The following is a 71,163-nucleotide window of genomic DNA, read 5'->3' as shown; positions in this document are numbered from 1 at the left end:
ATGTGTTTCACTTTGTTTACAGCTGTGCTTCAGGCTCAGAAAACTCCCTGGGTCCCCTCCCAGTTGTCCCCCTCCCAGCCTGACTAGACCAACTGTCTTCTTTCTCCACAGAGCCTACCTCTGTCTGAGACAGGTGCCTAACCTAGGACCTGTGCTTATGTGAGTCTGGGATGCTCTTTCCATTACCTGGGCACAGAGAATCTTCCATTTAAGATTTAAGCAACACAAATGTTCATCTAGTCACGTTGTGCGGGGGGGCCAAAGTGTTGGACTGGATGACCTCCAGAAGTCCCTTCAAATCCTAATATTTATGCAGCTACCTTAATAGCCAACTTAAATTCCAAACCCTAGCCTGCTGCTGGGCCTTGGCAAGGCAGAGCTTTTCTGCCTGACCCAGAAAGGATAAGAGGTGGGAATAGGACGGCATTTTCTTCCAGTTTGCTACAAGTCAAGTGGTCATTAACCCAGGCCTTACCTGAAAGGGCAGCTTCTCACCAGATCATATGGTGGGACCGTTCAAGAGTCTTACTTCTAAATGCCTGGGCCCAGCCTACTCCTGGGTGTTGGGTCTAGCCCAAAGCTGGGAGGTCCGGTCTTGTCCACTCTGCTACTCTTGCTCCTGAAATAAGTTTCCTTTTGAGGAGATGGGGAATAAGTTCCTTAGGACAGCTGAAATTTACCAAGAACAACAGGTACTCATGCCTCAGCTGTGCCTTCCTTTCTAAGCAACTGCACTGCTTGGTACTTCAATTGTCTGGGCAGGAGGTGATGGGCTGCGCCACCATTGTCTGATTGTTAATGTCAGTCTTGCAAACCCAGGTGAAGCAAACATAAGGCATGTGTCTGGTGCCAGCTCCTATAAAGTGCCTTAGACAGTCCTCATTTGTAGCAGGAGCACATGAGAATTTCTCCTTAAAGTTTAGAAAGTATTTCTCTATTATCTCCTTTGATAATGTTACAAATCCCATTGTGTAGACGAGGCTCAGAGAGGTTAAGTGCCTTGACCGGGATTTCACCCAGCTTAAGTCACGGGTCTGAGGTTCATTCATCCAGGTCTAACTCCAAAACTATCCCATTGCACCGCCACATTTTATTGAATTTGGGGTCCAGAGAGAACCAATACAAATGGTAACCTGGACCCCAAATCCTTGAGGGCTCTAGGGAGAAACCCAGAGATGCTCATTTTCATCCCTTAATGGTAACACCTGTTCTCTTGGCTGCCAGGGGCTCTGGGGCAGAATGGTAGGACATACCATTGGGAAACGGCCATCAGCTTTAGAGCTCTTGTGTTCAGAAGAATCATCTTGGCACCACGTCCAAGCAGCTAAGGCCTTCGCACTCACAGAACTTACACCCCTCATGTATGGAGCCCTTACTGCAAGTGATTACCCTACAGACGGGTTACAGCAGCTGGCCCACCCTCCCACGGCTACTAAGTGACTCCCGTCTCTTCCAACCATACCACAGACAACTCGGTACCAGCAGGATCACTCAGGAATGGTGGGAAGAGCAAGGACTGGTTCTAAAGCCCAAAGGCTGTAAGGAAGGGAAGGAAAGGGCTTCCTAATTGTGCCCCTAAAGGACATTCTGACACCCATGCTATTCTCCCGATATGGAGGGCATTGGAGGGGAACTAGGATTCCCACAGGACCCTTTATTCATTGGGAACCCTCAAAGGGTACCCTAGAGGTAGCTGGGGAGCCCTGTTGCAGCCAAGTTATTGGCGAAGTATTGAAGCAATTTACTAATAAGAGAATGTGGAAATAGAGTTACCATTTGGAATTACGCAGTGGGCCAAGGCTGACATGGAGAATGGGACAAGGACACTGGGCAGCTAGCAGATGACAGATTTGAAGGACAATTGAATGGCACAAAAGGCAGCTGGCAGGGGCTGCTCAGCTACTGGCTCCTTGGAGAAAGGAGTTTTATATCCCCCTTCATCCATCCTGAGCCACGTTTCTTTTGTTGAGCAGGAAAGGGCTAGGAACCCTGGAGGTGAAAAAGACTTTGATTCACATGTGAGTGCGTGTGTTTTATGTAGCTTCTGGTGGATGCAAATAGATTCAGAGAATTTTACAGCTAGAAAGACCCTGCAAGGGAATCTAGCCCATCTACATTCGACCCCTTGTTACTCGTGTGGAAACTGAGGCCCAGAGAGGGCAGGTGGCCTGCCCGAGGTGAATGCGCCACAGCTCGCAGACTCAGCAGAGTGAGTGGGTGGAGCAGTACCTGTCCCACGCAGCCCCCCTCTAGCTCCTACCCACAGACTCAAGGCTGGAATGCTTGGCCCCCTTCAGGAGCCTGGCCAGGCAGGGAGAGAATGGCTGCAGCCTTCATCAGAACTCTTCCTCCCCTTAAGGCATTCTCCCAGCTCCTGCCCCTGGGCTGGAAGGCTCTGGACTGGCCTAATACCAGGAAGTTGTGAGGCCGCCCTGGCACAGCCTCAGGCCCCATTCCTGCCTGGAGGCTCTCCTAGACCTTGTGAGCACAAAGAAGGAACCGGGTTTTTCCTTTTACTCCATTTCAGGGCTCTCTCCAAGGGGAGGTGGGGTATGTGTCATTTCTTTAGTCAGAAAGCTTCCAGCTGGGGTAGGGATGGGCTTTGTTATGGCCTGGAGCAGGCCCAGTGCTGCTTTGGGGGTCAGCATCCAGTGTGAGATACTGTGTACATAAACTATACATAATGTATATAAAGTGGGATGTAAGTTTGTGTAAATTAATGGTTTATTCTTTGCAAATAAAGCTTTTTTCCCCTCTGTTCTGGAAATCGGCTTGAGCACTTCCGACGTGCTAGGTGCTTCTTTGTAAGTGATGCCACGCATGAGCCGGGGAAAGACCAAAGCACCCATTCCAGAGGGGGCAATAGAGGGATGGTAGTCTGAATTTCCTGTCAGAAAATGCCTCCTCTCTGTGGCCCAGACCACACATCCCATCCCATCACCTTAGGTCTTTTCCTATAACCACATGGAGGCAGACACAGCAAGGCGTCACCCTCAGCTAGAGGCCGTGTCATCTATAACAGAAATTTCAGGGCTGGGCCCAAAACAGCTTGGGTAGATCGAGCCTCCAGCTCCGCATGATGTCATCCAGTTTTGCAGTGAGGAGACCAGTGTTCGACGAGTTTAAGTAGCTCACCCAAGGTCACCCTACTAGACTTAATAGTTGTAGAAGAATAATTCTATGTAGCTTTCCCAATTACAAAGTTCAATCACATTCAGTATCACTTGATCTTTCCCAACAGACTTTGAGTTTAGCAGAGGAGAGATCACTAGTCCCATTTTACAGATGAAGAAACTGAGGCTCAGAGGTGACTCACTGCTCCAGGTCACATGGCTTGAAGGTGGTAGAGCCTGAACTCAAAGCCCACTGGATCTCAAATCACCCAGTCCTGCAGGAGTCTCGATGCCAGGAGATGGGGCTGCTTGAGAGCTGGAGAAGGAAAGGTGTGTGGGAATCCCAGGCCCTGAAAACAGACTAGTTGGAACAGAAGCAGTATCAGAAGGTTGGCTTTTTATTCCGTCCATCGTCTTCCTCAGTGCTTATGAATGGCCACATGTGAGGGATCCTAAAGGGCACCTCTCCCCAGGGCCTTCCCCGCCTTTTGAGGCCCTCTCTCTTGTAGCCCCAAGGAAAGGCAGAGAAGAGCTGGAAGGAGGAGAGGAGGAAAGAGGAAGAGGGGTCCGGCAAACAACCAAACAGCCCCTCGTCACATTGAGGGCTGGCCAAATCGGGAGCAGGAGCCCCATAAGTGATTACTGTCCCCCTGTTTCTGTGGTTCCACACCTTCCAGCCAGGCTGAGAGGCTGCTGAGGATGTCTGTGAAACTTCCACCAGCTCCTGAGTGTCTGAGCTGTCAAACTTGACCTTGTGCTGGTCGAACAGTCTGCACAGGGTATCCATATAGAGTGCGTGGTATTTGTCCACCATCTCCTGGCTCAGCTTCTCAATATTGGGCACCGGGAGAGGCTCCCCAACTGCCAGAGCAGACAGACATCAGAGAGAAGCATCAGAACAGCTCACTCCTGAGAAAGGGCCTCAGCCCTGAAGCCCATTTTCTCCCCATCTTTCCCCCACCTCATCACTCATCCTGGCCAGCCTCCCTACCCGTGCACACAGGTGCAGCCTCAGAACTGGATCTAGGTCCTAGACAAGGCTGCCAGCAGAAGGGCCCACTCACCGATGATGCTTACAGGCCGACCACAGGCACAGCTCCCAGGAGTTCTCAGTGAAGTCGCACCCATAGAAACCACAAGGATAGATGTGTGCCATACTGTGGAACCACTTCTGGAAGCAATTGACCAAGCCTCCGGAAGTGAAAATGTACTGATTGTAGAGGTCGGTCTCCCCAAAGGCATAGGCAGGGAGTAGAGCCCCCTGCAGAGGAAAGGCATGTCCTTTGTTGGCCAGAAAGGAAGAGACCCTGCTGAAAGCAGACATGCTCCCCGCTATTGGTGCCTGGGTCTGCCTATAGGCTCCTCAGCCCCTAACTTAGCTAGGCCTAAGTCCAGGCCAAGTGGGAGGGCCTCAAGGTCTACCCCAGACTGTCTGTGGGGGCAAAGTAGCAGCAAGCTAAAGGAAGCATGCCCCAACTCTCCTGTGAACCCACGGGTCTAAAACACTGGAACACGAGCCAAGGAACATTTCATTCAGCTTGTGTCCCTTTAACCCACATGGTAATTTCAGCTCTCTCTGAGATGGGGTTGCATCTGATCACCTTTCACAAAGGCTAGTGTGAGGGACAGCAGGTTCAGGACTGGCCCTCTAGCCTTTCTTCATAAGCAGAAATGGCTCCAGGACCGAGCCCAGGCTCTACTCCACCACAGAAGCAGCTGTCCACCTCCCTTTTTGGGTATCATTTCCTCAAAATGCCTTCACCTTCCCTGTTGGACTTGTGGACCCTCCCCCAGTCTGGACCAGAACTGTCTTTACCCATGCTGAAGGGCCATGCACACAAAGCAGGGTGGTAGAGCCTGGCAAGCTGTGTCTGCACTCAGCCAGCATGTTGTCTGTGCCCTTCGGGGTAAGCGGACAGTCCATGGGGGACTGGCTCACAGAGCAGGCCCCTGGCAGGCAGAAAAAGCCAAAAGATTATTGGCCGCTTCCCAAACCTCCCAGCTTTCCTTCACCTCTTCAAAGGAGGGGGGACCCTCATATCAGGCAGGTGAGCCTGGGGCAGCTTGTTAAGACTAGAGGGAATGACAGAGTTGGCCTTGTTCTCATCCACTCCCCTAACACTCCCTTCTCAGGGAGGCATTCTTACTTTGGCTTTAACACTAGGAGACAACTCACCTGGCATAGTCATGTTAGGAAAGAGCCATCTCCCTAGACATGGCATAGTCTCTGAGGAAAGACACCCAGAAAAAGGCTCCCAGTGTGAGCCTCTAAGGGATGATACCGGGAAAGATCATGGAGAAGCCTGAGGTGTTTGTGGCAAAGTGGCCAAAGCATGAATATGACATGAGCCCATGAGGGCGGCAGACAAGGACGTAGTTATGGCTGGGGGAGATATGAGTCTTTAAAACCTGTGGCCTCTATGTGAATGATTTCCCTGACCCCCACCCTGACCCAGCTTCTAGCCCCGGGGCCCAAGTGGGGATCTGGGGCTACTCACCTGGAGTGGGAAGTACTCATGGCACTTCCATAGGTAACTGTTTCCATAGGTACCAACACCTCACCCAGGTAAACCAGCAGCCACCTGAAAACAGCCAATGTAGCCAAGTTTTGCCATCCCCGTTTTCTTCTTCAGAGTCCTTCTGGGGCTGCCACAGGGAACTGTCACTCCCTGCCACTTCCTAGCCTCTAAAATGACGACCGGGATGGGCTATGGTACATCAGGGCCAATATAGAATAGGCCTATCTTTGCTTCACTAGCTGCCCTCCCCTAACCCACTACAATTCTGATCTGGGCCTTTCTAGCACCTTGAAAAGACCCATCCCCTCAGCTTCTCTAGGTCAGGGAGGGACAGGCTAAGGGGCTACCTGGGAATTGGCCAGAGCCTCTCAGGATTATAGGAAGAGAAGAGTAAAGAGCATGTGGCAGGTGGCAACACAGCCCCAGCAAGGCCCTTACCTCACTCCAGGGTCTTCCAGTCTAAAGCCAGCCAGGTAAGAACGAGCACAGTGACAGGCCAGTAGGACATGAACACCATCAGGTACAGGTTGAGAAGGATCACAGTGGTTGTATCAGTGAGTTGCGAACAGTCCCTAACACTTGCCCTCCCTCCGGGGTTCTGTCCCCACCAAGGTCGCACACACTGTCACCCATGCTCACTCATTCAACGTTTTCACATGCCCACGTCCCCAGTTCCCCAAGTCCTCTCTGGCCTAGGAAACCTGTTTTAGGTCTAGAAGGCAAGGTTTTTTCCTCCCCAGCTGTACCCCAGGCAGTAAGCCTTCTGCGCCCCAGGACCTGCTCCAGCACTGCTCTGGGTGGCGTTCAATGGCCAAGAGCCAGTGGTGGGTCAGGTCACACTGATGTGGCCACCAGAGGTTGGGAGTCCCAGAAAGACAGAGGCAGGAACATTTTGCCTCCAACTAGCGCTTTCCATCAGTGGAGAGAATACCAGTGAGAAGACCCACCTCCAGCCAGGTTGGGAGCACACACGCTGGCTAGGATAGAGTCAAGTTGGGGGCTGTGTTAAGTTCCAATAAGATCAGGAACACTGTAGGTTAGAGTAGTTAGGACAGACTTAATGGAGATGACTCATAGGGAAGCACACTCTCTTAGAATTATTCCTGGACTGTTTTGAAAACCGCTGTAAGACTGTGTGAGAGAAAAATGGGTCAAAATAAAGGTGAGAAAGGATAGAAATTGAACATGGCAGATTGAACACAAGTTTTTATCTTGACTCCTCGAGGGAGCCTCATGAAAATTACCATAAGAATATTTTAAAAGATGTATATCCACAAGGAGAAAGAGAATTAGAGAGATGCCACTGGTGGGTTAGAGATATCAGCAAAATGTTTGCACGCTGGAAAGTATAAGGAGGAGGGAGCAACTAGCTGAAAGCTAGTTACATGCCAGGGCAATGCCTATAAGAGCAAACCCGGGAATGACTCAGAATTTGGAGCTACCAGGTGTCTCAAAAAGCAAGTGTGATGCTCAAGGCTTGATTGAAAGTCTATCAAAGAAGTACTTACAACGTATGAAAAGGTGCCCAACTTAACTCATGGTTAAGGAAGTGTGAAATAAGGCTACAACTCATTGTTTCCCTATCACTTTGGTTTGGAGGAAGTAAGTGTGCATGAATTCTCCATTCTTTGTCCTGTCTATGCTGTGCTGATCTCTGAAGCCACATTTCACAGCATCCTCATTTGGTGGGACCTCCATCAGCCTGAACCTTAGCATCCAGAGAGAACAGACTCCCACCAACCTGTGTTGGACGTTCAAGATGAACAAGAAGTAAACATTTGCTAGGTTTGCTCCTGAGATTACAGAGTTCATTTGTTACCACAGCCTACTTCGGCCATCCCAATGAATACACTTGGATATGCCATTTTACAAATGAACAAAGCAAGACTCAGAGAGAATACATAACTTGCTAAAGGTGTGGAGATAGAAAGCAGTGGAGCTAGCATTTCAACGTAGGCAGCCTGGCTCCAGAGGCTCTGTTGTTAATTCCCATATTTCACTGCCTCTTGGCTATGGGTGTGTGCCTGTATATGTGCATGCGCGTGTGTGTCTATAAATTCTGGCTATATACTCAGAAAACCTTTAACAGCTCTGAGAAGTGTGACTAGCGATGGATTCAGGAGGGACACCAAGCCCCTCCCTCCATGTGGCCTGGCTAGAGTGGCCTTCAATAAATGGCCATGCTTTGGCCAATGCAGTGTCAGCTCCTAGCCTTGGGGACTCTGCTCTCTGTGAGAACATAGTGGCATTGAGGGCTGGGGGTGAGCCAAGTGTGTGGGACTAGGGCGAGAATTCAAGAAAGACAACAGGACCGAGCCGAACATCCTAAAGCTTCCGGATCAGAACAGGAGCTACACGCAGAAATTGGTTGCAAGTGCCACGAGGATGCTGACTCTGGTTTCTGAGGAACCTAGGCCAAAGCCAAGGCCAAAGAAGAAAGTGGCCTTGTTAACAAAGCAGAAAAAGCCCCAGCCCACACAGCGAAGCTGCTCTTCCTGAGAACAGTAGCAGCAAACAGCAAATGTACGGCCCATTTGGAAAAGCAGATGCTGAAACAGTCCACCTCTGAAAAGACCCCTTCCAGCAGACTCACCTCAGACTTTTCCGAGCCCTAGTAGCTGGAGGGATGAGAGTGAGGATAGCTGCCACTGCAACCAAACAGTAAGGGACTCAGCCCTCACTGAAGAGCGTGGCCCCCAAGCCTCCGCCACATGGAGGGGGCATGCAGAAGCCCAGCGGGGCCCTTGTCCTCAGTAAGAGGCCATCCTGAGTGGCTGTTTTTCATGTTTCATGAGGACTTTTTATGTTTGCAGAAGGCCTGGCTTTCTCCTTCCTCTCTGGTCTAGCATGTGCTCCAACGCCAAGTCCATATCCACCCTCCAATCAGCAATGAGTGAGGACACGAAAGAAGTCAGGAAAGGAACCGATAGGCTAGAAGCAGGTTCAGCTCCCAGGCCGGCTCCTCCGCTTCCCAGCTGTGTGACCTTGGCCAGACCCCTTATCCTACATGAACTTCAGCTTCCTCATCTGAACAAGAAAGATTATTAGACACATGAGGTACTTCGAACAGTGCCTGGCATGAAAAAAAGAAAAGGAGTGCAATACATGTTTGCTAATACTGTGTGTGTGTTAGCTATCATCGGGAGTGTGTAGTCATGAGGATGTGTTATTATATATAATAATAGTCTCTAGCTCATAAGGTTGGCATGAGGCTAAAATGAAATAATAGCTGTGAAAATACCTGGTACAAAGTACCTAATGCATATGAATTGCTTTCTTCTGGTCTCTTCGGCTCTGACTGCCTGTCATTCCTGGATTAACATTGCTCTTCTCAGCACTGGGGGGTTCTAGTGCCCACCCCATCAGGCCTCTAAGGCCTCCGTTCCCTGTTCTCTAGCCCACCCTCCTTATTCAGTGGCAAGCCCCAGGCTCACAGAGCCTGCCAGCATTCTTTCTTCCCAGATATCATACAAGGTCATTTAGTCCATGCCCCCTGCCTTCAGCCAGCATCTAACTCACCTTCACACAGTGTTTGTGGTGGAGATGCTGGGACATTTGGATTCATAGGTGGACGATTTCTTGTGGCCCAGAGGTTTGCAGAGCTTCCCTCTGTCACCAGGACAACTGTCTCCCACCAATGCTCTGCTCAACCCCCTGCCATTGCCATTAAGCCCTTTTCCTTGGCTAACCTCAGTGGAACTGCCCTCCGTGCCACAGTGAAGACCCAGGACGGTTCAACATACACATCTGCAGCAAGGCTCTCTCACACACACGTGCACACACACCCCTGCATAGGCACTCACAGATCCCACGAGTACCATGCCCACGTATGTCAGGCTAGAGGCCAGGGTGACCAACCGTCTTCATTTGCTGGGAGCAGTCCAGGTTTTAGCATCACAGGTCCTGTTTAGTCCCAGGCAAACCCAGACAGTTGGTCACCTTGTCAAAGGCTGAAGACTCAATGATAACCAAGATGCTGAGAGCCCACTGGGAATAGCAAAGACCTCCAGGGCAACCTTGACGTCCTTCGTGGGGGGCAAGACCATGATGCCCAGGGTCCAGTGGCTCCAGGTAAGTGCTGTTTGGCTCAGGGGCCTGTGTTGTTTCCTCTCTTCATTCTTTCTTCTCCACCCCCTGCCTAGTCTCCCCACCCCTCCACAGGATCACAGGACTCCATGCTACCTCTGCTTGTCCAGTTCCTTTCAGCTGCCTACCCACCCGCACTTGTACCCACTTGGACATGGCCTGGGCTAAGATTGTGACACCCCCTTGCACACCTGCATAGACAAGTGTGGATGAAGCTGTGGTGTGGGCGGTGAGTGGGAGTGGGGGTGGGGCTGATGGGAGCATTCAGAACCAGTGTGGCTGGAGGAGCGGCAGGGAGGAGCCAACATTCCTGTTTCTGAGGCCCAGCTGTCTATGGTCTCTTAGTGACAGTGTGATGGAGGGGAGGAGAGAGGCCACAGGCCAGCCTAGAAAGACTTTGGCCTTTTGGTCAGTCTAGGAGAACTCACTAGTTTCCATGAACAGATAGCAGATACAGTGTATAGTAGGCGCTGAATACATGTTTTATTGAATAAATAAACAAATGGGACTACATATCAAGTTATTCTGTGTACATGAAATTCTAGAACAGGTAAAACAAATCTATAGTGAAAAAAACCCAGAGCACTGGTTGCCTCTGCTAGGGGATTGACTAGGAAAGGACACGATGGAAATTTTGAGGGTGGCAATGATGTCCTCTATCTTGACAGAGCTTTTGAGTTACACAGGTCAAAACCTCATTTGTCAAGCTCAGCAAATACACACTTAAGGTTTGTGCATTTCTCTGCATCGGAATTTTACCTGTAAACAAATATTGTATTCATTAATGCTTAAGTGTTTGAGGGTGTAGATTACTGATGGCTGCAATTAACTCTGAAATGCATAGAGGATATATTGATGGATGGATTGAGGGCTGTGTTGATGGTAGATGCGCTAATCAATATAATGAAATATCTATACAGTCCACTTTGGGTTGTTCACTGTACAATTCTTTCAACTCTCTAGTAGATTTGAAATTTTGTATAACAGGATTTTGCAAAATCTTTTTACACGTGATTTCTCCACACTTGTGCATGTGCACATTGGCCTTTGTGTGTTCATCTATATGTACAAAGGTACATGTGTATCTAGTCGTCAATACGTGCTTATAGTCAACCTCAGTAGGTGGCATCTCCAGGTATGTGTCGGTGAGCTAAGGCGATGTGTGAGTGTGAAAGCAAGTCAGTCGAGCCAGGTGTGTGCTACGGGCCAATCAAATGAAAGTGTGACAGGCAGGAAGCGTTTCTCAATGCAGCACATGATCAGTGAGGGCATAGTCTATGACAGGAACTGTTCCGGGCAGCTGTGTGGTATTAGTGAGCAAAAGAAATTTTAAAATTCATGCTTTCGTGACATTTACATTCTGGTAGGGAAAGACAGATGATAGAAATTGGTTAATTAATAAACACATTATATAATGTGTTATAAAGTGATGTGTTCTAAAAAGAGAAAAATCGTTGGGACAGAGTAAGACGGACCCGTTGGAGGGGGGAAGGGACTGGGTAGGAAGAGCAGCAGGCTTTGCAATTTTAAAAGGAGCACTCAGGAAAGGCCACGCTGAAAAAGGTGGCAATTGACCAAAAGCTTGAAGGTGATGAGGAAGTGAGCCATGTGGCTGTCTGGACTGTGAATGTTCCAGGCAGAGCACGGCCAGTGCACAGACCCTAAGGGGGGGTGTCCCTGTGGGTTGTGAGGAGCAGGAGACTTGAGCAAAGTGAGAGGAACTGAGGAGGTGAGGTCAGAGAGCTTGGTGGGGCCAGATGGTGTAAGGCCTAGGCCTTGCACTCTGATTCAAATGGTGAGCCATTGTACAGCTTGGAGCAGACGAGAACTTATGGTTGCCTCGTGGTTTTAAAAGGCCAGGGAAGGAGGAGGAGACTTATGAGGGGCTAGCACAATATTCCACATGACAGATGATGGTGACTCAGGCCAGATTGGTGCTGGTCAGGATGGTGGAAAGCGGTCAGTTTCTGGATGTCACCTCTGAAGTAGAGGCTCCACGTGGGCACTTTCTTTTCTGAAGCTCAGATGCCTCTACAGGGCGAGTCCCATTGGTGAGCACCCACCATGGACACCACTTTGGCCTTGGTAACTTCCCTGCACTCAGCCTGGTCCCATCCAGTTCTGCAGGAAATATGTGGAGAGTGTGGGGTGCAGCTCACCTGCTTGGATGGAATGGTGGTTCTGTGAAAGAGCTGGTAGGAAGTGAGGCTGAAAATGTCGGCAGAGCAAATCTCCAAGAGTCTGGACACGGGGACGAGTCTGAGCTAAATCCTACGGGCACTAAGGATGTAAGATCAGCTTCTGAACAGTGATGGTGACTTATGCCAAATGCCACATCAGGATGACTTTCAGTCACAGGGTAACTGTCAGGGCCCAGGGGCCCACCTGCCCCCATGACTGACACACAGTTTCACCCTTTTCTTCTCTAACACCTACTTGCAAGACCAGCTTCACCTCCACGCAAAGTAAGGGGATGGGCTTATGGGACTTTCTCCAACACAGAAAAGCCTATAGGCCTAGCCATTTCTCCCCATTAGACTAACTTGATAGCCCACACCTTATCCGGGCTCCTGTTCGGGAAACTTCTTGAGACTATCCCCTACTGGGGAACAAAGGTCCATAAACACTGAACAAGGTGAACAGCGAGGGATAGAGAAGGCTCTGGCAGATACAAAATAGTCCATCCTGGCTATCTGATGTGAAGTTCGGGCGGGGAGGATGGGGAGAGGAGCCACAGCCAAGATTCTGACTCGGCCCCTGGGTCGATAGTGAGGATGAGGAAAATGGGAGGAGGAGCACTTCTTTCAGGGGGGTGCGATGGAGCGGAGTATAAGCTTAGTTTGGGCCACCATTTGTGAGAGGGGCCTGCAGGACATACAGGCCCTGTGATGGCTAGGAAAGCTCACTGCTATTTCTAAAATGTGTTCTGCTGACCTGGTCTTTCAGAGACGTGTTCCAAGGTCAACCACAGTGGGGGTCAAGCAGAAGACTCTGGACTTGTCAGCTCCCACTTAAAACAGAACACTGGCTCTTTTTTTATTCTTTTTAAAGATTTTTTTTAATTGGGGAAGGGAAACAGGACATTATTGGGGAACAGTGTGTATTTCCAGGACTTTTTCATTGGGAAACAGTGTGTTTTTCCCAGGACCCATCAGCTCCATCCAAGTCAAGTTGTTGTCCTTTCAATCTTAGTTGTGGAGGGCGTAGCTCAGCTGCAAGTCCAGTCACTGTTGTTAGCTGCAGGGGGCGCAGCGCACCATCCCTTGCAGGAGTCGAACCAGCAACCTTGTGGTTGAGAGCATGTGCTCCGACCAACTGAGCCACGTGACCACCCGGGACCCCTGGAGCTCAGGGGCAGCTCAGCTGCAGCTCATTGTCTTCATTCTAGTCGTGGAGGGCGCAGCTCACTGGCCCATATGGGAATCGAACCAGCAGCCCCGTTGCCCAGAGCTCGTGCTCTAACCAACTGAGCCACCCGTCTGCCGCACCCCCCCACCCCCCACCCCCACTCTCTTTTAATCTGCTTCCAATGGAAGTCCACAAAGATTGTATTTGACAAAAGGGCGGGGGTGGGGGAGGAGAAGCTTCTGTGAGGCCCCGGGGGAGCCTAGCAGGATCTGAAGTTCCCTGCCAAGGAGAAGCTGCCATGGTGGGCTGTGGGCCAAGTGCATGGGGCCCAGAAACACGAGGGGTCAGCGCTAAGGCAGCAAGTGGAGACTGGCCAGCCTGAAAAGAGAGGAAGAGCTGCTAGCGGAGAAAAAGAATGCCTGGGGGAGGAGTGGGCACCCTGTGCACTGACCCACCCCTGAGGGGTCCTCATTCATTTCCAGCTGTCCCTGAGGACTTGTGTTTTGTTATTCCTGCCTCTTCGTGCATCTGCTCACCAACTGTGGGGACAGACTCCCAGAGAGCAGTTTCTAGGCTCTCAGCCTCATGTGGAAAGGTGCTGGCTCGGGTAGTAGATGGCCATCACCTGTGACTAGTTAGCCATCAGCTGTAACCAGTTAGCCACGGGCCACTAATATAACTGCCGTGGCTGAGCTAGCAAGCGCGGATTCTAGTTAGCAAGGGAGTTGGTTGGTTGGCAGAGACGCGGATGGCGGATTGCAGATAGTGTGGCTCCTGCTTCCTGTGTCTCCAACCCAGCCGCCAGCGAGACTATAGTGGTATGACTCCCCTATCTATGGCTCTGTGGGTGTTCCTTTTTGGCCTCACCCTATCCTGCGTTCTTGTGTGGGGAGCGGGAGCCGAGACCCTGCATGACACCAACCCTGACTTCTCACCCCCACACCCTGATCTGGGAACTCTCCGGAACAGAAACTGGGTGATATTGGGTCATACTGTTCTCATATGCCCCGCCCCCGACACAGGCCACACAGTAGGTACACGCTGATGTTTGTTATAAAAATGCCTGAGTGGGTGGAGGCCTGACTTGTGTGACTACCACTAGGCAAATCTCTGGGGCTTGGTTTCCTCAAATGTAAATTTCTCAACTTGTGAGAATGCAGACAAGTAACAGGTGGCCAATCACTTTGTGAACTGTGAAATATTGTCTACCTGTAGGTTGCTGCTGCTATTATCATTAAGAAGGGGGTGGGGAGGGGAGGGCACGGCACTGAGGAAAGAAAGCCCAGAGTTCAACTGGGCCTACCCTGGGATGTGCTTCCCTGCACAGTGTTACCTTGGAGAAAGCATGTCAGAAAGTCAAGAGCAGAATCAATGATAGGGTGAACATTTGGAATATTCTAGAAGCTCTGACTCCCCATCTGCACAGAGAAGGCCATGTGCCCAGCTCATGCATCTGCACGCATCCCACCATCCTAACACCAGACAGAGAAATGGTCAAGGCTATTTGGGGGCTTCCAGTCCTCAGTCCTATCACCCTCTATCATGTCCCCATCTCGTCTTCTCAAAATCTCTGTAGATTTTGAGGATTAGAGACTGTCAAAACTGCAAAGTTTCTCTGAGATTTCTAATTCCAAGCTACCCAGGGAGGGTTCCTCATAGCTTTCATTGAGCCCTTTGCCAGTGACATCCCTCTTCCTGCTCTCAGACCCAGGCTCAACTCCCCACTGGTCCTACTTTAGACCCTGGGAAACAGACAATAATAGAGAAGGCTCTGGCAGGTACGAAATAGTCCAGCCTGGCTATCTGGTATGGAGTTGGGTGGGGGAGTGAGAGGAGCCACAGCCAAGATTCTGACTCGGTCCCTGGGTCAATAGCGAGGATGAGGAAAATAGGAGGAGGAGCACTTCTTGCAGCGGGGTGGAGTAGATTATAAGCTTAGTTTGGGCCACCATTTGTGAGAGTGGCCTGCAGGACTTGCAGGCCCTGTGATGGCTAAGAAAGCTCACTGCTATTTCTAAAGTGTGTCCTGCTGACCCTGGGCTTTCAGAGACGTCTTGAAAGCTAGTCCTTCCCTTACATAGCAGTTTCTACCCCACCCAGGTAAGGTTACCAGATGCAATACAGAATGCCAGGTACATCTGAATTTCACATCAACAACCAATAATGATTTAGTATAAGTATGTCCCAATTATTGCATGGGCTATGCTTATACTAAAACATTATTTGTTGTTCATCTGAAATTCAAATTTAATGGAGTCTTGTGACTTTGTGTGCTAAATTTGGCAACCCTAAGACCCAGGATCACATAGTCAGCAGTTGGCACAGTGTGGCAGTCAACGCCAGGCCTTGTCTATCACATCCAGACAGCATACCCCACTCAGTGGCTCAGGAGGTCTCTATGTTGCCCTCAATTTCTCAGTTATCCCAGAGATCAGGCTAGCTCCTATCCCCTGCACTTAATGGTTACGTTAAATTCTTTCAAAGAGTGTCCCTACTGTGCTAGGGGATTTTTCCTGCACACCTCACACTCACCCCCATCCCATCCATTTCCTCTGCTTGCTGGGCAGGCATTTTGGTTCAAGTGCCAGTTTTCCCTTTGTCTCATCTGCCAAACTAAGAATGATCAGGGCGTGGAGGACTGACCAAGAAACCAAAACAAGAGGTTAGTGATGGGAAAAGGAGAGGCTAAAACTGACTCAGCTGGAAGGTGCCAGAGCGAGTCCCCGATGCCTCAAAGGACTTGAGATGGCTGCTCTCCTCTGCCCTACTGGGCAATGGATACCTTTCCTGTTTCCAAAGGGCCCCCAGGATTTGGGGGCCTCCCCTGGCAATTTCTCCCAAAAGACTCACCTCCACCTCTAACCTCATGCCACTGGAACAGAAATGAGTCTAAAACTTTCTCATGTGTACTCATGTGGTCCCTTAACAGATGTGGACGGGGACAGAATTTACTCTGAGTATAGAGACCATTAATGAGGAGGAACAAAGGGAGAAGCAGGGCTAGAACCCTAGTCACGAGTGAGATTGTAAACATCTGTTCCAAAGCTCAGCTTAATTTTTGCATGTCATTCTGTAGTTACGTGTTTTTGTCTGTCTTTCCTCGCTTGGCTATAAGCTCCTGGAGGTTAGGGCTCTTTGCTTATTTTATTCACTGCTTAGAACAGTGTCTGGCATGTAGCAGGACTGATAAATGGGGGCTGAATGAATGAATGAATCAGTGAATGAGCAAAGCAGATCAGGGGTAAGAGCAAGGTCAGGAACAAGGTTGGGGTCAGTACAGAAAGTAACCATGAACAGAGCAGGAAACTCTTATGACCTTGGAGCCTTAAGGGACAGCTGGGAGGATAAAGAAAGAGCAAGTCCTCAGTGATATACTCAGAAACCTTCAGTGAGGTTGGCTCCCTGTTGCCCAATCTCCCATAGGCCCTTACTCACATTCCAACACCCAGAGCCCAGTGATGTAATCCCTCATTAGCGAGTGCTGGGAGGAAAGTGATTCTACAGATGCCCAGGAGCTGTGAGTCCTGGATAGTATGAGATGATTTCCTCACATCCTCTCGTTACACCAAAATATCACTGTGTGCTATTGTGTCTAATTAGGATGACTTGAATATAATGGCTTGTATTTGACAATTTCTCAACAGCCCTTGAGTTCACTGGAAAGCTCCCTCTGATGTGAGCTAGGAGCCCAGTCCAGACAGACACTTAGGGACCATTAAACTCTAAGCTAATGAGGATGCTGATTACCATGGAAACTGCTGTTTCTGGTGGCCTCTGAAGGGGAGGAGGAATGAAGGTGGTGAAGTGGAAAGGGGAGATGTGGGAGGATGGAATGGGAGCAGGAGCTGGGAGATAGGGTCTAGAATATGGTAGAGGGAAGCACCTGCCCTTCTTTACCGTCTTCCTTGGTGCCAGACACTGAGCTGGGGGCTTGACATACATTTGATCATCACAAGATAGGCATTCATTCCCTTGCCCCTCCCTCCTCATTGACTGGCAAAGCATATGTTGTTAAATCAGCAAGACAGCTTATCGCCATTCCCACTGCTTCATGTTGGAAAAGTAACATTGAACTCCTGGCTGTCTAATTCTTATCAAAAGCTGAGCTCTGAGAAATGATACTCATAGAGAGCTTCCTAAAAAGTAGGCAGACCATCCATTGCTAGGGATGTCCTGCTTGACAATGCAGGCAGGGCCCATTACCTGGAGGTTAGATCACAATCTCCAGATGGGACAGTGTGTGTTGGGGGGAAGGAGGAGTGTAGTGGGGGTAGAGAGGGTGGTAGACTTAAGTGCAGAGCTGGAAAAAGCACGTTCTATATTGTAGTAACTATGGGTTCTTAACACAAACTACAGACAGTAAAGCTCAACATTTGCAAAGCTGGTTTTTCTGCACTTCAGGCCACAAGAAAACAATGCACAAAGTGGGGCTTGACATTCAAAGGGACCTGTCATCCTTTCTGCTGAATCTGAAAAAGTAATCTGGATTGCAGCAAACAAGCACACTCAATGTGACCATAACTATCATGCTATCAAAGTCTGAAAGATGTCTCTTTCAGGCTCAGCATAATGGTTTTCTAAAATTATTGCATTGGTTCATTTTTAAGCCACAGTATTTAATTTCTTTGAAAGGTACAATTGACAGTAAGGGAGGTATGAAATATATCTGTTTATTTAAAATAAGATGAGGGAAGATGGAATCAATGTACTTTGCCCTATTTGTCCTGTTATTATAACTAAAAACCCTGGACATTATGTATAAAACAAACCGAAGAAGACTCTGAAAGAGAGAAGAAGGCAGACCACCTAGGCCCTCAGGAGGGGAGGAATGATATCAATTTTCTTGTTGCCTCATATATCGCAGACTTGGAGATGAAAAAGTCAACAACCCAGACACGCCAATAGGCACAGACTGAATGAGCCGTGACTAAAGCCTACTCCAACTCCAGCCAAAACCAGAAAACAAACTATGGCCCTGTCCCCACCTCCACTAGCAAAGGCTAAGGCGGGGGGAGGGCTTAAGCTTCCACCCTCATGAGCAACACCCCACACCCCTTCTTGCTGGTGTGGTGTCAGACAAAAGCAAGTACAGAGAAGAGACTTTCATCCCCACTGTCAGGTAACAAGACCCACCCACACGCTCTACCAGCAGAGACAATGTGGGGAGCTTAGAATTCCACCCCCACCTAGCAGTAATGAGATACCCCTTCTTTCTCCCTGAGATGACTGTCAAAGAGGACCCAGCAGAAAGTTAGGACTTTCACCACCACTCAAAAATAAAGAGGCCAACCTCCCCGAGTTGATAAACGGCTTTAACACAATTCCTATGAAAATCCCAGCAAGATTTTCTTTTTTGTACGTACAGACAAGATTATTCTAAAATTTATATGGAAAGGTAAGGGAATTAGAATAGCTAAAACAATTTTGAGAAAAAATAAAATTGAAGGAAAAGGTCTACCTAATTTCAAGACTTATTACTTAGCTACAGTAATCAAGACTGTATGGCGCTGATGGAGGAATGGACATATAAATCCATGGAACAGAACAGAGAACCCCGAAATAGGCCCAGACAATATGCCCAACTGATTTTTGACAAAAGTGCAAAACCAATTCAATGGAGGAAGCATAGCCTTTCCAACAAATGATACTGGAGCAGTTGGACAGCCATAGGCTAAAGATTGAACCTTGACCTAAGCCTCATACCTAACACAAAAATAAACACAAAATAGGGCGTCTGGATGGCTCAGTTGGTTAGAGCACGAGCTCTGAACAACAAGGTTGCCGGTTCAATTCCCGCATGGGATGGTGGGCTGTGCCCCCTGCAACTAAGATTGAAAATGGTGACTGGACTTGGAGCTGAGCTGCACCCTCCACAACTAGCTTAAAGGACAACGACTTGGAGCTGATGGGCCCTGGAGAAACACACTGTTCCCCAATATTCCCCAATAATATATTTTTTTAAAATATTGCTACTTTTTAAAATAAAATAAACAAAAAATAGATCACAGATTTAAACTGAAAGCCTGAAGCTATACATTTTTCAGTAAAAAAAACAGGACAAAAATCTTTGGGATCTAGGGTTAGACAAAGAGTTTTGACACCAGCAACAACCTGTAGAAGGAAAAATGGATAAATTAGACTTCACCAAAATATAAAATTTTTTCTCTGTGAAACACCAGCTAAGTAAATGAAAAGGCAAGTTACAGTGTGGGAGAAAATGTTTACAAACCACATATCCCCCAAAGAACTAGTATCTAAAATATATTTTTTAAAAACCTCTCAAAACAACAGTAAAAAAAAAAAAGTCCAATTATAAGAGAAGCAAACGACATAAACATTTTTATGGCATAGATGGCAAACAAGAAAATGAATATGAACATGTTTAGTCACTAGAGAAATACAAATGAAAACCACAGTGAGATGTCACTATACATGTATCAGAGCGGCTAAAATAAAATAAATAATGACCACACCAAATGGTGGTGAGGATGCAGAGAAACTGGGTCCCTCCCACAATGCTGATGGCACAGCCACTCAGGAAAACAGTTTCTTTAAAAACTAAACATACATTTATAATATGACCCAGCATTTGCACTCCTGGACATTTTCCCTAGAGAAATGAAGATGTGTTCAGACAAAAACTTGTATATTGATGTTTATAGCAGGTTTATAAATAACCCCAAACTGGAAACAACCCAGATGTCCTTCAATAGGTGAACAGTTAAACAAACTACAATACATCCGCATCATAGAATACTACTTAGCAATAAAAAGGAATGAAATTTTGATATATGCAACAACTTGAACAAATATCCACTTTCCTCATTTGTAACAAGGGGGAGGTTGTCTGAAGGGCCTTCCGTTTGGGAATTCAAGATACAGTTGAGCAGGGTGGGACATGATGAGACCACATTCAAAAGAGCTTGGGGCTTCTTAAAACTGAACTGAATTTTTTAATAAATTTTAGAGATTCAGAATAATCAGAAAGAAGTGACTTGATGAACACCAGCTGTTGTGCTTCCTGAGCATCCTAGGGAGCCCATTTTGGAAGCTGGGAACCTAGAAGAGGAGGTTAGGAAAGGTGCATTCTGTTAGCACAAGCCAAGAGGTCTGTGCGGTTGTGGTGAATGACTTTAGGGAGAGGAGGGGCTGTTATATTTTTACACTGAAATAGGACAGGGTAGATTCGAGACCTAAAGCAAAAGGACCAATGTTCCCAGGAATGCAAGGAAATGTCTTTGTTCTAATATACAAAATTAAGAGTTCACCAGCCAAGGGACCTCAAAAGTTGGAAACAGCCACATTGTTTCTTGAACCTTAGGAGTAATGCGAGGTGCAGTGTCAGAGCACATTCAGCTGGTGGTATATTTGTCATGCAATTCTCAAGCACAAACAGAGCCTGAATTGTGTTCAGCCTTGGAAATGAAGTAGGGAGTAAAAGTCTATGAAAAAGTCTACAAGCCCAATCGCGGGACGTACCGTGCAAAGGCGGAATCGCTGCACGGTGCAAAGGTGGACTTTCAAAGGCGGAATCGCTGCACGGTGCAAAGGTGGACTTTCAAAAGCGGAATCGCTGCACGTACGGTGCAAAGGTGGACGTGCAAAGGTGGAATCTTATGGGTCGGATTTTGAACTGGCGGTTGCTACGGGGTCGACGGGGGGGCGTATTTAGGGTCTCCGAACAGCCAATCGTAGTGTGAGACGTGTTGGGGGCGTGGCCATTGAGAGACAGTAGCCAATGGCTGAGAGGGCCATGAATAAAGTTGGGTCACGCAGCCCCCGCGAGGCGCGGAGGAGCAGTGGCTAGAGGAGGGTGAAGACCTGCGGCCTAGTCGGGAGTCTGAGGTTTTAGTGTGAACTGTAGCCCGTTTTTGAACCATCATCGCACTTTGGTTCTCGCCTGCCATTAAACACCATGGAAGAGGCACAGAATGAATATCAGCGGATGTTACGACGCCACCAGCGCGAAAAGAAGGAGCTGCAGGCCCACATCATGGCCATGAAGAGCGAGATCCCGAAGGGTGACAGGAAGAAAAGAAGGCAGTTGCTCCTTGAGGTGGCTCGCCTTGAGGCCGAATTGGAGCAGAAGCAGAAGCAGGAGCTGGAGGATTTCCGAAGTACGCTCCCTGAGGACAGCAGCATCGGTTCCGTCACCGAAGATCTGGCAAAGATGAATCTCGAGAACCAGCATCCTCGCTTCCTGAGGGCCCAGAAAAGGAGGGAAAGGAAGGCGGCGCTCGAAAGAGAGCGCCAGGAGAGGCTTGCTGAGGCCCAGGTCGAGCACCTGACCTGCTACCAGCGTGAGGAGAAGAAGCTGGCCGTCATCCTGGAGGCCAGGAATCTGGAGATGAAGCAAATCGAGGCCGATGGCCACTGCATGTACCGCGCCATCCTAGACCAGGTGACGGCCTTCGAGACCGTAGAGAAACTACGGGCCCACACCGCCGAATACATGCGGTTGCACGTCGATGAGTTCTTGCCCTTCTTTAGTGAATCTGAAACCGGCGATGCCTACACCCACGACGACTTCTTGCGCTACTGCGACAAGGTTGTGTACAGCGCGTCGTGGGGAAGCCAGGTGGAGCTGAGGGCCTTGTCGCACATCCTGCAGAGCCCCATCGAGGTGATCCAGGCTGACGCACCCATCTTAATCATCGGGGAGGAGTACACCCGGAAGCCGATCACCCTTGTCTACATGCATTACGCCTGCGACCTCGGTGAGCACTACAACTCGGTGAAGCCTCTCGAGGCCGGGGCTGTCGGGGGCGCCCCCGCGAGCTTCTTCTAGGCCGCTGCCATTGCCGTTGCAGCCGTTGCTGCTGTTCCCGTTGGCACCACTCCTGCCGCTGCCATTTTCACGGTTCCTGGTGCTGTTGCTGCTGTTGCCGCCGCTGCTGCCGTTTCTGTTGCCGTAGATGCTGCTGTGGCTCTTGCTGTTCCTGCCGCTGCCGTTGCCGCTGTTGCCGCAGATGTTGCCATTGCTGTTGCCGTCGTTGCTGTTGCCACCGTTGCTGCTGTTGCCGCCGCCTCCGCCGCCGCCGCTGTTGCCGCAGATGTTGCTGTTGCCGCAGATGCTGCAGTTGCCGCCGCCTCCACCGCTGCTGTTGCCGCAGGTGCTGCTGTTGCCGCAGATGTTGCTGTTGCCGCTGCTGCCTCCGCTGATGTTGCCGCCGCCGCTGCTGTTGCCGCAGATGCTGCTGTTGCCGCCGCTGCCGCCGCCATAGTGGTTGCCACCAGAGAAGAAAGCCACCAATGTGCCTCCTCAGTAGGCTGCTTTTTCCGGTGTCTCTTTCTTCCTTTCTCACGTTTCTCTTTCTTCATTTCTCAGGTTTCTCTTTCTTCGTTTTACTCAAAATTCCGCCCCAGCCCTCTCCCCTCCTGCTTTCCTTTCTCTCCATTCTGTCTCTTCTCTCTTCCTTCATTGGGTCCTTTACCCGGCAGGGTACAGGGACTCAGTACAGGGAAATGTCTGTGTTGTACCCCTCGAGAGGCGTCAGTTTAATAAGTTCCAACCACTTCTTGCCCTTAAAGGCCTTGGCCTCTCTCGCTGATAAGAATTAGTCATGTTACATAACTGGAGGATAAAAGTGGAAGCTTGGTTTGATGCATTGTTAATTTGTGAGAAATCAGTTTAACTCAGAATCTTCACATTGTTGCATAGCTGTATTGCATTACTTAGATAAAGTTGGTGTTGACATGCACAAAATGCTTTGTGATTGCCTTTGGCTTAATTCTTTGACAAAAATGTATCGTGGGCTGTATTTTGCTTTCCTTTTCACTTAAGCCCACCTACTCAGGAAAAGTCTCAAGTTATGAGCAAGACCTCCTCTAGTTTTCCTTTTTTTCATAAAAAACATGTGATTTCAAATTAATTTTAGTTCTTTCTATGTTTGCTAAATCCTAAATAATAGTGTTTGTTAAATTTAGAAATTAAATATAAGTGTTAAAAATAGATTTATATATAAATATACACTGTAAGCTAGATAAGATTTACTTTAAGATGTCAAAGATCTCAATTTGTTAAACATAGGAAGGGATATGACTTTATTCAAGTAGTTGATTTATTTCATTATATCTACAACTGGTATGTAGCAAGGAGACAAACAGATAGGGAGTTTAACTTGCTGTAAGGGGTAGTAAGTTTCCTTTATTTTCAGAAACATAAAAGTATGAGTTTATTCAAATAGTTGATCTACTTTGTTATATCCACAACTAGTATGAAATGTGAAAAATCTGAACTTAGTCATTTTCATTAATTCTTATGAGTTCTTAGAGATAGAGAAGTATTTGTAAAAGATTTTAAAATGTATTAAAGCAGATGATCCATTTCATTATATCTACAATGGCATAAGACAAAAAAGTGACCAATATACTTTTTTCGATATGTGACACGTGTTGATATTTTGAATTTGCCAAAAGAATAGTGAAAATGAAATGGTTTACAGTAAACAATTTAAATTTTTGTTAATCTTCACGTCTTTCAGTGATGTTACTTAAATTTGTTTTAAAAAATTCTTCATATACACTAAATGTTCTAAAATAAAATATAAAATATATGCATTCCAAAAATTTTTTTAAAAAGTGATTTGTTTAAAAATTAAAAGCAATTGACAAAATACCTGGTTCTCTATTTTTATGTAGTTGACTTAGCTCATACAGAGTTTGTATCCCAGTGAAGGAATCTGGAGGGTTGTGGGGTAGGAGTCAAGGGACAAATGAGGCTCTGAGAGGAGGAATGGGCCTGCGGTTTGGTGATAGCCTGGAGCAGAGCGTTTCTCAGGGAAAGCTTTAGGGGGAACTTTATCTTGAGGCTGTCCTGAGTTGATGTTTCAGTCTATGAAAAACGTGAAATGGTTTCATGGGGAATGGGCACTACCTGGAGGGCCTGGCTCTAAGCAGGTCTAGATTAAGGAGCAGGATTAGGGAAGTGGACATGGGTGAGGAAGGGGGAATAGGCTGGTGACAAGGACCATAAGCCTGGCTGATATAGGGTCTAAACTGACATAGGATGAAAAACGGATTCCTGGCTTTTAAAGGGGAAGGGCTAGGGAGGAGGCACTGGCCAGAGGGTTATCTGCACATAAAGGAGGGGTGTTTGATTGGGATGGGGCAGTTGCAGGGTAAGGGTACACTGACTGAGGAAGGGGACATGGACCCTGGCTGGAAAAGAGGGCACTGCCTGGGTAATATGGGCTTTGCTGGGAGTGAGGGCAGTGGCTGGTGCTACCCAAGAAATTCTTTGGCAAAAGATACCAAAGACAAGAGTCCCATTTTACAGGCTTCTCCCTGAATGCAAATGTTCCAGTCTTGGGAACCCTTAAGATTTCACTGGGCCTGTCCCAGCTGCCTCCCCTGGGTCTGCCTTCAGCTTCAAGGAGAGGGAAGAGATAACCCAGGCCAGATTCTTCCCTGGGCCAGGGGCACAAACCTTCACCGGGATCTGGCAGGACCTGAGGGATTTGCAGCATTTTGCATTTTGTACCAGTGACCACAGTCCCTGGGTCACAGTGACTATTCATGGACAAAAGCTATGGGGCACTGTTCCTGAAAGAACCCAATTCCAGAAGCCACTTTCATTCATTTACTTACTGTTTTTTATTTGTTCACTATCATGTCTTTCCCACTTTTGCCATAGCAGCCAAAAATAAGGTACATGCATCTGGGTTTGAAGCCCAGCTCCTCCATCCACATCTTAGCTTTGTGACTTGGATAAGTCACCAAATTGTTCTGGACCTCAGTTTCATCACCAATAACATGGATAATTAATACTTATCTTAGAGATATCTCTTTGCATGTTAGGTGCATTAAATGAAAATACATATAAAGTGCCCAATAGATGTTAGTTATTGTTAGTTTCAAGTTTCATTATCTAGGAGTCCAAGATCATAACATTATCAGCTGTGGCAGCAACCATGCCTTGAGTTTGTCTATGGTGACTTTGGGGACCACTTGGCCTCTTCCCACAGATTCTACGGTGGAAGCAGAGCCGCTCCCGGGGCTGTTTGCCCCAGCTGTTGCTGCCACAGCTTCCTGGGCTGTAGGGCAAAAGCAGAAGCCACTGGAACTCACCCAGAATGCCCTCCTGGGCAAGGTGGCCTCCAAGCAGGGAGTCCTCAGGCCACTCAGTGTCTTCCTTCCTGGCTTTTTGTACACAAGCACATACATACAAGCACATGCTTTGAAAAACAAAATTGGCATCATTCGATTCAAGCGATTTTTTTACTTAACAAAACATTATAAGCATTCAGTACAGTTATTTTAATGCCTGCATTCTAGCCTGTGAATCTGCCATAACTGAATTATCTTGTTCTGCTCTTAGACATTTAGATAGCTTTCAATTTCTCACTACCATCATTATGCCACTGTAATATCCGTGTAGCTGAATCTTTGTCTGTATTTCTGATTGTTTCCTTTTGATAAAATTTCTAGAAGGGACCTCTCTCAAAAGGAGAGGCTTTTTTAATGCATACTGGTATACTGACCTCCAAAAAGATTGCCCAGTTTACACTCTCGGAGTCTGAGAGTGTTATTTTCCTGTGAAGTTGCCAGCAGTGACATTTATCATCTTTGCTAATTTGTTAGATGGAAAATGTTGTATTAATTGACACTTTGTTGACTACTAGTGAGGTGGAAAATTCTTCTGAGTGTTTATTAGCATGTCTATTTCATCATGCAGAAACAAATAATTCTTCATTTATTGCCTGTTCCTGAGCTTTGCTTAATTTTCTATGGTTAAGTTTGTTTTTTTTCTTAAGGATTTTTAATAGGTCTTTCCACTTGTCATTTGAATATTTAAAAAATTAGTTTTTCCCATACATTATTAGCCTTTTAGTTGTTTCTGACTTGTTGCATGTGCTGAAGTTTAAAATTGCAGTGCCATCTCTCTATTGATCTTTTTCTTTATGGGGTTTCTGTGTTGCTATCATGCTTAGGGTTTTCCCACCCCAAGTTTGGATCAATATTCATGTATAATTTAATTCAGGTTTCTTATGCTGTCTCTTTCTATTGAACTATATTTAACATACCATGTCCACCTGAAAGTTCCTTACATATAAGATAAGGACTTAAATTTATTTTCCCCAATTAAGGCAATTAACCAGTTAACCCAACACCATTTATACTACAGATACACATGCTACACAACATTGTATTTTTAAAATGTTCATTACAGCCTTTTTCGTCAAAGCAAAAATCTAGATACAACCTAAATATCTTCAGTAAGGACTAGTTGAATAAATTTTGGACCATCCATATGAATGGTTTCCTCTACGGAGAAGGGGTAGAAATGGGTGAGTAAAAGGAGGAAGATGGTGAGCTTAATTTTTGACTATATACTTTTGCATAGTTGAACTTATTTATTGTGGATATATACATATATATGTGTGGATATATGTATATACATATATATGTGTAGCAAAAAAATTGTACACATTTTAAGAAAGGAAAACTGTATTAAAATTGTAATACTCAATATATACAAATATATACTGATAGCAAAAGATGAATACCAGTCACATGTGACTTCTGCAATCACAAGAGGTGCTCAAAGTGGTTCCCATCAGCGTCCAGACACTTCTGATGACAGCGAACTACTGCTTGAGCAATGTGAACCACAGTTGCATACATTTTTGGCAGCCCCGTGTGTGTGTATATGTATATATGTGTATATAACCACTTAACTATTTTGAAGTACACAGTTCAGTGGCATTATGTACATTCACATTGCTGTGCAACTATCAGAACCACTCGTCTCCAGAAGTACCTTATCTTCCCAAACTGAAACTCCATGTCCATTAAACAATAACCCCATTCCCCCCTTCCCCAGCCCCTGGCAACCACCATTCCACTTTCTGTCTCTTGACTTGACTATTCCGGGTGCCTCATAGAAGTAGGATCACACAATATTTGTCTTTTTGTGACCAGCTTATTTCAGGGAGCATAATGTCTTCAAGTTTCATCCATATTGTAGCATATGTCAGAATTTTTCCTTTCTTTTCAGAGCTGAATAATATGCCACTGTGTGTGTTCACCGTGTTTTGTTTATTTATTACATTGTTAAATTTTTATGTAGAAAATTTAATCTATGTATTATCTAAAAATAGAAAATTTAATTAAAAAAATTAAGATGGTTTCCTTTCTTCTTTTTGCTCTGAAATAATTTAAATAGGATAGGTATTATCTGCTCCTTTAAAGCTTGAAATAATCCATTCACTTGTGAAACTGGGCCTGGGCCTTTTTTAAAGTGAGGGTCTTTGACAGTCAGGTACAGTCCTTGGAAGAAAAGCTGTGCAATGTAAAAACAATCATAATTTATCTAAAATACATAGGGACAAAAAACAGAAAAGAAACAAACCTGGAGGTATGAATGAATGTGACAATTTTCTTATCTCTCAGTGGGTGAATCAAAGATACCATTTCACTTTTCAAATTAAAAAATTGAGGTACAGGGTTAAGCATGGTGCTTAACATTATAAAAATAACCACTAGTAGAACTAAAAACAGATTGCCTGTGATCCCACTTAGAAGACTAAAATGAAAAGAATGAAAAAAAAGAAATCTAGTGCTTGGTGCAACAGATAGAAAACAAAGGCCTTTTAACATGGGTGTGGGAGGAACACGGTAGCTTGTGCATTTTTCGCCTGACGTCTTCATTTTGACTTTGATTTAAATTATTTTGCATATGGAAATACCAAGGTTGTGCTGTGCTGCCGTGGTCTGTACCTAGTTTCAGAAAGAAGACATCTCTTTTGGGTTCCTTTTTATTTCAGTGGGTCTTTCCTAGGGCATTGTGCGAATGCATGTTTACTCAACCATCGAGTCCCAACTTCACTTTGAATGGGAAAAATGTGCCCCCTAAAAATGTTTATTGCTTTTGAATTAATCTTGCCAAAAAACCTCTGACCGAGATGATTTCTACAGGGTCTTTCAGCTCCCTCTGTCTTTTTGTCTGTCTGTCTGTCTGTCTCTCTGTCTCTCTGTCTCTCTGTCTGTCTGTCTCTCTCTGTCTCTGTCTCTCTGTCTCTGTCTCTGTCTCTCTGTCTCTGTCTCTGTCTCTCACTCTCTCTCTCTCTCTCTCTCTCTCACACACACACACACACACACACACACACACAAATCTAGGACCTGTCTCTGAATGCATTGTGTGTGACCCCACAGCACCACAAAGCAGAAGCAATGGAGAAGCTGTTTTGGTTTGGCCTAAGAAAGAATGTTCTGATAATCAGAGGTATTCAAAAATATAAAGACCATCTCACAAAGTGGTGAGCTCTCTGTAATGGGAGGTGCTGTAAGCCCAGGCTGGATAACCACGCCCTTCCAGAGGCTTTCAAGTCACTCGAGCATCTAATGGCAATTTACAAGCTTTCCACCTCACCTGAGCAATTAGAACACCAAGGTGATTTGTTTTGCATGGAGGTGGCGAATGAACCAGAAGACAGGCATGAAAAGCCCCAAGGCATAGGACAGTCTGGCCTGGGAGCTGGGGGAGCAGCAAAGGAGATTTGCTAGGGCCCTTCTACCCAGCTGAGTCCTCGTTCTAGAACCACAGAAATGTGAATCCCTCCCCCAGGCCTGATCAGTCTGCAGGAGTTTGGGAACACACCAGTATGGTTGAGCTGTAGGAGTAGCCTGATGTGGAGACACCACAACTGCAATGTTGACTCCAGCCCTTGTTCCTAAGTGCAAACCTGCTGCTTCAGCCAGCTTGGAGAGTTGCTCAAGGGACCTGCTCTAATGAATAGCCCAGAATGACTGGAACACATTCTCAAGTGTGTAAATAGTGCTTCTGCAATATTTGAGGGGGCTTGAAAACAGCTTGTTCTCTTAAGTATCCTATTCAGTTCAACCAAATACATTGAGTATCTTCAATAGCAGACACTGCTGGCTGGGTAGGGGCCCAGGAAGGCCAAGGCCAGAGCCCCAAAATAATTAGTACTGTGTTTGTGCTCTCCAAGGTAGCCTCACAGCCTCGGAGGTGAGACTCACACAAATCCTGTGACCGCCGAGCCAAAGCCCACCAGTTAGTGCTGGGGTCCACTAAGAAAATGAGGCAATGAACTGGGCCGGATTGGGGCTGATGGGAGCAGGGAGGAAGAGGGAACCGGTAGCCTTGAAAGGTCAGCTTAGATGTAGGCAGGCAGCCATGAAGGGAAGGTCATTCCAGGCTGAGAGGACTCCATTAGGCAAACACAGGTGGCAGTGGCAACACGCCGATAGTGAACAGTTGTTTGCATCTCCAGCAGTTTCCCTCCATTCCCACAAAGAGCTCCCACCTTCCTCTCGAGGTGCTATCCTTCTGTCACCCTCTTGGGGTGAAAGGGGTTCACTGCCAGGGCCCCACCCCACTTCAGGCCTGCTAATCAAATCACCACTTCTTCCTGGCCACAGTGATTGGTTCAAGATGATTCTGGGGCCCGTCCAATCAGAGTGAAAAAAAACAGGATTTGATGAGAGCATGCGCTTTGTTGCTCTTTTGAACCCGTGAGAAACAATCTGGAGCAGTTGTGGTGGTGTGGGGGCGCTGCAGTTACCCACAGCTCTGGTGAAGCCACCATGGGAAAGCACCAAATTGAATTAGCTCCTAAGAAGAGGCTAATAAGACCTTTCTGGGACTGAAGGTGAGTGAATTCAAAGTTCTTAGAAAAAAACCTGTACTGTGGAGTTAGAGTGTTACTCTAGGCAGGCAGTAGAATTCATTGAAAGTTTGTTTTTCAGAAGGAATGAGACATCAGAGCTATGCTTTAGGGATAAGGAATCTGATGGCATTTGGGGGAACGGATGGATTGCGAGGAGAGAGGTTGGAGGCAAGAAGATGATTTGAGAGGCTCTCTTTTCATCCATGATGCTGGCCTGGCCTGGGGCTGTAGCAGCAGAGAGAGAAAAGGGGACCAAAGTGATGGACGCTGGGAGTAGAATAAACATTTGTTTTATATGAAAAGTAAAGACGAAGGCAGGATCAGAGGTGATTCTCTGGTTTCTGTCTGGAGTAACTCAGGAAGTGGTTCACTGAGATAGGCCCTTAAAATCCTTTAAATTACCAATCAAGTAGAATATACCTAGCTTCGTGTATATGCAGCCTTTGTATACTACAGTTTTTTTGTACCTCTGAGCCAAACTAAAGGGAGTGTGTAACTATGAGCGAGCATGGACTATCTTAGAATGGGTACATAAGAAACGCCAAGGAGACAAACTCAGTGGCTGAGGCTAGGATGTGAAAGCACTGCTTATTCAAAATATAAATATAGTTTAAAATTTTAAATAGAAAATTAAAAAATAAAGACAGTATCAAGCCAAGCATGTTTCAGCAGTCACCTGCAGTAATTCTCAACCATACAGTCACCAAACTGGGAATTTTTCAGCTGATAATAAGACAGACGCTTCAGCAGGACAATGTCGGTAGGGCTCAGGCATTCTCTCTGCAGGTGTAATGTACGCTGCATCTTTCCTCCTGTAGTTGTCCAGTACATAACTGCTTGACCAGTGTCCATAGCTTCTCTTTGACATCCACACATCCCACCCCTTTCAAGGAAAGCAACGATTCTCAGAGATAATAAAGTCTAAATCCACATGTTAAAAGCAATATCATTTTTTCTTGAATTTGGACCCACGATGTATTTTGCATTTTGCATCATTTAGAAAGCACTTTTTCTTTCTTCTCCTTCTACTGGCACAGAGACCTAAGGCCCACGGCGATAGCTCACCCTAAAGCAGAACCACTAACCATGGTGACACACCAAGAAACTGTAGCAACAGCTTTGAAATTCAAGAACTTTTTGTTTTGCTGTGTGTGTGTTTTGTTTTGTTTTGTTTTGTTTTGTTTTACTTTGAGCCAGGTCAGATTTTTTGCCTAGGTGTACTCCCCTCACTGGTCTTTGAAAATACAAGGGAAGTCCCCAGAGGCTAAGACAGGGAGGGTAATAGGCAGATAGGATGGCAGGCAGTAACCGTTACAGTTCCATATGCATAGAATTAGCAGGACAAGAATAGACACCACTGTATTAACAGAAGTTTACTCCCAGTGGAATTATGGGTGAATTTAATTTCTCCAGATTATAGACAGTGAGCACATATTTTATTTTACATTGTATTTTAATAGAAACAAATCAGTGTAAACATTCCTAGGTACTGTAAGAGACTCATTAAACCGATTTTGTAGTATTTTACTGCAAATAAAATACCTTTCTTTAAATAAGAAAAAAATCATTTTAAATCGCAAATGCTTTTTTTGTAATGAAAAAAGAATCAGTCATGATTTTTTTTTCAATGAATAAAATTTCCCCAAACAGGCTTGCTCTAGATGTTAAATTTTTAAATGTTTCAGCGATGTGGTGTGCTAACTCTGTACCCAATAGCTAACATCATTAAAAGTTAAAATCTTCCTTTAAACACTGAAAATCATCATAATGAAAAATTAAAATTAAAAATTAAAAAACTCAATGTTTTCCTAAAAATAGCTTCATATTTTAAGGACTTATTAGAAAAATGAAGCTGCAAAGTAATTTGTAAAACAAGACCATACAAGCAAATAGGTAACCTATGATAAAATTAATTGTCCTTCTAAATTTTTAGGTATTATGTAAAAACCATAAATGTTAAAAATAAATTTTTACAAATGGGGCAATAATTATGAGAGCAGGGAGAGTGAGGCGGCTGGGGGTTATGGTACTGTATTTCTTGATCTGAGCGCTAGTGATATAGGGTCTATTCATTGGAAAATCTCATGGACTTGTACCCTTATGAAATAAGCACTTTTCTGTATGTGTATTATTCTTCAATAAATAATATTAAAAACTAAAAAGAGGAAGAAGTCAAACAATTGAAGGTCACAGAATTTTAGGATGAGAACTGAGACTAACTAGTTTGATGGATAGTGTGAATAATAATAATAACTACCATGTATATGGCTAATAATTATAGTGAACACTTACCGTGTTTCCCCGAAAAGAAGACCTAGCCGGACCAACAGCTCTGATGCATCTTTTGGAGCAAAAATTAATATAAGACTGGGTCTAATATAATAAATATAATATAATACCAGGTCATATTAATTTTTGCTCCAAAAGACGCATTAGACATGATGGTCCGGCTAGATCTTATTTTCAGAGAAACGTGGTACCATGTGCCAAAAACTGCTCTAAGCACTTTTCATATAGAGGCACACCGTGGAGATATTGCAGGTTTGGTTCCAGACGACTGCAAAAAAGTGAATATCATAGTAAAGCAAGTCACACAAATTTTTTGGTTTCCCAATGCATATAAGGTTTGTTTACACTACACTGTACTCTGTGAAGTGTGCAAGAGCATTATGTCTAATAAAACAATGTACACACCTTAATTTAAAAATCCTTTTTTGTAAAAATGCTGATGATAATCTAAGCCTTCAGCAAGTCGTAATCTTTTTGCTGGTGGAAGGTCTGCCTTGATGCTGATGGCTGCTGACTGATCAGGGCAGTGGTTGATGAAGGTTGGGGTGGCTGTGGCAGTTTCTTATGCTCCATTGACTCTTCTTTTCATGAATGACGTCTCGGTAGCATGTGATGCTGTCTGATAGTATTTGACCCACAGTAGAACTTCTTTCAAAAGTGGAGTCAGTTCTCTCAAACCCCTCCACTGCTTTATCAACTAAGTGTATGTTAATCTTCTCAATCCTTTGTTGTCATTTCAACAGTCTTCACAGCATCTTCACCGGGAGTAGCTTCCATCTCAAGAAACCACTTTCTTTGCTCATCCATAAGAAGCAACTCCTCATCCATTCAAGTTTTACCATGAAATTGCAGCAACTCAGTCACATCTTCTTCAGGCTCCACTTCTAATTCTGGTTCTCTTGCTATTTCCACCACACCTGTACTTACTTCCTCCACTGAAGTCTTGAACCTTCAAAGTCATCATGAGGGTTGGAGTCCACTTCTTCCAAACTCTTGTTAATGCTGATATTTGACCTTTTCCCATGAATCACTAATGTTCTTAATGGCATCTAGAATGGTGAATTCTCTCCAGGTTTTCAATTTACTTTGCCAGGACCCATCAGAGGAATCACTGTCTATGGTAGCTCTAACCTGACAAAATGTATTTCTTAAATAATAAGACTTGAGAGTCAAAATTACTCCTTGATCCATGAGCTGCAAAATAGTGGTTGTATCAGCAGGCACAAAAACAACATTAATCTCATTGTCCATCTCCATCAGAGCTCTTGGGTGACCAGGTGCACTGTCAACGAGCAGTCATATTTTAAAAGGAGTCTCTTTTTCTGAGCAGTAGGTCTCAACAGTGGGCTTACAATATTCAGTAAACCATGTTGTCAACAGATGTGCTGTCATCCAGGCTCTGCTGTTCCATTTGCAGAGCATAGGCAGAGTAGATTTAGCATAACTCTTAAGGGGCCTAGGATTTTCAGAATGGTAATTGAGCGTTGGCTTCAACTTCAAGTCACCAGCCGCATTAATCCTTAATCAGAGTCAGCCTGTCCTCTGAAGATTTGAAGCCAGGCACTGACTTCTTCTCTCTAGCTACGAAGGTCCTAGATGGCATCTTCTTCCAATATGAGGCTGTTTTGTCTACACTGAAAATCTGTCGTTTAGTGAAGCCACATTCATTACTTAGCTAGAACTTCTGGGTAACTTACTGCAGCTTCTCCATCTGTACTTGCTGCTTCACCTCACACTTTATGTTATGGGGACGGCTTCTTTCCTTACACCCCGTGAACCAACCTCTGCCGCCTGCAAACTTTCCTTCTGCTGCTTCCTCCCCTCTCAGCCTTCCTAGAACTGAAGAGAGTTAGGGCCTTGCTATGGATTAGGCTTTGGCTGAGGCAATGTTGTAGCTGGTTTGCTCTCTATTTAGACCCCTAAAACGTTCTCCATGTCAGCAATAAGGCTGTTTCACTTTCTTATTATTTGTGTATTTACTGGAGTAGCACTTTCAGTTTACTTCAAGAACATTTCCTTTGCATTCACAACTTGGCTAATTGTTTGGTGCAAGATGCCTAGTTTTGGGCCTACCTCAGCTTTCGACACGCCTTCCTCACTGAGCTTAAGGATTTTTAGCTTTTGAGTTCAAGCGAGAGATGTGTCACTCTTCCTTTCACTTGAATGCTTAGAGGACTTTGTAGAGTTATTAAGTGGCATCATTTCAATATTGTTGTATCTCAGGCACTAGGGAGGAGAAAGATGTGTGCTGCTGATGCCGCTGGTCCAATGCCCATGAGGATTAATACAAATGGGTAAGGGAAGCCAGATGTCACTGAATGAATGATAAGCTGTTTGGTTTGAGACCCAGCATAACACCAAATGCAGAGGGTACACACCTAGCAGGTACCATTCTGGGAGCTCTATTAGTCCTCATCAACTTCCTGTGTGTGTGCATGGGCATTTAATTCTTTATGAGGCCCCTCATTTTTATCTCAGTTTGGTAGAGGACCCAGGGTTTCTGAAAGGGGAATAAGAGAATAAACCAGTTGCTCTTAAGTTACCTCTGGACTCCCTGGGACCTAGACCACCTCCTCTTTGACAAAGTGAAGAGTTTCTTTGGCATTTTCCTGAAGTTTATCTCTTTGAAACAAAGGGCTCACTTTTCTTCATTCAATACATTTAGCAATGGGTATCTATTTCAAGCCGTCCCTCCTCATACTGACACATTAAACAGAAGTTTTGTCATGGTCATTTTTGGCCAGTGCACTACAGGACAAACCCCCTATTGGAGCAGTAAGAGGTGAACTTAGCAAAGGCCAGAGTCAGGTCCTGGGCCACAGGAGAGTCCTACATATTATTTCTCCCTCCAGCAGAGCAGGAAATTGGAAAGGAGAGTGGTTGTAATGGTACGGAGATTTAATGATGGGAAAACAGCCATTTTGCCTTGAGGAAGTGTTCTAATTCTACAAATCCAGTCCCAAGTCCACTACTCTTTCCCTAGCTTTGGGGAGAGACACTCATCTGGAAAGGGAAAGGATTACTTCTCAAGCTGTCACTTAAGCCAGATCAAAGCACCCCTATGAATGTTTGCCTTTGTTGATTCTTGTGGCATCCTGAACTTTCCCAGAGGAAGGAGATCTTAGAGTATGCTATTTAGTCCAGCTCGTCACTGCCACCCCCCACCCAGCAACACCTCAAAGTCTTCTCTATTCCTCAAGCAGATTTGGCATTTCTTTTCCTGAGTAACCTTTCTCCCCCAAACAAGAATTTTACCTGCCAGGAAAGCACTGTTGTTGGGCTCAGGTCTTGGGTGTAAGTCAGTCTTCAGTGAGTGTGAGTCCTTTATTTCAGGGTCAGGTGCTAGAAGTCACAATGCTCAGTGAAAGTATTGTTCTTCCACAGAAGGCCCTTCCAGTAACAAAAATGCAGTAGGGAAAAACACTTAAGCCCAGGTGTATAATCTTCGATAGGAAACCCCATCTCAACCCCTGCGGTCCACTTGGGAAGTGGCACTGGAAAGTAAAACCCACTCATTCAACAGAACAGACAGGACACTGGACTTCATTTTCTCACACCCCCAACCCTGTGTCATAATACAAGCACAAATACCTCTCCAAAAGGAATCATGCTCACTTTCAAGAGTGGGCAGCTTCTCATTGCACACAACCTGGGCACACAGCCAAATGAGCCAGCAGTGGGAAACACCAAGGATTCCAAGGAGGGGAAAGGACTAAGAGAACTAGCTCCCTCACCTAAGGGGAGTAAAGAGGTGCTTCCAAGGCTCCAGGGCACCCTCCCTTTCATAATGTTCTCTGAACACGTGGAGGGAGTCTCACTCCCAGGGGCATCCACTGAGACCTATACCAGTCTGTCTCTCAGAACCCTCCCTCTCAAATTGCACTTCTGTGCTGGATCAATCCTTCAGCTGATTGAAACTCGGAGGAGCCAAGGTCAATGCCAGCTGGCCCTTCATAGGTGAGATGAGACGGATGATAGGAGCTCCAGCTAGACATGAAAATATGCCCCAGGATGGAAAACTAACAGGACCCAGTGGGGTCTGCTCCCAAATAGAAACATAAGAGCTATCGCAAAGAGGCTGTGTTGAGCTTGCAGGAAAAGGTTGCTTTGAAAATCAATCCCATCAGATTGGAATTCCAGCTCCCCCACTTTCTAGCTCTGTGACTTTGAGCAAGTTACTTCACTGCTCTGTGCTTCACTTTCCCCATCTGTAAAAACAAGAGGTACCTGCCTCTGAAGTGTACTGTGAGGATTTAATGATGTCTTTTGAAAGCACTTGATGCAGAGCATGTGCTCAATGATGTGTTCCTTCTCCTCTCTTGGCTTGGCAGAATATGTTTGCTAGGGGGGGGGGGGGCTCTATTCCTTGGACTGGTGCCAAATCAGAGGCCTCTAGATTCCATGCTCAAGAAACAAAAATAAGACCACAAGGTTAAGTAAAGCTGCCCTCTGCCTGCCCGCCGTGTGCTGTCCATCAAACACATCGCTGATCCTGTTGGTCCATGGGCATGTTTGCAGGGTCATTCCTCTACACCAGACTTGCCACAATCTGGCCTTCTCGTGACCAAAAGCAGTCATTTGTAAGACAGCTGGTCTGAGGAAAGTTTTTCTGTGAAGCTAATTAATCCATGAAGTGTTTTGAACTTTGCCCCCTCCTGAACTTTGCCAAGCCCTCACAAATCCCCGTCACCCACCCTTGTCCTGGCTAACTTCTCCTCCTACTGACCTTGACCTTAAGTATGACTTCTGCAGGGAAGCCTTTTCCCCACTGGACTAGAAGTTCCTGAGGGAGGGACAGGCCTGCTGTGTTGGGCTCTATAACCCCAGCAGCTAACAGTACCTGGCACATGGAATGTGCTTAAACTATTTTGTTGACTAACTAGATATCCCTGTGGTCCCTCTCAGCCTTAGGATTCTAGGGTCACACAAGGCAGGCTGTTCTTCTATAACCCCCAGTGGCAGGGCCATGGCTAACCAGCCAGAGTCCTGAGAAGGGTTCGGATGCCCTGAAACGTGACAGATCTCTTTTCCCCTCTTTTTCTCTCTTTTCTCATCAGCATCCCTATTGAGGTGGTGACAGAATCTGCGTGGCCATTCAGCCTCCAGCACAGTGGAGAGGAAGAATTAGCCAGCAATCCTCATAGCTCTCGTGGGTCCTGAGAAAGGAGAGCAAGCCAGGATGAACATAGCACTAGCTCTGGGTGTTTCCGATCTCAAAACAAGGTGTAAGTCCTGGGTGACAAAGTCCCTAACTGTCCCATCCTGGCAGACGGTCTCAGGCTGACAGATGTGTAGGGGAGGCCTAGGTCGAGGAGTCAGGACTGCTGAGACTCCGACTGCCAGGAGAAAGGTAGTTCCTGGAGCCGGAGGTCAAGAAACTTCCCTCCTCCTGAGTGTTGAAGAAGAGTTCCTGCACGAACAAGAAGTGTGCAAGTGCGCAGAGAGAGGCAGCCCTGAAGGGACCAGCCACCAGAGGCTCAGATTGCAACTGCTCTTCTGTGTGTTGGCTTCAAAATCAAATTCCATTCTAGACAAATTTCCTTATTGCATGCAAGCTGCTCTGATTTCAAGAGTGTCAAGTACACGGCCAAATGCAATTATATTTTAAGCACAGCACTCACTTGAAATACCACACAAATCTCTAAACCAATTTTAATCACATTACAGAGAGGGCACACATGCTCAGCAATCTGAAACCCCACCTTATCCAGAGGGCCTTTCCTGATTAGTTAGGAGAGTGACCAATTTGCTGGCTCTGCCCGTGCTTCCATCCACTCTCCGCTGTCAGATGTGCATTTATCCTTGTTCTTGTACGTAATGGACATGTGTTGGTCGATTATTCATTCTTCCCTGGTTACCTGTTCGCTCAGTTAATCACATGCCTTTTATGCCTCAGCAGCTTTTTGGCTTTTTCTTTCTGGTACCCTTCTGTGAGCATAGGCCTGGCCTTGGAGTCCTTTCGTGCAGGGTTTGCTCTAGCCCCACCCCTCCCCAGGTGCTTGAAAAGGGTTCTTTGAGGATGAAAACTTAGGGAGCCATAGAGCAAAGCAGGTGGTTGCTGGGACAATATGTGGCAGTAAGTCCAAACTCCCCCAGAATTCAGGCATAGCTGATTTGTATCTGGGCCGTGGGTCTAAGTGCCTTGGCATCACTCTCGTCTGGAAGACTGGCACACTCCTTGCAGGCCTGCATCACCAGAGATGCCTGCATATGTATTCCTGCCATGTGGTGGCTGCAGAAAGGACTGGGCTATCCCTCTGGTACCCAGGCTGCTGACTAAAACCTGAGGGAAACACTTTCAGGGGCAGCTGATAGGACAGAAACCAGAATCTGGCCACTTATAGGCTCTGCTACTGACTGGGCTTTGGAGTTCTTCCCATTGGAAAATCTAGGTTGCTGATCTCGGTGTTGCTCCAAAGTCTTCAGGACCATCTCTTAGGCAAGCAAGGATTCCAGGCTCCACAGACAGCCTGAATTTCATGCTGGGTCTTGCTATGCAGCTCTCTCTCTCTCTCTCTCTCTCTCTCTCTCTCTCTCTCTCTCTCTCTCTCTCTCGGTGTGTGTGTCAGTCTCTCCTCTACTGTCTCTTCTTTCTCTCTGTCTTTCTGTGTTTCTCCCCTCTCTGTCTGAGTTTGACAATCTCTCCTCTCACTCTGTGTCTGAGTGTGTCTCTCTCCTCTCTGAGTGTCTCCATCCTTTCTCTTTCTTTCTCTGTGTGTCCTATGTGTCTCTCTCTGTCCTGAGTGTGTGTGTCTCTCTCTCTGTGTCTCTTTCTCCTCTCTGTCTGAATGTGTCTCTCTCCTCTCTCTCTCGTCTCTGTCTCTCTCTACCTCTAAGTTTGTCTCTCCTCACCCTCTCTGTGTCTGAATGTGTCACTTTCTCCTCTCTCTGTCTCTCTCTCTCTGACTGAGCGTGTCTCTTTCTCTGGTGTGTGTGTCCAAGTGTGTCTTCTTTAGCATTCTCTCATCACTGCCCACCCCATATGTCCAAATACAGAAACTCCTATTTTTTTTCCCCTTTGACACATCCCCACATCTAAAAAGGTAATTTCACTTAGAAAGGAGGTTACTCAGAGCACAGATGTTTGTCTCAGTCGGGATGCTAAACCTTTTCTCTTCTTCTGTTGTGTCCTCCCAGAACCTGGCTCACTGTGATATTTAGGAGTCGTATTACAACTTGCTGGGCCTCTAGCATCAGATGGAGGAGTTGGTGTATCAAGGTGGTCTCAATGGAGTAGATAAATGACTTTTAAGGTCCATCCCCAATGTGAGATTCTAGGATTCTGAGATTTTATATTTGTGGTTTACTTGAACCTGAAATGACTGGACAGTATTCAGTCCTGGACAGTATTCCCATGCATTAAAGGGAACATACTATATTACATCCAAGGGAGAGTGAAGAGAATGGAACAGGGACTGGAACCATGTCACTGTCTCACAGTCAACATGAATTAAGTGTCTACTGTGTGCCAGACACTGAGCTAAGCACTGGGCATACAGAGATTAATACAAATTTAATAATAACCACCATTCACTGAGTGCTCATGATATGCCACATACTTTTGTAAGCGTTTTGTATGTATTATCTGATTTAGTCCCCATTTTATTGGTGAGGAAACTGAAGCACAGAGAGGTTACATTGGGTGACAGTTCACTACCATGAGGATAAATTGAAAGGGCTAAGGCTGTCTAGCCTACAGAAGAGAAGATTCAAGGGAGCATGGGTCTCTTGTCTTTAGAGTTCTATCAGAATCCAAGAGAACAGATGTGTTTGTATGTGGCCCCAGAGGCCATAGCTAGAGCACAAGAATGGAAGCAAATTTGGACTCAATACAAGGAAAATATCTTCCTTTGGTTCAGAGCTGCCCATGGCTAGAACAGGCTTCCTGGAGAGTAAGGAAGACGTCTAAGCAGAGGCTGCATGACCATTCAGGAATGGGGGTGGGGAAGATGTGCCTAAAGGTCTCTTGCAGTTCTAATAGGCTGCACATCTCTACTTTCTGACTGTACACTGGCTTAAAGACCCAAACTTGACTCCTTTAAAGTCCTCTGGGGATCCACTCTTCAGCTACCAGAGAGAAACATGTCCACCTCTGTAAACAGAAAGCCCCCATGGCCTGCTCATGCTCTTCTTCCTTCACATATTTCCCAATTCTCTTGTCCCCTTCCAAGGGGATTTGGGCCACGCCTTGCCAAAGAATCACACCCACAATCTTTTCCCCAGCTTCCTACTCAGGCATTGGGTTGAAATTGTTGTTATGAAACTGCAGACCAAGAGCCAAGCGATGGTTCTTTCTCGGTAGGGTGGTCAGACCACAGCAGACGACCAAAACACCCCCTTGTCTCATAGGTGGTGAATTACAGTCACCCATGAATTAGGCCCAGAAGCCCCTCTGACTGTCAAGACACACACTCTGGCCTTCCTCTAAGTCTGGCTCACTCACACTGGCCCTTAGCAAAGCATCCAACAGTAGAGAAGATTGCTAGAAATAGGCAAGCTTGTGAGGTGGCCAGCCATGGGTCTAAGGGTCAAATCCTTCAGGGCCTGCAAGCTATTGGTCCAGACCAACCAGAGGAGAACTGCCAAGGCCCTTGGGATGACTGCTCAGCTGTGGTCAGAGAAGTCAAGGCACTGAGCTCGTGTATGCACAGAGGCCGTGTCTGGGAGCCCTTCATCCCAATGCCTTAGAGAGAGCTTCTGTGAAGAGAACTGCAGACCTTGGAAACTCCCTGCAATTCAAGTCAGCCCCATGTGGCCAGAGAGATCCAGGGAGCAAACAGTGGCAGGGACAGACTCTTGAATGTAAGACCCTGGGCTTGTTTCTTCGAAAGCCCAGATGCTTCACTAGTAATCCTCCCTGAAGTGTTGGAAGTGGGAGCTTTTGAGAGTCTCTTCCCCTATGTCACCATGCATCCAACAACAGGTGCAACCACTTGTCCCCCAAATTCATAGTTTCCAGCCTGGATGTAATCTCAAAGACCAGCTGGGAAAACACTGAAAAATGTTCCTCTGCATATCCAGAGATGTTAAGGGCAGAAGGACAGTGTAGAACTAGGGATTAGCCTTGGAACTGGTGATTCTGTGGGGCTGTGGGCAGTCACATTCTGGAGACAGTTCCAGGCCGTGCCAAGGTCCTGAAGGACAAGAAATCTACCAAGAAGTCTCTTGGGAGTGCTGCCTACTTAGGTCAAGTGGAATATGCCAATATAATGCCATTCAGGTTGGATGTTATGTCATGGTCCCTCCCAGTCAGACTCCACATAGTTACGTCTTGGTAACAACTGGCAACCCCCTAAGCTAAGGACAGGGGATTTGATTCTAGAAAAGCCAGGGGGTTCTCAAGAGCTTAAGATAGAGGAGATGGTATCGGATGGGGGTGAAGTAGGGAGGTACTCAGCCAGTTATGACTCAAGTCTAATACCTGAAATTGGTATGCTCCATCTCGCTCCTCGGCTGCAGATAGGCCATTAGGACTCAAGTGGAGCTGTTACAGGTTGAGAAGACTGAAGGCAGAGCTGTAGTGAAGAATTCTTGGCCAAAGTGAGTTCCCACAGCAGGGGCAAACCAGCCACTTCCCAGGATGCACTTGCTGTTCAGGTTGATGTCAAGCAGCAAAGGGGATCCAAGCCAGGTGAGCCATGTGGTTTACTGAGAGATTTAGGCTCTCCAAGGAGCTGAGTTTGGCCTCCTAGTAAACAGTCATGTCACTGCAGAGGCTGTTGGCTGAGAGGTCCAGACCTGAAGGTGACACACGAACTGGAGCACTCTGTCGTTAGCCAGATGGTTATGGTCCAAGAGGTTGGATGCCAGGATGAGGGAGCTGAGTCAGTGAAGCTGGTGGAGGGCCTCTGAGGCCAGAACCTCCAGCTGGTTGCCCCGAAGGTCCAAGCCTTGGTCTGGCCTCAGTTGCACCATCCACCCTTGGGGTTTATAGAAGGTTGTGAGAGAGGTAGAGTTGTTTCACACTCCGTGGAAGCCCTGCCAGCAAAGTTTGGATGCCAAGGCCCTAGTAGGAAACACAGCCTGGCTGTCAGGATCGAGGAGAGAAAAGACTGTCTTGTGAGCCAGAGAGAGTAGGGTGGAGTTAAGGAGTAAGAGCTGGACCCCTGTTACTCAAAAAGAAAGGTCTTGAGCGCCTCTCTTGTCACTGTCACATACATCATCTCCAAGAAGTGTGTGTGTGGTGGGGGCGGGGGAGAGGCATGGGTTCCTGCTTTATAGATGAAAGAAGCTCAGAGAAGCAAAATGACCTGTCCAGGGTACAGTGTTTTAACCCAAGTCTGGCTGACTCAAGCCCCATTGCCTTTCCATTATTTATCTTGCCTCCTTGAGTGTATCTTTTTCTAGTTCAAGAACCCCTTGTTCTCTATGGCAACAGGAAATTTGTTTCTATCCATGAATGAATCAGGCAATCGTACAGTACAATACAATCCTCGAATGTTAGCTAGAGCTACAAGAGACCTTAAATACCATTTCTCTCTGACAATGCTCATTTTAAAACTGGAACAACAAAAGGCTTACAAAGGGGAAAAGGCTTGTCCAAGGGCATGGCAAACTTGAGTCTGCCCATTCACCCTCTGTCCCAGGAGCTCACCAAGGAGGTGTGAAGAAAAGAGGGAGAGGCAACAATGAATCCATTTCTGGATTCCTTAGGTGGGCACTACATATCCCTAGTTACACTTACTTGGAGATGGGGCACCCACCCAGAACAGAAGAAACCTATTTCTAGCCCTTCCCCTTGGGAAAGGGTTAACCAGGGAGGTTCTCTTACCCCTGCAACCCTTTCCCATTGCCTCCCGCCAAAAAAAATAACTTACTGGATAAACACGGGTTTTAAAGTAAAAAACACAGGGTTCAATTCGTGATTTCACCACTAACTAGCCTAACAATGTTGGGTAAATTCTGTAATTTCCCTAAGCCTGTTTCCTCATCTGTAAACTATGGATACTAATACCTCCCTCATAGGGTAGTTGTGGAGATGCAGCACAGTGATATCTATACAGCACTTAACACTAAGTCTGCATCTATAACTATTCATTTATCCCTGTCTTATCCACCACAAGCCCCCATATGTTCACCCCAGTCTGGGCCAGGAAGGCCCATGAGCTGCAGAGACAGCAAGGGCAGGAGCAGGTGGGGCCTTGCTGTTCAGCTCCTTCAGTTTTTCTCCAAACCATGAACCTGGGCCAGATTTGGAGTACTTTAGATAAGCTATGCCAGGGCAGGAAGTGCGCATATAGGATGGGAAAAAGCAAGAACCAACAATCCTCCCTGGGGGAAAGATAAGGCAGAAAAGGTGGAGGGGCATAAAAGCCTTTTAAAGTGAAAAGGAAATAGAGGAGAGTTATTGGGCTTTTCTAACATCTTGGGAGTGCCAGGAAATGAACAAACTGGGATACCTCCCCTAACTGGCCTATAAGTTTCCCTCAGTCCTTGGAGGCCAGTATAAGGAAACCCCTTCAGTGGAAGAGAAGTCCAAGCACTGAGTAAACCGGCCTGCCTCTCAGCCCCTGTTTCATGGGACTCTGGCTCAGAGATGAGAGGTAAGTCAGAGTGTGGGGGCCAGGCTGAATGTGGGATAAGCCCTACCACATGGCAGATATTGTGCTGGGTACCCCTTCCTCCTCTCATTCAATTAATTAGTGCCAGGCTTTGTGGGGAATAGAAGAGCCTCAATTATCACCCATATTCATAAAACAAAAACTATTCCATGACTTACTTCTCTGGCCCTAGCTCTCCTTTTCTTTTTCTTTTCTTTTCTTTTTTTTTTTTTTAGGCAAGCTCTTAGAAAAATTTCGTTGCTGATTTCTCCCTCTGAAAAAAAGACCCATGGATTTCATCCCTTGGTCTACATCCCTACCACTTATCTAATCTAAGCCCAGCTTATGTCTCCACCTGCCTCCAGTCTACCCTCCTCCAAGTCAGCGGGACCTCCAAGCCAGCAATTGTAACCATCTACTTCCTTGCTTTCAGCTCTTTGACGGCTCCCCACTCACTGCCAGGCAGATCAAGTCCAGCTTCCTTCACCTGACACCCAAGGCCCTTTGTCATCTGGCCCCTGCTATCTGTCTTTACATGTTGTCGCTCCCCCAAAAAACATGCATTTCAGTCATACCTAACTACTTACAGTTACTGGAATATACCCACACTGTTACACACCTCTCTCTATTTGTACATTTGTCACAGAACAGAAAGAGTTCATGCACGTGGCACCAGCAGAAGCAGACACTAAACACCGAGAATTGCTGTGCAGAAATAGTGGCTATTTTATTGATGAATGGCGCCACCCAGGAGAACGGGAACCCAGTGCTCAAAAGCCCAAACTCCCCAATGGTGTGTAGGTTACAGATTATGGGGCAAAATCACAAGACAGGTAGAATACAGCATAGGGAATAGAGTCAATTATTGTGACCGTCTCACTAGTACATTGTTTTGTACACCTGAAACTCATAATGATGATGATAATCATAATAAATGAGTAAATAAAAGATAGGTGGGTTAGGGGTTCGGGGTCGTGCTGAGAGCTGATTGGTCGGACGTGAGGTGAGGGTCATGAATCATTTCTTCAGGTCTTGAGGAGAGCTCTGAGGTCTGCTTCAGCTTCCCTCTGTCCGGTCTCATGAGAAAGTAGCTAGGGGAGCATTCTACCTCAGGGCTCAGGAACCAAAACATAACTGAGGTCAAGGTGTTCTCTTTATCCTGCCAGAGGTCTGAACCTGGTGACCATTAGTCAGGTCTGGGCTACTGTCTTCTGCTGCCTCGGGGGCTGCTGATTATCCAGGGGAAATGCTAGGTCTCTGAATGGGGGGGGGGAGAGAGAGAGAGAGAGAGAGAGAGAGAGAGAGAGAGAGAGAGAGAGAGACAGAGAGAGACAGAGAGAGAGACAGAGAGAGAGAGAGAGAGAGAGAGAGGTGATTTCTAGAGCTAGGATTTAAAGCTAAATTTAATCAAAGTCATAAGGATCCCGGTTCCATATTGTGTTGTTTCTTCTTGGAATGCTCTTTCCAGATGGACTTTCTGGCAGAACTTGACCTATTCTACAAGCTGCAACTAAAATGTGGTCTCTTTTGTGAAGTCTTCCTTGATCTCCCATCTTTCCTTGGCTTCAGCCTTCTAGTCAACTGGGCAGCACCCTCCTCATACTCCCTGGCCAGTTTTTGTAACGTCTGGTCTTGTTTATTCCCTCTTGTCCTGACTTTTCTTCAGTTGAGCCTTATTCTATACCAGACACTCCTACTGAATCGTCACACCACCCTATGAGTTTCGTACCATTATTATCCTCATTTTTACAGCTGAGAAAACTAAGGATTAAATAATCTAGGTCAATTACCCAACATCACCCAGGATACAGGGTTAATAAGCAGCACGGTGGAGATCCAAATCTAGGCTGACTCAAAAGGCTTAACCCTGGTACGTCAGTATCTAGTTTTTACTGGCTTAAGGGGTATAGTAACTCTGGGAGAGGTTTGCAGAAGCAGGGCAGAAGTAGAGATAAAATTTCTTTAGGTCTGGGTGCCTTGGGGTCCTAGAGGATGCAGTGACTTTGGGGCAGCCCAATGGCTAGTAACTGTGGCTTCTTCTATCTGAGACATAGCAAGGCATGACAACAAAGAAATTCGTAATTTTCTAAGGAGAAAAATAAAGCAAAGTTTCAGATACTGACCCTGACAACTTCAACAGCTCACACAAATCCCCTGGCAGTGCTAGACAGAGATCCGGCATTCCTGGTCAAGACTGACAGGTGGCAGGGAGAAGGCAGAGGGGAGCAAATGAGGCTGGAGTTTGGGCTCCAACTGCCACCTTGTGGTTTTCCTTAGAGAGGCAAGTGGATGGGGCTAGGGTCCTGCCTTGGCACAAGAGGCTGCTCAAGTGAGCTGGGCGCTGGTGCATAGCATTCCTTCATTCACTCATTCATCCATTCATCTATCCATTCATTTCTTCATTCAGTCAACAAAGGTGTGTCATACCAGATACAGTCTGGGCACTGGGAATAAAGCAGTGAACAAAACAAAAATGCCTGCTGTCATTGAGCTCATATTCTAGTGGTGGGAGACAGACAAAAAATAAGTGGATGGCATTATGTGTTAGGTGGTGATGAGTGCTATAGAGAAAAAGCAGGGAAAGGGGAGAGGCAGAGGCTTTGCAATTTTAAATGTGCCATTTTAAATAAAGCCTCACTGGGAAGGCAAAATTTGAGAAGACTTGAAGGAGGTAAGGGCAGTAGCCACGGGGATGTCTGTAGGAAGAGGGTTCCGGGATAAGGAAACAGCCAGGAGAGTCCCTAAGGTGGGAGCATATGTGATGTGACTGAGCCACACTTTCTCATCTGTAAAACAAGGGTATAACAACCTATTTCTCCTGGCAGCTGTGAGGAGTAATTGAGAAAATGCATGTAAAGTACTTAGCATAGTTACTTGGCAGGAAGTGAGCCAAGAAGGTAACTCAGAAGGTTAGGTAGTGTTATTATTACGTAACATTATTCTTTTAACACTGAGTCCCTACCTAACAGGTGCCAGGTGCTATGCTGCTGTAAACAGACATATAAGACAGTCCCCCTGGCCTCAAGCAGCTCTCAGTCTAGGGAGAGACAGCTGTGGGTAAAGAAAACCATACTCCAGTACTAACATAGGGAGATGAATAAAGTGCTCGAAGAGCTAAGAGGAGGGCACCTCACCTGCAGGCAAAAGATCGGGAAATGCTTCCTGGAGGAAGGGAGCCTTGAGTCAGGCCAGAACTAATTATTATTATAATAACAGAAATTTGCCAGGCAGACAAGGGAAAGAAGAACATTCTAAGCAAAAGGCACAACCCATGCATGAAGGCCTAAGAGAATATGATAAGTTTGGAGAACTAGGAGAGTTTGCTAGAGGTACAGCTTAGGACCCATGGAGGAATGGAAGCAAAAGGATGTCAGTTATCAGAACAGAAAGGATCGTATAAGTCAGGTATGGAGGCAGACCTTTAACAGAATGCCCCTCATGCCAGAGTTAGTCCCTCCATTCTTAGCAAAGTCCTATTTGATTATGTGTTTACCGGTCTCTTCCATTGAACTATGGACCCCTTAAGGACTCAACCCCTGTGTCTTGTTTTTTTTTAATTCCCAGCGACTAGCATTCAGGTAGCACACAACAAATGTGGAAAGAGGGAAGGAGGGGACTTCTGAAAAGTCACACAGCTGCTACTACATTCCTCAGAGTTGCATAGAGGAAGAGGAGTTGAAATCTTTTATTTAATGCAGTCTTTATTGTATATTATATTATAGTAAAATAAGACTGGATCTTATATTAATTTTTGCTCCAAAAGACGCATTAAAGCTGATTGTCTGGCTAGGTCTTATTTTCAGGGTAACACGGTATATACTGTTGCCCAGTTCATCTTAGCTGTGTGATCTTGGGCAACTCACATAACTTCTCAGGGTGTGTTTCCTCAACTGCTAAGTGAGGGGGCTGTGCTAGATGAGTACTTTTTATACTGTTTCTTAGAGCTCATTAGTCCATCAGAGGTGCCTCAGTGTCTTGGGTGCCACCAGCAGGTTGGGAAAAGATGGGCTGAGTTGGCAGGCTTTTGTGTATCCACTTCAAACACAGGAGCCCTTGTAGAAAGTATGGCCTGTCTAAAACTTGCTTTGGAAAAAGAGTTCTGCTATGGCAAACAGTTTAAATACCATTATACTTCCATGATTTCTAAGGGCCCTTCTGGTTCCCCTAAACTAAGATTTTATGAAAATTTTCCACACACAACAGAAATTAAATGGGATAAAGTGTTTACACACACAGACGTAGTAAAGAACTTGTTTTTATTATCACTTTTTTCTAACCACTTTTTAATCTTGGTATCATCTCAAAATAAGACGTGATGTAATACTTAAAATGACAGTTCAAATGTATCATATGCACTCTGAAAGTAATTGGCTACTCCCATAAAGACGATCATTTTGAAAGCCATAGAAAAATGCCTTACAAAGTTCAGGACCAAATTCAAGTTCTGTTTGTTTTTTTTTCTCTCTCTCTCTCTTAGGCAACAGTTACACTGCCTTAATCCAAGCAAAAAGCACAGGAACAGATTGTCTTTAGTCTCACCATTACTGAGTCCCCAAGTCTCCTCCACAAGTACTTTCTCCTTTGTATTTCTGGCCTAAGATGACTGTGAACTTTCACTAGATGACCCTGAAAGTGTACTCCAGTCATTAGAGGTGCCAGACAAATACTAGGTAGTTTGCCAGAGCCTGCCTTCCTCCTCAGCTTCTAAAGTGGGGTATTGCAAGGGGAGGTGTAGGTTAGAATCACCTGAGAAGCTTTTTCAACCTACAGGTATGCTCCCACTCTCGTCTCCCTCTTGTGAAGCGTGGTTTTAGATAAGGGCTTGATTCTGTCCCACACGAAAGGTCCTATCCATCATTTTAAATCCTGCTCAATTTAAGATTGGTGGAATAAAAATAATTGGACTTAGAAGAAAGACACTGGCTTGTCACAACTGGTTGGACAAGTCACTTAACTTTTCTGGTGTCAGTGTTTTCCTCTGTTGAGGTTCTCTTCCAACTTTGAAATTCTATGACTGCATGTCATGTCTAAGAAGCTTTCTGAACGCCTAGCACAGAATGACCTGTGATTTCTTAGTTTTCCAGCAGCCTATGCAACATGACATATCCCTGAGTTGTATACTGTCCTATATTGCCCTCTAGTTGTTTTTACATGAAAGTTTTTTCTTGTCAGCTGTAGTTAGTTTAAGATATATAGTCAGTTTAAAAGCTTATTTTTCGGGACAGGCAGCATGCATTCTACTTAATTTAAATCTCCCAGGACAACTCGGGATGTGTCATAAGGTAATCAGTGTATATATTGATTTGTTCAAAGCAATGACATCCCTTCTTTCAAAGTCCTGGAATTCTCTTTTTACATCAGTGCTGTCCAGTAGAAATATAATGTGAGCCACAAATGTGAGCCCAATACATAATTTTAAGTTTTATAGTAGGTATAAAGAAAAGTGAATAGACACAAGTGAAATTAATTTTAATAAAATATTTAACCCAGTATATACAAAATATTAGCATTTCAACAATGTAGTCAGTGTAAAAAATGAGATTTTTTTGTTCTTTTTCTGTAATAAGTTTTCAAAACGTGGTGTTTCACATCGACAGTACATCTCAATTCAAAATAGCCACATTCCAGGGCACAATAGCCTCACGTGGCCAGTGACTACATACTGAACGGCACAAGATGTGCATCATTGGGCGGCTTTCCAAACCGATCACGTATTTTTCTATTCATACAATGAAACTGAGCAGTTAGTAAGTACCAGGCACTGGGCTGGCCAGAGGGGTGCAAACATGAATCAGACTCAGTCGGGTCAGGGAGCTAGAGGCGTAAATCACCAAACGGTAGTACAGTCATAGATGCTCTGATAGAGATGCACAGAAAAGATTTTTCTGTGACTTAGTGGGGGAGAGGGGGTCAAGAAGGTTTCACAGAGGAAGTAACTTTTGAAAGCGTGTGTCTGTGTGTTGTGTGCATGTCGTGTGGTGTGAGTGCAGCATGACGTGAGCGGGAAGAGGGCGGGCGGGCGCGGGTTGGCTGGGCGGATCCCCGAGCTCCAGCTGCGGGCCGGTGGAAGCCGGGAGGGGCGCGTGCAGCCCCGCCGGCCCCGGGCCGTCGGCTTGGGGAGCTGGGGCGGGGGGTGCCTGGCGGGACGTGTGCGCGGCGGGCTCGCTCCGCATTCAGCCGGGCGCCCCAGGGCGGGGCCGGCGCCCAGGCTTTGCTCGGACTCCTGGTTTCCCGAGGGGCGCCCGCCTGTAACAGGCAGCCGGTCAGGGGAGTCTATGGTAACGGTTGCCAGCGCCGCCAGCCGCTCCCCAAAGTCGTTCGGGGATTCGGTAACAATGGGCGGCGGGCCCAGGGCAGCGCCCCTTCCGGTTTCGTCGGTTCTGGCCGAGTTTTTTAACGGGGTGGCCCCAGCGTCCGGAAGTGAGGTCTTTGGAGCTCCTCCCTCCCCCAAGATGGCAGCGGCCGAGGAAGACGAGTTACCGCCTCCGCGGCTCCCCGAGCTGTTCGAAACCAGCAAGCAGCTTCTGGACGAAGTGGAAGTGGCAGCTGAGCCCACCGGTTCCCGGAGGATCCAGGAGAAGGTGTTGAAGGGACTAGAGCTCCTTAACACGGCTGCCGAAATGATATCGCAGCTCGACTTGTTCAGGTATGAGGAGGGGCTGGCAGCTGAGAAGGAGGGTAATAATGGTCCCCTCTGGTTACCGCTGAGCCTGCGTGCAGGACATCTTTGAGACGGGCGACCTTTCCTGCCCACTCCCCACTGCCATCACCTGGGCATTGCTTACATTCTCACCCTCTCTTCCGAGTTATCGATGACCTGCGCCCCTGCTCCCCAGTGTGGCTCTTTGCAGAGGCATTAGGTGTGAGCCTCCAGCCACTTTTCATTAAGGGAAAACGGCCTCCATTCCCGGTGCCGCCTCCCGTTGCCTCACTCCCAGCCTAGCCTTCCCCTCCCCCCAGGAAGCGGGGGCTGCCGTTTGAATGCCCGACCAAGCTTCACAGCCTCCTCTTTGCTCTTTGCAGCCCAAATGAAGATTTGGAAGAAATTGCTTCCACCGACCTCAAGTACCTGATGTTGCCAGCATTTCAAGGAGCGCTCACCTTGAAACAAGTCAATGCCAGCAAGCGTCTGGATCATCTGCAGTGGGCTCGAGAACACTTTTTAAACTACTTAACTCAGTGCCAAAACTATCACGTGGCAGAGTTTGAGTTGCCCAAAACCAAGAACAGCTCAGCCGAGAATAACACCGCTGGGTCTTCCATGGCCTATCCTAACCTCGTTGCTATGGCATCTCAAAGACAAGCTAAAATACAGAGGTGAGTCAATAGCTGTCATTTGAAAATTGGCCAATGGCAGTTGGGGGGCATGCATGTGATTTGTTTGTGGGTTTTTTTGGGGAGTTGTCACTCTTGGTTCTTACTGAGCATAGGCTCTGGGGAGAGCAAACTCTCCTGAGTTTTTCAAGAAGCCTCTGCCTTTGTTGAGACGACCTTGCCTCACCATCAGACCCCTCCTCCCCTATGGTTGCCAGCAGCAGCTGTGTGGTTTAGCAGAGTGTCTCCCAATCACTTGCACATCACGACATAGCAATAGTCACACGGCACAGTGGGCAGATATCTGAAGGGCACAACGTCTTGCAGCTGTGCTGTACTTTTGGCCCATTGATTGAGAAGCTCTGTTCTGACAGGACTGCATCAGTGTCACATCCTGAACTAACAGTCCTGCCACAACTTCATCATGTGACCTTGAACAAGGTGCTATTGTCAGTTAAAATAAACTAAAAACATTCAGTGAGTGCTCAGTGTCTAGGAACTATCCTGGCCACCCTGGGTGCAGACTGAGTGTAAATATTTGTGTGAGTCTGGGTGGTCTGCGTGGAGGAGCATCTAGTCCACTGAGGAAAAGACGCGTAGACACAGTAGCAATATAAAGGATGTGCTAGGAAGATGTACAAGGTACTGTAAGAGCAGACAGGAGGCCAACTAACCAAAGACAGAGCAGGAGAGAGGACAAGGCTACCTAGAAGAGGTGACCCTGTGACCAGTTGTTTAAGGATGAACAGGAATATTACCTAGAGGGAGAGGGGAGGACAGCATTAGCCAGCTGCAGAGCCATTGAAGAGCCCTGCTGGGGTGGAGATGTGTGGGTGGGACCTAACTAAGTGATTGGCTGACGTTAGAACACTTAGGGGTGGTGGAAACGGAGAAGGAATGATGCTGAAGAATTCATCATTCAGACCAAGGAGAGGTGGGTTGTGAGGAAGGTGAAGGAACAATCTCATTGCTCGGAACATGGGAAGGACATTGAATTCCAGTTCCACCATTCAGTCACTCTGACTTTGGATAAATTACTTAATCTCTCAGTTCCTTAATTTCCCCCGCTGTAAAACTGGACAATAATACGTCCTTCCTCATACATTAAAAGCACTTAGCACAGTGTCTAAGCACTCACAGCCAACTATGGTCATATTTTTGTGGCTGAGTACAGGTTGTGGAATCAGACACCTGGGTTTGAGAACCAGCTTTACTTATAAGCCATTCGACTTTGGGTAACTTATTTAACCTGTCTGGCCTTGGGTTTCCTCATCTGTGAGATCTAAGTAATGATGGTTCCTACCTCAGGGTTAAGAAGTGTAAATAAGATAAGGCATAGAACACAGCACAGTCTCTGGCACCTACTAAATATTCTGTAAATGTTACTGTTAGGCCACGCCAAAGAGCTGAAACTTTGGTTGGTGATTGGGATCCACCAGAGTTTTCCTGTTTTTAAAGAGCAGCATGGCCATATTTGCATTTTAACTAGCATACTTGGGCAGTTAGGAAGCAATGTGAAGATGAAGATTAGATCCCGTTAGGTCACAGAGCTGATGAGGCCTCACTGTGGCAATGGCAGAAGGGACGGGGGAGTGGATCTATTTAGGACGGTTGAATCTGCAGAAAACCTGGTGATCAGTTAGTTGTGGGATGTAGGGTAGAAGGAAGCAGCAAGGAAGATGTGTGTTCCTGACGTAGGTGGATAGCTTTCGCTCATCAAGCTGGGCAATGGAGGAGGAAGAATAGATCAGGTGTAGGAGAGACAGCGAACTTGGGATTGAGTCATGTTGCAGTGAAGGTGCCTAGGACACACCCAATTGATGTATCTGGTAGCCTGAAACTCAGGAGAGGCCTGATCTAAAAAACTGAACATTCATTCATTCACTTGACAAGTATTTACTGAGCCTTTCCTGTGTGCCAGGAACTCTTCTAGATAATGGAGAACCAGACAAAGTCTATGCCCTTGTGGAGCTTTTATCTTGGTGAGGAGACAGACAATAAGCTAGTAAATAATAATGTAATTTTAGGTGGTAAAGGCTATAAAGAATAAGGTATGGTTAGGAGCTGGTCAGGAAATGGGATAGACTGATGGGAAGTGGCACAACATGAGCAGAAGCCCAAGGCAGGGTACTTTGTGGGATGTAGAGAGAATGGAGACTGGTCTGGTTTGGCAGAAGGTCAGAGTGGTGTAATGGGAGGTCAGTGGAAGAAGTGATGTGTATAGAATAACGAAAGGGAAGAATGAGGCAGAAAGACAGCTTAATGTGTTACAATATTACTTCAGCTGGGAAGAAGTGATAAAAATGAAGTTACCGCTATCAGAGATAATACTTTTGCAAGAAACACTTATGTGATTGGAAAACAGATTGTTCAGGTCTGATTAACTTTTTGTAAGTCCTCCCTCCCCCGCCCCACAATTTTACATACCAAGGCCTTCCTACCTAAATCACTTAAATGGTACATCCTCTCTCTCTCTCAAAACCCAGACCTTCGTGTATCTTCTCTACTCTAATTCCCAGCTTTAGGAACTATTAATCTGGTTGATTAACTGCACCTCCATTCTTTTGAAAGAAATAAAGAAGTAGAAGCTAGGGAAGTAATGAGTCTAACTTTAGATTTACTGAATTTGATTCCTGAAGTGACAACTGGATAGCCATGTCCATGGACAGATGGACACGTGTAACTAAAACCTGTGAGACACTTTTGTAGCTAGTGCTAAAAATTTAGGAGCTTTGGTGTGGCTAGGTGCCAGGGAAAAACGCATAGAGAAAAAAGCCAAGGATAAAACCTTGGAGACAAGTTAAAGGAGAAGGAAAAGGAAGGAAAGAACAATTAAAGGTAAGAGACTCCGCATGGTACATGTAGAAGTACTTACAGAAACCTGGGGCAAAAAGAGAGCAAAAGTCTGTCCTCTTTGAAGCCTTTTCCTACCTGTCACTCACACCGCCCACCCCTCTCCCAACCCCTAGCTACTGTACTTTATGTTACGCATCAATTATGTGATTCTCTAGACTTGGAATTTCTAAAGGTCAGATACCTTAACTAATTGCATCTTTAGTACTTTAATTGTATCTTTGGATTCTTGGTGCCCATCCCAGACATTGGATCATAGAAGGTGCTTGAGGTGTCTTTGGGAGGGACAGATAGAGTGGTCATCAGGAAGATGGAAGCAATATGATGTAGCAGAAAAAGCCTGGACTTAGGAGTCAGACAGACCTGGGGTGACCAATCCAATGTCTACCACTTAATTGGTGGGGCATCTTCCAGCCCCTCCTAGCCTCAATTTTCTTATCAGCTATCAATATTTGTATTACATTGCTACTTACAAATCACTTTCATGGATATTGTTCCATGTGATTGTCTTTACAACCCCATGAAGCAAATATTATTATCCACATTTTAGAGATAAGGTAATAGGCTCTGAGAATTGACGTGCCCAAAGTTACATAGCTAGTTAAGTGGCCAGGCTAGGATTTACACACAAATCTTGAAATTCCCAGTTCTCATTGTGAACTAGGAATTGACCTTTGTAGTGTTTTGCTCACAGGGCTACCTCAGATGCTGTGAGTTATTGGTAACGTCACACAAAGTGCCCACTTGTTGGGTAAATGACGCAGAAGAGCCCAACAGGTTTTATAATAAAGAATGTTTCCAAAGCAGTGGTTCTTGACTTCACCTGGGTCATGGACCTCACTGAGAATTCCATAAAAACAACAGAAGTTCTCCATGGGGGAAAGAAAAATGCATACATGTAGAATTCTGTATAAAATCTCAGGGTTCAAGGACCCCTCCCCCCTGAAAAAAGAAAACACCTCTCTCTGTGGACCTCAGATTTGGGTGAACACCTGCAAAGAATGGGATTCCAGATGTAGATATTTCAGAACACTTCTCTTGGAAACCATGGAGTTTTTCCTTCACTCCTCTTTCCCTCAAGCCCTTACATTCAATCAATCAGCAAATCCTGTGTGTTTTATGTTTTAAATACATCCATGTCACACCATCATTCTATTTCAAGTCACTCTCTTTCACCTGGATTGTGGGAGTATCCTCTTAATTGGTTCCCCTGCTTCCACCCTTGTCTCCCAGCCCCCATCATCTAAAGTCACACATCACAGCCAGGGTGTCCTGTCTAAAAAAACATTGCCATGTCACGCTATTCACGTCATGTAGTCTGTTCAGAAGCCTCCCGTGGCTTTTTCGTCTCTCACTCGAAATATATTGATATACTGTGTCTTATTCCCTACAGGGTTTTACAAATGAGGCCCCAGCCATGTCTGTGACCTCATTTTCTATCATTTTTCACTCCATGCCAGCCATACTGGCCTCCTTGCTATTTTTCACACATGTCAGGCCTGGCGCGCTCCCACCCAGGACCTTTGTCCTGGTGTCCCCTCTCGGAACACCCTTCCAGATACTGGCATGGCTTGCTTCCTTATTTTCTTGAATTCTTTGCTCAAATGTCACCTCCTCAGAGACGTCTCTCCTGACCACTTTGTACATAGTAGCAGCCTGTCGCACCATCTGTTGTGCACTTTACCTTGCTTTTTGTTTCTTCACGACACTTACCACCACTTGACTCCTTATCTATTTGTTTTTGTCTGTCTTCTCCCACTAGAATGAAAGCTTCAGGAGACCAAGGACTTTCTTTTTCACTTATTTATTGGGGAACAGTGTCTTTTTCCAGGACCCATCAGCTCCAAGTCAAGTCGTTGTTTTCAATCTAGTGGAGGGCGCACCTCACTAGCCTATGTGGGAATCGAACCGGCGACCTGGGTGTTATGAGCACTGCGCTCTAACCAACTGACCCAACCAGCCGCCCCAACCAAGGACTTTCTTGTATACACAGCTGTGTCTCCAGCAGTAAGAACAGTGCCTATCGAATAATAGGTAACTCAGTAAATATTTATCAAAGGAATGATACATGAGATACTAGAATGCATCCTGGAAAAGGTTGGCAGGGTCGTTATGAGTCTTTAAATTACAGTGGGATGAGTCAGACCTGGAGGTGTGTTGCCCAGCAGAAAAGAAAAGATGATCATTTTTCAGCCTGTTTCACAAGGAATTCCTGCATCAATGGCAGGTAAATGCCCCTGAGGTTCTGAGATTCTCTGAAGCTGTAATTGCCAAACGGACATTGTGTGCTATTAAGTACCCAGCCTAGTAAAGGTTGATACAGTAAAATGACTAAGGCACTCCCATCTCTAAAGACGATGGGAGCAGTTGCTCAGATTAGGTTACTTCTCAATTTTCCTCTTTTTCTGGCTTCACAATGTGTTGGTCAGCCGCTCCATTCCCGTCCTTGCCTTGTAGTCTTGCCTTGTAGAGAACTGCCTTGGGGGCAGGTTCTCGGGTTAGAGTCTGTGTTTTTGCCAAAGTGGAAATCGGCATGCTGACTGCCTGATCACTTGCAAAGGTAAAGTCTTATTGTGGCCTTCTTTTGAAGGAAACCTCTTTATTTTGAAGTTCACTGTGATGCTTTTCTGTGGGACAGGTACAGACAGAAGAAGGAGATGGAGCAGAGGCTGTCTGCCCTAAAATCTGCGGTGGAAAGTGGTGAGGCAGATGATGAACGTGTTCGTGAATATCACCTCCTTCACCTTCGAAGGTGGATTGGCATCAGCTTAGAAGAGATCGAGAGCATTGACCAGGAGATAACAATCCTGAGAGGAAAAGACTCTTTCAAAGAGGTGAGCCTGCTACTGCGCTGCCCCTGCAGCTCAGAAAGCTGCTTGGCAGAGGTTTGAATGTTCTGTGAGAGCGATGAATGAACATCCTTGTAAGTCCCCAGAAAAATGTGTGTTCTTATGTATTAAGATCAGTGGAAGCAGGCTCAGGGTTCCGTAGGGTGGCTTTCCCTCTAGCGACAGGAGTGTTCCCCAGTGCTTGCTGACCTGTAACACTTTGGGTCATCTGTAATTGTGGAAATTGGCGTGGGCTGTGGGAGGTATGAGTGCTAAAGGAAGGCATGGGGAGGTGGGCCTTTAAAATCTGTGCTTGGCTGTGTGTGTAACAAAGAGGTGGAGGTCTAGGGTGGTAATGCAGAAGTGGAACTGGGGGAGAGGAAAGAGTAGAAAGAAGATGATAAAATGACAGGCGGGGAATGTGTTTAGGTCGAGGAGGAATCCGAATTGAAGCGTACACAGTGACACGCTCTGACACTGCTGGCAGAGGACCCAGGGTAACACAATCAGAACCCTGTTTGGGAGCTGCCACCTCAGAAAACCAGCCTCTGCTGCCACTATTCATGGTCCTCATACAGCGTGAATTGGTCACAGGCATTGATTTTAGTCCTCAGAGAAACCTCCTCCTAATTCAATTTATGCTAATCAGTCCAGGAGCTTCTGCCTAGAAGTAACACCTACCTGTTTCCTCATGTTAAAGGAGCAAAGAATGAATAGTGAGTGGTCTGAGACCATAAGGGCCCTTCAAACCTTGTGAGGCTGGACTCTTCCGGGTCCTCCCTGCCCCCTTTGTTATCATCTCTTTTTCTTTAACGCTCTTATTTGGTATTGAGAGTGGCTTTGGAAGTGATGCAGTTAGATCCAAGTGGACCCTTTTTCTTTGACCAGACTATTTCCTGCGCTCCTGGACAGCCAAGGTCCTTGAAACATTTCAATACACCTATATATGGAAACCACTCAGCCATTCTTCCTGCCTTGAGTTAGGAAGAACCACTGCTTAAGTCCCCTGGAGGGTTCTTGACAGTTAATAGCATAATTACTCTGAAAGGGGTTTTAGAAGAAGAGTCTTAATTCAGCTTTAGCACTGAAGGCCAGGCCCAAGGGATTCAGATGGAAGATGAAGGAAGGCTTTGTCGGCTCCTTTGGAAGGGGGTATTTTCAAACCAAGTAATGTTTTCCTTATGGTGAGGTGATTCCTGAGAGCTTTCTATTTCTCTCAGGCATCCCCAGAAGAGCTAAGCAACCTCCACCATTAGTGTTCTGCTTGTACGTCTCAGAGACTGATATGTAGGGAGTGAGTGAATTTTGAATCCAGGCTTTTCAAGTGCCGGAAGACTTACCAGTCAGCATAATGGGGTGGGCAAAAGGCAAATGAATTTCTGAAATTAATTTCCTTTATAGGCATCAACTTCTCACTCATCTCGTGAGGACAGGCCTCCAATGAAACCCTTCATTCTCACTCGGAATGCGGCCCAAGCCAAGTAGGTAGTGCTACAAAAGTGGGCTGCCTTTGCAGGCCCCTTGCTGTTGGGGTTCCCTTGCAGTGCATGATAGCAGACAGAAAGGTCTAAAAGGTCATAGCCCCACCTGGGGGGCTGTTGTTCATCAAAGGGCTATTACCTCTTCTGTTATGTTCTCTCTCTCTGTCTTCAGCAGACATTTCCCTCACACTTGAGCTTAAAAAGACTCAAAAGGAAACCAACTAAAATAATTAGTGAATTAATTAATTGAAAACAGAAACAAGAAAGGAATCTAATAGACAACTGTACACTTTTAAATTGTTTCCCATTATTGCCTTTAGCTACAGTTCTCGAAAGGATGTAGTTGCCTCCCTGAGTTCTTGAGATGTTTTTCCATAGAGTGGCAGGAGAGGCTCCTTCCTCTGTGCACCTTTCAGATGCCCCAACTATAAATATCCCTGTCATGGTGTCATCACTGCTCTGTGGGGCATTGGCCTCTGGGATTGCTCACTGGGAGATGATCCTGGGCTATTTATCTTCTCATGAAAGCCCTTGACTTTAATGCCCCTTTCTGGGTGCCCCTTTTTACATATCCTGACAGGAGATTGCACAACGCCTCAGAAAGTGGCTGGATAGAGGAGGGAGGATGGAATAGACACAAGTTTGTCGCTAAACAGAAGAGGCTTTTTAATAGTGCTGTTTATGTTGAGATTTCTAAATGCATTGTGATTCTCGCAGAGTGTTTGGAGCTGGTTATCCAAGCCTGGCATCTATGACGGTGAATGACTGGTATGAACAGCATCAGAAATTTGGAGCATTACCAGATCAGGGAATAGCCAAGCAAACATCAGGTATGGAGGGGTGGGAGGGAAGTAGTTACACTACTGGTCCCTAATTCCCTAGCAGTTATATTCAGGCCAAGTATTGTTGTCCTTTAGGAGCAGAAAGAATCTGGACAAAGATTCTGAGTGGTAGCTTCTAGGCAGTATTTTATTTAATCTATTATTAAAATAAATAGCAGATGCTTCTGGGAGGATGGGGGCAGTGAGGCAGCATAGTTTTTGAATCTCTTCAAATATCGTGGCATAAAAACAGACTAAACAGCTAGATAACAAAACCAAAAATCCACAGGGAGCAGTTCTGCTTCTGGTAATAGCAGGGCAGGTTATATCAGGTCAACCATCCTACACATAACAATTACAGCTGGACAGACTATTACAGAACAACTACCTGAAGGCACTGGAGAGTGACCAACAGCAGATGTAGACTGCGGGACCCTAAAATTTCCAGTTCCAGTACTGTTTCCACTTCAGCACAGAGTAAAGAAGAGTGGTCATTGGAAAGGCTTTCCTGTTTTTTATGGCCTTTCACCTATGGGCAGGCAGCAGGTGCTGCGATGTGGGGATAGGTATAACTGGAAACTTGCAGTCTTATTGGTTGAGGAATGGGAGCACTGAGTTCAGGGTGACTATAGCAACTGAAAAGTTAAAAAGGTATCCCAGAAAGGAGAGAACCACAGAGAAGGAGCCCCAATTCTCTATATAAACCCTTCCCAAATCTCTGGCTGACTCCTTAGTTCTGCATGTACAACATATTCTCCATGCACCCTAGATAGGGCTACAACAATTGGGACAATTCACCTGGTTCCCAGTGCAGAGGAAATAGAATTTGGAATTTTGGTTCTAGACAAATTAACTGCCTGCTAAAATGAAAAATCAGTACTTTTTAGAGGAATGAGACAGAATTCAGAATCTATACAGCATAGCATTCACAGAGTCTGGGATTCAATCATAAACTACTATACATATTGGGGGGGGGGAATGGAAAATGTGACTTATACACAAGAGGAAAAGCAGTGAAACGACCCCAAGATGACTCAGATTCTGAAATCAGCAGACAAGAACTTTAAAGCAGCTTATTTCTATACTCAAGGGCAAAGGGAAAAATACGCTTGTAATGAATGAAAAGGTAAAACATCTCAGCAAAGAAGGGGAAGAACTCTGGAACTGAAAACTACAGTAGCAGAAGTTTAAAACTGATTGGATGAGCTTAATAAATTGGTAGTGATAGAAGCAAGTGTCAGTTAACTTGAAGATAGATCAACACAGATTAGCCAATTTGAAAAATAAAAAAGATTGGAACAAAGTAAACAGAGCCTCAGTGACCTGTGGAACAATGTAAACGTCTATCAGACATACAATTGGAGTATCAGTAGGAGAGAAGAAATAAAGAGAGGGGGCCAGAAAAAATGTTTGAAGAAATGATGGCTGAAAATGTCCCCAAATGTATGAAATGCAAACGTACAGATACGGAAATTGCAGCAAACCCCAAGCATGTTAAATACAAAGAAAACCACACATAGACACATCATAATCAAATTGCTGAAAACCAAAGAAAGAAAATGTTAAAAGCAGCCAGTGGTAAAGTACACATTATATATAGCAGAACAATGATGGGAATCGTTGCTGACTTCCCATTAGAAACTGGGAGCCAGAGGTAGTAGAGAACATCTTTAAAGGGCCAGGGGGAAGAAACCCTGTCATCCCAGAATTTTATATCCAGTGACAATATCCATAAAAATGAAGGCAGTTCTTCAGGCTGGAGGGAATGATGCCAGATGGAAACTTGGATATTCAAGAAGGAATAAAGAGCAGCAGAAATGATAATTATGTAGGTAAATACTAAGGGCAATCTCCCCACACTCCAAACTTTTTAAAACTACATATGGCTTCTTACAGCAAAAATTATACATTACGTGGGGCCTTATAATATATATAGATGTAATACATACGACAGCTATCGCAAAAAGGACGGGTAAATGGAACTATTTTTTTTGTGAGATTTTTCTATTTTACATGAAGTGTTGCATATTGTCTATTGTTGTGTAACAAATTACTTTAAAACTTAGTAACTTAAAATAATAAACGTTTATTATCCCACATAGTTTCTGAGGGTGAGGAATCTAGGAGCAGCTTAACTGGGTGGTTCTTGCTTAGGATCTCTTGAGGTTGCTGTCAGCCAGGGCTGCAGTCTTCTGAAAATTTGACAGGCTGGAGGATCTGCTTCCAGCTCTTTGACTCATCCATGTGGCTGTTGGCAAGCGGCCTCCCCATATGGCTCTCTCCATAGGGTTGCTCACAGGTTAAGAGCTTCCTTCCTCAGAATGAATGATCGAAGAGAGAACAACCAAGATAGAAGCTTCAGTATCTTTTATAACCTAATGTTGGAAGTGACATACCATGACTTCTGCCATATTACATTGGTCCCCAACCCAATACAATGTGGGAGGGGACTACTTAAGAGCACAAATACCAGAAGACTGGGATCACTGGGCTCCATCTTTGAGGCTGCCTATCCCACATGGTACAATGTTAACTCGAAGTAGACTGTGAGGTTAGGGAGGAATATTGTATTCCTTAGAGCAGCCTTTTAAAAAATAGCACATCAAGAGAATGTGAAAACAAACCATAGACTGGCAGAAAATATTTGCAAAAGATCTGATAAAACACTGGTACCCAAAATATACAAGTAATTCTTAAAGCTCAACAATAAGGAAACAAACGCTCTAAAAAAAAATGGGCCAAAGACCTAAACAGACACCTAACCCCAAGAAGATATACAGAGGATAAATAAGCACATGAAAAGACACTCAGCATCATACATCATCAGAGAAATGCAAATTAAAACAACAGTGATACCACTACACCCCTATAAGAAGAGCCAAAATCCAGAGCACTGACACCACCAATGCTGGCAAGGCTGTGTAGGAACTCTCATTCACTGCTTGTGGGAATGCACAATGGTGCAGCCACTTTGCAAGACAGTTTGGCAGTTTGCTATAAAATTAAACATAGTCTTACCATACGATCCAGCAGTTGTGCTCCTTGGTATTTACTCAAGTAAGTTGAAAACTTAGGTCCATGCAAAAACCCGCACACAAATGCTTATAGCACTTTATTCATAATTGCCAAAACTTGGAAGCAACCAAGTTGTCCTCAGTGGGTGATGGATAAATTGTGGTCCATCCAGACAATAGAATAGTATTCAGTACTAAAAAGAAGTGAACTATCAAGCCATGAAAAGACATGGAAGAATTCTAAATGCATATGGCTCAGCCAAAGAAGCCAATCTGAAAAAGCTACATATCATATGATTCCAACTATGATATGCTGGAAAAGGCAAAACTATTGAGACAGTGAAAGGATCAGTGGTTGCCACAGATTAGAGGAGAAGGAAGGATGAAGATGTGGAGCACAAGGATTTTTAGGGCAGTTGAACCACTCTGTGTGATACTCTAATGGTAGATACATGTCATTATACATTTGTCCAAACCCACAGAAGGTACAACAGGAAGAGTGACCCCTTGTGTAAACTGTGGACTTTGGATGATAATGACGTGTCAGTGTAGGTTTATCACTTACAACAAATGTACCACTATGGTCTGGATGTTGATGGCAAGAGAGACTATGCTTACATTTAGGTGGGAGGTATATGAGAACACTCTGTACTTTCCAAACAATTTTGCTGTGTACCTAAAACTTCTCTAAAAAAGGCTATTTTAAAAAATAATGCAAAGAGACAAAGCTATCATCAGTAGAGAAATTGAAAGGGAAGAAGGCAAGAATAAACAGGAACAAAAAACAGATGAACAGAAAACCAATAGCAGAATGGTAGATCCAAAGCCAGCCATACCAATAATTATTGTAAATGTAAATGCAATAAACTTTCAAATTAGAAATCAGATTATCAGACTCAACTGTAAGTTGTCTATAAGAGATGTGTTTTAATTATGAAGGCACAGATTGATAGTAAAAAATTTAAAAAGGTATATTGTACTAACAGTACAAGAAAGCTATAGTAATATCGGATAAAGTAGACTTCAAGAAAAAAGGTGTTACTAGATATTAAAAATGGACATTTCATACCAATAGAAAAGGCAATTTATCAGGAAGATGTAGCGATCACACATGCTTGTGCCTAATTACAAGCTTCAAATTACATGAAGAAAACATTGACATAAATGAAGAAATGGATAAATGTACAATCATAGTTGTAGATTTTAATACTTCTTGAGTAATTGATAGAATTACTGGACAGAAGGTCAGTAAGAACACAGAAGGTATGGACAACACTAGTAGCCACATTAACTTATTTGACATTTAAAGAACTATATTCAACAACTGCAAAATGTAAACCTTTTTTCAAATTCATATGATATGTTCACCAAGATAAACCATCTTCTGGACCATCAAATAAGTCTCCATAAATTTTCAAAGATTGAAATCACATTGAATATGTTCTCTGAACACAGTGGAATTAAATTAGCAATCAGTAACAATATACCTGGGAAACCCCCAAATATTTCTTAAACAGCACACTTCTTAATAACCCTTGGGTCAAAGAAGAAGTCAGGAGGAAAATTAGAAAATACTTTTAACTGACAATGAAAATACATCAAAATTTGTGGGGTACAACTAAAGTAGTTCTAAGAAGGAAACGTATAACTTTCAGTACTTATATTAGAAAAACAAAACAGATAAAATCAATTCCTAAGGTCCTACTTTACGAAGTTGAGGGAAACAAGGACAAAATAAGCCACAATAAGTACATAGAAAAGAGGAAACAATGGAAACGGAGAATCTGGGACAGGGCGTGATGGTAACACACAAACATTGAACATATGTATACCCCCAGGACCTGGCAGTTTCACTCGTAGGTATAGACCTAAGAGTATAAGACAACATGTCCACAAAAGGCTTGCAAAATGTCCATAGCAGCATTATTTGTAATACCCTGGACTGGACACTATTTGAATGCCCATACATAATAGAATGGATAAATACATTTTAGTATAGTCACATAATGAATTCAGCTAAAAGGTTGAACTTTTTTTTGGGTCTTCAGCCGTAAGTGACAAATATAGCTGAATTTTGTAAACATAATTATGAATGAAGAAAGCTAAATACAAAAGTATATACTGTATGATTCCATTCACATGAAGTTCAAACCGAAGTAAAAGTTGTATTTGTTGGTTAAAAGCCTTAGTGGGGGATCATGAATGGAACTTGACCTGAGGGAGACTTCTGCGTAGTTAGTAATGTTTTGTATCTTGATCTGGGTACTGATTACATGGATGTGTTCATACGTGAAAATTATTGGGCTATACTATGTGTGTTTTTTCCTACATGTACGTTCCACTTTAATAAAAACAAAAGAAAATCTTATGGACAATATTTACAATAAAACTAGGTGACACTATCCCTGTGAACCTCAAAATGAAAACAGGTAAAGGAAATCACCCATAAGATCAACCACAAGATCAACAAGTGATTGGCATCTGTAGAAGAAAGCAGAAAGAAGAAAGAAGAAAGCAGAAAGAAAGCCGTCACTTACGGCTGAAGACCCCCAAAAAAGTTCAACCTTTTTGCTGAATAGGATTTCATTATGTGACTATACTAAAATTTATTTATTCATTCTATTATGTATGGGCATTCAAATAATGTCCAGTCTGGGGTATTACAAATAATGCTGGTATGGACATTTTGCAAGCCTTTTGTGGACAGACCATGTGAAAGATCTGACAAATAGGAGAATTCCATAACAACAAACAGATACTCACTAAAAAGTGTGGCAGTCCAATTTATGAACAGCAGTTGAAACGAGAGCGTTTTTGCCCACCAATAAAAACTGTGGATACAAGGGATCTATGGTCCAAAGGTCTGAAAGGGATGGAGCAGTCTGGTCCTTAATGAACTCTTGAAAATGACCCACTAGATTTCCCTTCAAGGACAGGGTCGCACACTGAGGAGAAACTGCTGAGAATAGAACTGAGATTAAACAGAACCGGCACAATAAAGAAAAGGAAAGTCCAAATCAAAGTAGAAGAGAGGATCAGAACCAGGAATTCTAATCAAGCAAGTCGGTTCTTAACATACATGAAAACAGAAACGGAGCCTCTGTGAAGTTAGAAAAGCCACCCTGAACCATACTTATTTCTAAAAGTTCAGGAAAACGTATTACACACATGAATGAACAACAGATAGTGATGCTGGTTGCACAGCTCTGAATTTAATAAAAACCACTGAGCTGTGCAGTGTAAATGGGTGAGTTTTATGGTATATGAAATACATATCAATAAAATTGTTAAAAAGTGAACAAAATTATCAAGGTCAAAGTCCGCACAAAATTATTATAAGGGGAAAGAAAGAATCAAAAGCATTCCAGAAATACACACTCAAAAAATAAATATAAAATACACTGTTTAAAAATGAATTGGAAGACATTAAGAAAATAATGTAAGTCGTGGAAGAATGATATAAAGCAGGAATTGAAAAACTCAAATGTGGTGACAATTTGGGGAAAATAAGAATCACTTCAGAAATGAAGGCTAAGGCAGAGGAAAACAAGGAGTGAACACAACAGAAAATGCCTTACTAAGGTCAAAAGAAAAATGTTTTAAATCAAAATAAACAGGATTAGAGAAAAAGTGACCAATAATAAAGATAGCAAAGACCTAGCATATGGGTAATAGGATTACCTGGAGAAGAAAACCAAAGCAAAGAAAAAGAATAAATGCTTAAAACTAATATCAAGGAAACTTTCCTGGAACTTGAAAAAAAAAAAGATTTGATTTGAAAAAGTACTGTGTACCTGAGAATTCTGACCCCAAATGACCAATAACAAGATACATTCTAATAAAATTACTAGATTTGAAAGAAAAGGAAAAAATGCCGTTGACATTTCTGCAAAAACAGCAGATGGTTTATAACAGAAAAAAAATTAGATCACCCTCAAACTTTTTGACACCAACACTCTATGCCAAAAGAAAATGAAGTAACAGATATTTAAAATACTCAAGGGGGAAAATATAAGCCAAGGACATTATATCTGGTAAAACTGACTTCTAAGTATAAAGGCTAGACATTTATCAACATGCAGGAATTCAGGAACTATTGTTCCTTCTTGAGGAATTTGCCAGAGAATGAGCTTCAGACAATCAAGATGATGAGAGATACGTTAACATAAGGACAGGTGGAGGGCTCTAAAAAAATAGTTACTTGTAGAACTAAGACTAAATGAAGGTTAAAAGGGAGAGAGTAGAGCAGGGGTGTCAAAACTGTGGCCCACGGGGCCAACTGCGGCCCGCAATCCATTGTTAACTGGCCCGCAGCAAATACCAAAAATATATTTAGTTAAATAAACCAGGTGAGGCAATACTTACCTCACCTCGCGTGAGTGGCCTGGCTCTTTGTGTATTTTACCGCATATAGCCCTTGGTGGAAAATGTTGAAAAAAGTTTGGACACCGCTGGAGTAGAGTATGTAATGCCTTTTTTCTCAACGCTCAGATAATGTAGATATTTTTTAAATGGAGAAATGGGGGAAGCATACGCAAAGAAACTTCTCAGTAATTATATTGGTGACTGTGTTATTAGCGTTATTCCAAGATTGTGTGTAATGTGAGATAATAGAAGTGAGTACTTATGAGATATTCTGATTTTATCATCCTGTCTTTGACAACTAAGACTTTTAGTATGGAAGAATACAGCTGTAATTCAAAAGAGTTTAAGTCAGAAATAAAGCAACCCTGTAGTTCTGAATATGAACTCATGAGAAGTTTTGTTTAAAAGTAAACACACACGCACTCACACACACACCTTTGCTTTATTCATTGAAAAGGCTTAGAAACAATGACCAGCCCATTAGCAATGAGCATACCTAGTAATTCAGATTGTGGTCTTGAAATACCATTCCCATTAAAAGAAACCAGGATGTCTTAGAGAAACCAAGTCTGGGGCAGAAAATATACAATATGAGCTCGGAAGATCTTGTCATAAAAAATAGGGAAGAAGCTTTCAAAGACTACTAGGATCATATCAAAAGGACTCAAAAACCAATTTGAAGGTATTTCCACTGGCCAGAACCATTTTGGCTTTGAAAAGGATAATTGCCAGTAGCAATGAGTGCACCCAGCACTCAGATCTTGGTTTCTAATACTATTCTTTAGTTAAAGGAACCAGGGCTCCCTAGAGAAATGGCTGGTTCTAGGGCTGGGGCAGGAAATCTGTAAGATGAGTCTGAAGCATCTTGTAGTACTAGAAAACAAGCACACACACATAAAAGGACAATTGGGGTATGTTACTGGGACATAAAGGCTCTGAAAGAACTCTCACTGGCCAAAACTGGAAGAATTTCAGCAGGAAAATAACAGAATTGGAATATAACACAAGGAATAAAAGAAATACCATGATAGAAATAAATGATTAAATCAATAAGTGGGGGGAGAAGAGAAAAATCACTACGGAAAAATTCCAAATAATTTGTGTATATGCTCCTATCTCGGGGAGTGGGAAGGCGCAACTTTACAGGTGGGACCCCTACAAACACTACACCTTAGTCAGGTGGTCCAGGTTGACACCACTAGTGATCAGTCATGTTGATGGTGTGTAACCTTGATGTGATGAGTAGGGCACTTCACCTCTGGTCTTCTCCTCCAAACCCTCAACCCCAGTCTAATCATGAGAAAGACACCAGGCAGCCCCGAACTGAGGCCCAGTCTACAAATACCTGACCAGCACTCCTCGGAACTGTCTAGGTCATCAAAAACAAGGAAAGTCTGAGAAATTGTCACAACCAGAGGAGACAAGAAGACATGATGACTAAATATAATGTAATGACCTGAATGGGCTCCTGGAACCAAAAAGAACATTAGGTAAAACCCAAGGAAATCAGAATAAAGTATGGACTTTAGTTGTTAATAATGTATCAGTTCAGTCCATCCGTTGTGATACATAAACCATAGTGATGTAAGATGTTAACAATAGAGGAGATTGGGTACAAATGTATAAGAACTCTACTATCTTCTCAATTTTTCTGTAAATCTAGAACAATTCTAAAACTGAAAAGTTTAAGCATTTTTTTAGAAATCATTGCAATTGGTTGAAACCCATCAAATATGTTTAAATCCATGAGTTCATAGTTATATTTAAAAACAAAAACTTCAGAGGATGATAAGGAACCAATTTACTATCTTGAAAAGTGGTAAGTAAAGTGAAAGAGTCAAGCATTTACCTTGCCTTTTCTCTTGGGTAACTAAATAGTAGGTGAGGAGAAGCCTGTCTTTATAAAAGCATTCTAGTTAATAAAATATAAATATTGAAATTAAGAGTATGACCTTTTTGAGACCCCCGGAAAATTAATGGATCCAGGTATCGAGCATCAACAGCTGGTAACATGACAATACATGAGACACAAGTATTATGTGACCCCCTTCCCATGAGGGAACAGAGCGCTGCCTATAATCACACCGAAGGGATCAACCCCGAATCAGATCAAGCATCTGCATGAACTTGCCAATCTGCAGAAATACGGAACATGTCTGCAGTCAACCAAATCCAGATTTGGGGAAACTACAGGTCAGATGCCCTAGCTTCTTCAAGACATAACTTGGATGGAAGAGGCACCTGTAGATTAAAGAGATAGCAAATATTTAAAGTGGGCAAGACTAACCTCAGACACATTCTGCTAAGGGAAAGAAGTTAGCCGCAAAAGGCCATGTTACATGATTCTCTATGTGACATGTCTGGAATAGGCAAGTCCATAGACACAGAAGGCAGAGTAGTGGTTGCCAACGGCTCGGGGAGGGAGGGAATGGGGAAGAACTACAGATGGGCACAAGGGATCTTTTGGGAGGGATAGAATAGTTTTTTAATGGATTGTGGTGATGGTTGCACAAGATCACTGACTAAAACATGAATGTACAAATGGACAAGTCTGGTGTCTTGGGAGGCACACTTGGGTCATAAAACTATAATAAATCCAGGAAGTTATTACTGTAAAAGGTGGTACAGTGGTTAGGTTTGGGGCAGGGAAGGGCCTGTGATTTGGAAGACGCTCACAGAGACGCTTTGGGATGGGTACAGAAGATCTCTTTGTTGACCCAGGTGGAAGCTATAAAGGTATAGCCCCCCCTTATAAAAACTTAATTACCGTTTCCCCAAAAATAAGACCTAGCCAGACCATCAGCTCTAATGCATCTTTGGGAGCTGATGGTCCGGCTAGGTCTTATTTTCGGGGAAATGGTATATATATGATATCCAGTATTCTTTATTTTACGATAAAAGGGGTTTAAAAAAAGAAAAAAAGAACGTAAGAGTCCTAAGCTATTAGAAGGATCAGGTCACCATGGGTTTCATTCTTCATCCTAGTAATGACACTGTTCCTACAGGCTAACTTAGGGCCACTAGGAAATGATCCTTCACCTCACAAAAAATAATAATAACGCAAAAGAGAGTTGTAGCAGTTGGTTCAGTTTGTTTTGGGTGTACACTGCATGACAAGTGGCATGTGGACCTCGGACCCAGTTCCAAGTGTGTGCAAAATAACACAGATACTCCTTTCCGGTACTTTCAGATACCCTGGGATTGCCCATTTTACACACACGCAGAACTGTAGAACCCAAACGGGAAATGGGTGAAGGAGAGAAAGTCACCTTCCTCCCCCACCTCCCTCTCATACCACAAATTATAAATATTTTTGGTTTGCTGGGGAATTTGGTCGGTTGGTATTTTGGTGTGTTTTTGTTTTTGAGGGGGTGGTGTTTGGCCATTTTACCAAGACTTCTTTCCCAAAGTAGAATTCATTCTGAGGGGCAACTTTTCTGTTGTTGCCTTCTTATGAAAACCACTCAGAGCATCATTTGTTCTGTTGTTGAACATGTCTTCTCCCCACTTGGGCTTGCCTGGGGTAGGAAGCTGGCTATATTCCTTGTTCTCATTTTAGGTCATTGTGTTCAGAGCATTGCCAAGGCCCCCGACATTACCTCAGTTTCTCACCCCCGCTTTCTCTTTTTGCTGCTTTGACAGAGGTCAAAAGAGCAGGTCGGCAACAGGAGGATGAGGAGCAGAAGGAGGAAGAGGATGACAAGCGAACACTCCAGCAAGCTCGGGAGTGGGACGACTGGAAGGACACCCATCCCAGGGGCTATGGTAACCGACAGAACATGGGTTAGTCTTCCCACAACAAGACGGGAAGATGGGGACGCACACACCTTCTCGCAAAGGAAAGCTGTGCCATCTGCTGCTTCAGCTCTACCACGAAGGCATAGCTGCTTCATCCTGCTTTGTGTTCAATAAAGTGTCAAGCAATTAAGTGTGTATTTATACCCTAGGTAATTAACCAGCAATCTTGTTTTGGCATCCTCATCATGGTGTATTCTGATTTCTTAAGTGGAAAGAAAAGAGTACTAAGAAATGACTCTGTATAATCAACGGCTGTATGAATTCTCCTTAAAAATAAAGTCCAAATAAAATAACAATAATGCAAGTCTCTTCTATTACTCAAGCCTGCATAGAGAGATGGGCATGCCCTGCTTTTTTGTGGGAAAAGAGCTCAGTTGTGGGGCCCTGGGCTTATGCACAGATCCTGGTTGTCTCCCTTTGACCTGAGCTATGAATTTCCCAACCACAGAGCAGCCCAGGCTAGCTGGGGCTTTTATTCTTCCTACCCCACCACTGTGAAAGAACCCAGTACCGCATTCCAAGGGGCAAGCACAAAAGCCAGGACCGTCCCTACCACAGAACAATTTTCAGGAATCACAGCTGTACATGAATGAAACGGAACAGGCCTAGCTACCTAGTCTTCCTAGCCTTGGCCGGGAGAAAGAAACAGACGAGGCGCTGGGAGTGCCATCCTGATGGTTGCACCTGAGGCCAGGGCTTTGACTCGCATGGAGCTACTTGCCATAACCTACGGTGAAGCAGGCCTCTTAAGCGGGCCCTCCTTGCCTGTGCTGTGCAATATGTGGCTTGGTGTGAAGTGGTAATTGTGCCATGGTGGCCATTTTGCCACTTAGTGGGGTGCCTGCAGTCATGCGATGACCAGGTGCAGAGGACGAGATGGCACAGATGACACTGAAAGGGAACTACTGTGTGCAGCAGATAGAAGACATCCTCAGCTCTTGGGTTGATACCCTAAAAAAGCAGCCATGTGTTGAAACAAATGATCTGTATAAAGAACATACTTTTGTTCTATGTGCCTTTGGTACACTTAGATTTTCTTTCGAGAGGAAGATGACTCAGCCTTCCTATTCTGGCTTCTGAAGTCTAGCCTAGCAGAGGGGATTGAAAAGGAGACTCCCCGTTCCCTCTTGTTTATAGGGTGATAAGTGGCTGTCGGATGA

General features: G+C 45.0%; 4 protein-coding genes across 5 annotated transcripts in view; 3 read left to right on the top strand and 1 right to left on the bottom strand.

Moving 5' to 3' along the window:
- Nucleotides 1-2,762, top strand: part of EDA (ectodysplasin A) — a 298,547-nt gene extending 295,785 nt beyond the window's left edge. Inside the window, exon 8 of the mRNA XM_081042830.1 lies at nt 1-2,762. This exon is cut by the window's left edge and continues 957 nt beyond it. The gene's annotated coding sequence lies outside the window, so the exon portion shown is untranslated.
- Nucleotides 2,763-3,495: 733 nt separating this feature from the next.
- LOC308494486 (acyl-CoA wax alcohol acyltransferase 2-like) lies at nt 3,496-9,187 on the bottom strand (the record flags this gene model as incomplete). Its single annotated transcript, XM_081042258.1, is given in 9 exon segments — nt 3,496-3,974; nt 4,191-4,374; nt 4,930-5,063; nt 5,109-5,128; nt 5,329-5,381; nt 5,385-5,529; nt 5,612-5,695; nt 6,076-6,230; nt 9,152-9,187. Coding segments are annotated over 9 exon segments (1,290 nt in total).
- An 11,794-nt stretch (nt 9,188-20,981) lies between these two features.
- Nucleotides 20,982-21,854, top strand: OTUD6A (OTU deubiquitinase 6A; the record flags this gene model as incomplete). The annotated part of the gene is made up of 1 exon (XM_081042640.1): nt 20,982-21,854. The coding sequence occupies one exon, from the start codon at nt 20,982-20,984 to the stop codon at nt 21,852-21,854; it is 873 nt and encodes a 290-aa protein (XP_080898766.1).
- A 21,367-nt stretch (nt 21,855-43,221) lies between these two features.
- On the top strand, nt 43,222-70,285 carry IGBP1 (immunoglobulin binding protein 1). 2 transcript variants are annotated; one of them, XM_081043527.1, is made up of 7 exons: nt 43,222-43,532; nt 49,982-50,175; nt 50,553-50,846; nt 56,335-56,530; nt 57,926-58,005; nt 58,723-58,835; nt 69,848-70,285. In XM_081043527.1, exons 2-7 carry the CDS (start codon nt 49,982-49,984, stop codon nt 69,991-69,993), a joined length of 1,023 nt encoding a protein of 340 aa, XP_080899653.1. In that variant the 5' UTR covers nt 43,222-43,532; the 3' UTR covers nt 69,994-70,285. The 2 variants fall into 2 exon arrangements, with proteins under 2 accessions (XP_080899653.1, XP_080899652.1); XM_081043526.1 differs by lacking the exon at nt 43,222-43,532 and having other exon boundaries at nt 49,568-50,175.
- Nucleotides 70,286-71,163: the final 878 nt, after the last annotated feature.

The sequence above is a fragment of the Rhinolophus hipposideros genome, assembly GCF_964194185.1.
Source record: "Rhinolophus hipposideros genome assembly, chromosome: X".
NCBI classification, from domain to species: Eukaryota; Metazoa; Chordata; class Mammalia; order Chiroptera; family Rhinolophidae; genus Rhinolophus; species Rhinolophus hipposideros.
The sequence above is the reverse complement of the archived record's forward strand: the minus strand, read 5'-3'. Positions and strand labels throughout refer to the sequence as shown.

Coding starts and splice junctions, on each gene's coding strand:
- IGBP1 (XM_081043526.1), top strand. CDS start 49,805: ATGGTAACGGTTGCCAGCGCCGCCAGCCGCTCCCCAAAGTCGTTCGGG. Junction 50,176..50,552: donor TCGCAGCTCGACTTGTTCAG/GTATGAGGAGGG, acceptor TGCTCTTTGCAG/CCCAAATGAAGATTTGGAAG. Junction 58,006..58,722: donor CGGAATGCGGCCCAAGCCAA/GTAGGTAGTGCT, acceptor TGATTCTCGCAG/AGTGTTTGGAGCTGGTTATC.